General features: G+C 44.6%; 3 protein-coding genes across 4 annotated transcripts in view; all 3 read right to left on the bottom strand.

Moving 5' to 3' along the window:
- The window catches only part of Blm (Bloom syndrome helicase), a 125,921-nt gene extending 109,509 nt beyond the window's left edge, over positions 1 to 16,412 (bottom strand). The window contains exon 1 of the mRNA XM_076187146.1: positions 16,284 to 16,412. The gene's annotated coding sequence lies outside the window, so the exon portion shown is untranslated. The remainder of the gene's footprint in view (positions 1 to 16,283) is intronic.
- A 17,270-nt stretch (positions 16,413 to 33,682) lies between these two features.
- Positions 33,683 to 62,649, bottom strand: LOC143026558 (nucleolar protein 11). Of its 2 annotated transcripts, none has more exons than XM_076187142.1 (11): positions 62,518 to 62,649; positions 50,123 to 50,293; positions 49,690 to 49,890; positions 48,789 to 48,924; positions 48,425 to 48,589; positions 43,196 to 43,390; positions 37,006 to 37,165; positions 35,247 to 35,413; positions 34,813 to 34,985; positions 34,367 to 34,537; positions 33,683 to 33,951 (listed from the first exon to the last, which is right to left on the bottom strand). In XM_076187142.1, exons 1-11 carry the CDS (start codon positions 62,629 to 62,631, stop codon positions 33,826 to 33,828), a joined length of 1,779 nt encoding a protein of 592 aa, XP_076043257.1. In that variant the 5' UTR covers positions 62,632 to 62,649; the 3' UTR covers positions 33,683 to 33,825. The 2 variants fall into 2 exon arrangements, with proteins under 2 accessions (XP_076043257.1, XP_076043256.1); XM_076187141.1 differs by lacking the exon at positions 62,518 to 62,649 and adding an exon at positions 56,531 to 56,710.
- Positions 62,650 to 70,428: 7,779 nt separating this feature from the next.
- The window catches only part of IFT57 (intraflagellar transport 57), a 24,708-nt gene continuing 23,047 nt past the window's right edge, over positions 70,429 to 72,089 (bottom strand). The window contains exon 9 of the mRNA XM_076187137.1: positions 70,429 to 72,089. This exon is cut by the window's right edge and continues 1,685 nt beyond it. The gene's annotated coding sequence lies outside the window, so the exon portion shown is untranslated.

Raw genomic sequence — 72,089 nt, 5'->3', positions numbered from 1 at the left:
ATCCGGATCTCTAATATTTGCTGAAACTGCATCTTGTAAATAAATATTATCTCGTCGGCAACCTAGCTACGAGCCATGTATATAAACACCTCCTGTCACCAAATAAAGCATCCCCAGCATCGCTTCTGAAGAGATAAGACTGAATCTTGGAGAGCATCCTCGCACGCATGCTTATCTCCCTGTCTGCGCTCTGTATGCCGTCTATCACCCTAGACTCTAGCTCTGATAGACGTGCTACACCCTATCAAATCCGAAAGTACTGCTACCCGAGAGAATTCCCTCTTCCCGTGGACTCTCGCTCTGGCAGGATTATGCCCCATAATAACTCTCCCTGCACGATCAGCGTGGCCCGTGTGGTTTATTAAAATCGCTTTTACGGCGGGAGAGGGGGGAACCACCGACAAGAAGAATAGCCCGGTCCTCGCACACCCTCGTGCACCCGAGCCTCGTTTTCCGATTGACTGCTTGCTAGATAGACAGGATAAGACACCGTACCAACGCGCTATAACTCGCCCCGTAGATTACGATTTTTTTTTTTCGCGAGTTGTTGAGGATCGATAGGACACACATATATATATACGATTAGGATTTTTTTTTTTTTTTCTCGTTCTCAGTGCCGCCATGGCGGACACTGAGTCATGGACCTGCGTGTCCAAGAAGCGTCGCTGCGCTCCGAGTTCGCCGGCTCCATCGAGTAGCGAAGCTACCGTGGTGATGGCCCCAGCTAACACTAAGGGTGGCAAGCTCCCCACGTTCAAGGTCGTACCCTCGGCAGGATACGACACTGCGTTTGAAGTGGTGAGAGCACTGGAGAAGGGCCCTCTCCACGGTCAGCTCTTGTCCCTTCGACCCCTCGGCGATGGTAGCGTGCTTCTGCTACCTAGCAGCTATGACGTTGTCGAGGAGTTGGACAGGACCAAGACGCTCAATGGTAAGCCGTTGAACTTAGAGCGGCTAAACCCTGAAGACCGGAAGCATCGTCTCGTGGTACACGATTACCACACCTCTTTCGATATGGATGTCATTGAGGACCATCCACAGGTAATCGCGGCCACGAGAATGCGCCGGTGGGACAAGACGCCGACACGTCAGGTCCTTATAACTATTAGAGGAGAACCGTTTGATACTATTGACCTGGGTTGGTATGGCAGGCATGATGTACGAACGTACATCCCTGATCCTCTCCGCTGTTTTAAATGTCAGCGCTACGGTCATCACCAGGCGAGGTGCACTGCTAAGCAGCACAGGTGCGGAATTTGTAGCATGCCTCATGCCACGGAGACTTGTCTCGACAAGTTCAAAGCTGGCACTGAGACGGTTCCAAAGTGTCCGAACTGTGGGAAGAAGCACCACGCCTGGAATACCGGGTGCGCAGTGCGTCAAATGCAGGCCATTGCCTCAAAGGAGAGGACAGAGAAACAGCAGGACTTCATACCTGCCCCCCCAGGAACATTTGTATGGGGCAGCAGGAAACAGTCTCCTGCCACTGCACCACCACCACCTACACACAGTGCTCCTGATATGAACAATCAGGCGCACTTCCCAACATTGAAGACAGCTCCCACACAGACACAACCAGCTCCAAAAAGGCCGCTTCCACCTCCAAACCTGCACCCATCTCCAAATCCACACCTGCCTCTAATCCCAACCCTAAATCTAAAGCCAAACCCTCACCCCCCGTACCAACCCCACGAGCACAGGACCGACGGTCCTCTCCACCTGAATATCCGTCCGATGTCATCCCCCTCAAAGAGGATGACATCGAGCTGATAGTGACTGGCGTTGTTGCTGCTGTCGCCTCGACTTATGGCGATGATGACACCAGCAAGATGCTGAAGCTGGTGAACAGGTCCGTAAAGAATGTGCTCAAGCTCCTAAAAGAAAAGAGGAATCCAAGGCGAAAGGAGAGGACTCCCTCCCCCTCTACCTCCTCCTCCCCTGCCTCTTCCACCACTTCTTCCTCTTCCTCAACCTCCTCCTCCTCCTCCTCCTCCCCTTCCACCTCCCCCAAGCCTGACACACCCGCCTTCACCATTGGGAAAGACACGCCCACTACATCTAAGACCAGGAGAGTGTCTTCTGCTAGGCCCCAACGTCAAATTGCATTGAGGCTTGAAGACTCCTCTTCTGATGAGGAAGAAAAGGCACCCACTGTTTCAAAGTCGCAACCCATCTTGTCCTCTAACCGGGGAGAGCAAGATGAGACCGTCATGGAAACTGACAGGGAAGAACATCGCCCTGTTCAATAATCACTTGAGGTTGCTACAGTGGAACCTTAACGGGTTCCGCAGTAAAAGTTCGTATCTCCTTGCGCTTGCGCAAGAGCATGATTACGATATCATGCTTCTCCAAGAGACATTGGTGAGCGACGAGGTGCGATTTCCGGGATATCGCATCTTTTCCCTCCCTCGTTCACTCACTGCTAAAGGGTGCATGATCTTAGTCAAATCATCCATCCCCTGCAGTGAAATCACGGACCCTGTATCATGTGGAGATGGTGTAGAAGTTCTTGCGGTTCGACTCCATCGGGCCCATGAAACGTACACCATCTACAACATATACAGGGGCCTGAGAGCAGAACTGGACCTTGGAGAAGTGTGTACTCTTGCTGCGGACAGGCTCCTCATCATAGGAGGGGACTTCAACGCCCACCATGAAATTTTAATGTCGTCCCAAGGGCCCAATGTCGCTGGGCGCCACTTAAATTCAGTATTAGACGAATGCCCTGACATTGCGTTGTTGAATGATGGAAATCCGACGCACGTGCAAGGTGGACGACTTGATCTGACCTTGGCGACGGCCACTCTCCTCCCTAGGGTAACCTGGGAGGTGCATCCTATTGTCACTAGCGATCACTTTGGTGTCTCTGTGCACATACGGGATTCACCACCCATACCAGCTGTATTACCTGTTCCCAGGTGGAAGACAGCTTCGGCAAACTGGCCAGTGTTTGAGAAGTCTGTTGAAGAATGGGCAGCGTCCTACGTTCCACCACAGGACGTGGAAACGTTGGAAGCTGACCTTTCTGCAGCCATTCAGGTGGCTGCCAACAGAGCCATCCCAAAGACTCGCCAGTCCCCCAGAGAACATAAGAACAGCTGGTATTATACCCCTGAGGTGAGAGAGGCCAACCATCGGATGAACATGCTTAGGCGTGTTTTCCGACGGCGCCGAACTCAGACCAATTTGGCCAACTTGCGCGCTGCAGTACATGACGCTCACGTCATAGCTGCAGATGCCAGAAGAGCTACATTTCTTGAATGGTGTGAGGGCTTTACTGCTCACACCTCCCTAGCAGAGCTGTGGACTAAGCTCCGTAGGGCTACTGGCAGGACTCAACCACGACGCACTCATCATGCCCCTGATGCTGAGGCGAAGCGGCTGGTGCAGGAGTTTGTCTCTCGCTCCAGCAGCACCTCACTCCCGCAGTGTGTTCAAGACACATTGCAGGACCTCCAAGGAGTGAGGCGCCAAGGTGTTGAGGACATGGTGAGTCGTTCGGATGATACTGACGCTAGCTTTACGCTTCAGGAGCTACGGGTCACACACAAGACCAGCTCAGACACGGCACCTGGAGAGGACCTCATCACCTATTCCATGCTGGCCCACCTTGGACCAGCGGGTGACGAGGCACTTCTAAGGGTGATAAACGCGTCTTGGAGGACTGGCAAGCTACCAACAGCCTGGAAGACGGCAATCATAACGCCAATTCCAAAGCCAAAGGAACCTAGTGCTTACCGCCCCATCAGCCTGACAAGCTGCATGGGCAAGACAGCAGAGAGGATGGTGCTAAACAGGCTGCTGTGGAAACTGGGCCCATTGCATGAGCATATCCATGCTTACTGCAAAGGCACTGGCACAGGAAACAGTATAGCAACACTCCTCAATGCTGTCAGTGGAACACCGTCCATTGTGGTCTTTTTGGATTTGGAAAAGGCGTTTGAGCTGGCCAGTCCACTTGTGATATTAGACACCCTTGCTCGCAAGGGCGTAAAAGGCAAGCTGCTTTCTTGGATTGCTGACTATCTCAGTCACCGGTCTGCGAAAGTACGCTTTCAAGGTCACATATCAGAGGCCAGAATGTTGGAGAATGGCACTCCACAGGGGGGGGGGTCCTCAGCCCCACTCTGTTCAATGTGCTCGTCTCCAACATTCTGGAACTACCTCTACCACAGGGGTGCAAGGTCATCTGCTATGCAGATGACATTGCGCTCTTAATTACTGGGAAACGGCAGTGCTTCAACAGGGCCCAACGCTGTTTAAGCACTGTGGCGACGGAATGTAGCAGGTTGGGGTTAAAGATCTCCCCTACAAAGTCGAAAGCTATGGCACTGAGACTCAGGATAGAGGGGAAGCACCTCACCATCCAGGACCTTAGGCTGGACTGGGTTCACCAGTATCAGTACCTGGGGGTCTGGATTGATGAGAGGCTCACCTTTCAGAGGGAACTTACCTATCTCAAGGAGAGACTGAAGGCAAGAACCACAGTTATGAGAGCAATGACGGGGAAGGCACTCGGTGCCACGCATCGGGTCCTTCGCACATTCTATGTGCACGCAGTCCGCAGTCTGGTGGACTACGCTGCCCCAGCTCTCATAAATGTGGCGACTGCCAAGCTTGAAGACCTGGAGCCTTGCCAAAATGCCGCAGCAAGGATTATCCTAGGAGTTCAACCTTGGACTAAGATCGTTAACCTCCGAATGGAGGCTTCGTTGCCTTCATTAACATCAAGGGTCAGAAGGCTGGAGGTCGACTTTCTTGCCAAGTTGGTCCAGAGCCCCAGGATAACTGAGCTGAGTCAGAGCCTTGTGACAGCTCTGGGACGGTTGGGTACTTTTATCCACTCCGATACCTGGCTGGCACAGGCGGCAGGGAACCTGGACTCCTTCAAGCTCACCAGCACTCTCCTTGAGAAAAGTAGGGACTCTCCACATCCAGAGTTCGAGCCCCCACCACCATGGCTGTCGATACCTGCAACTTTCGTTGTCACAGAGCTTCCCAATAAGAAGAAGTTATGTGACCAGGAGAGAGTACGAGCGCAGGCCCTACAAGGCGTCCGCGCACTGTCGAGACCTGGAACGGCGGTCTATTACACGGATGGCTCCGTAGACCCCAACAGGCCTCGCAGAGCGGGATCTGCTTTTGTGACGGATGGTTTGACCTACGGCAGGAGAGTATCTGATCATGCGTCCACTCTCCAAGCTGAGGCCATAGCGGTCCAAGGAGCGTTAGAGCATGCTCTAATATCTCGAGCTGGTCCTGTGGTGATCCACACGGATTCACAGTCCTTGCTAGGCAGTTTAGAATCGATACAGCCCAGCGACAATGTACGCCTTCTGACCTCCATCCTAGCACTCCTGCTGAAGCTGCATCAGCAAGGCAGGAGTGTTACGCTCAACTGGGTGCCAAGCCACGTAGGTGTCCCAGGTAATGAGTTAGCCGACGCCGCAGCAGAAGCGGCGCGCAAAAGACCTGAAGTCGATGTTGTCGTCCCTCTTAGCAGAAATCAGTTGCGTCTACGCACCAGGGCTCTTAACCAGGTACAACGGTTCCTCGAGCACAGACTGGAGGCAGAGGTGTCAGAGAGGGCGAGGTGGTACAGGGCAGTCACAGACTACGAGCCCCTTGTACTTCCTCGCTCCACACCTAGAAAAGTGGAAACTCTGCTCTTCCGTCTGCGGCTGGAGGACCGTTGTTTCTGGCAAATCAAGACTAATTCCACACCTGAAGAGAGAAGATGCCGCCATTGCAGCCACCCCGAAGCCACCCTGAACCACTACCTCAAGCATTGCCCCGCAACTGCTTTTCTGAGGAGAGGGCCTCCGACAACATCTGAGGGTCTTGTGCGCCGCCTATGCAGCCACTTAAGTCAGTTTGAACTGCGTCGGCTGGTGGAGTGTCAGCCCCCCCTTTAAATATTATATATACATGTCTCTTTTGGAAGGGTGAATTCATAGCGATGTGCATACGTATATTGCATACGTATGCACATCTAATGTATGTATGAGTGTGTGTGACCAAGGCCACACACGCTCATACATTGAATCACCCCCCCCCTTTAATTTCAATATATATATGCTTATTGTCAGGAAGGGTGTATTCATGGTGATGTGCATACGCATATTGCATGCGTATGCACATCCAATGTATGTATGAGTGTGTGTGGCCAAGGTCACACACACTCATACATCGGATCACCCCCCCTCCCCTTTTCTTATATTACATTCACGAAGATGTCACCACTTACCATCCAATTCAGCTATAGTGAGAAGGGTGCATTCACGGAGATGTGCATGCGCATTCTGATGCGTGTGCACATCTTGTGAATGTATGAGTGTGTGTGGCTGGGCCCACACACACTCGTATGCACAATCACCCACCAAACGGGCTCACACCCAAAGCCCGTGGGAGCCTTAACTCCCAAATTAAACACACACACACACACACACCAAATAAAGGGACCACTCCCAGCATCGCATCTGAAGAGATAAGATAAATTCTTGGAGAGCATCCTCGCATGTATGCTTATCTCCCCGTCTGCGCTCTGTATGCCGTATATCACCCTAGACTCTAGCTCTGATAGACGTGCTACAACCTACTAAACCCGAAAGTACTGCTACCCGAGAGAATTCCCTCTTCCCGTGGAATCTCGCTCTGGCAGGATTATGCCCCACAATAACTCTCCCTGCACGATCACCGTGGCCCGTGTGGTTTTTTAAAATCACTTTTACGGCGGGAGAGGGGGGAACCCCCGACCAGAAGAATAGCCCGGTCCTCGCACACCCTCGTGCACCCGAGCCTCGTTTTCCGATTGACTGCTTGCTAGGTAGACAGGATAAGACATAGTACCAACGCGCTATATAACGCCCGCGATCCCTCGCCCCGTAGATTACGATTTTTTTCACAAAGTTGTTGAGGATATTTTCTCGTATTTTTTCTCGTCATCAGTGCCGCCATGGCGGCCACTGATTCAGTATCTGGCGTGCCGAAACGGCGACGATGCGCTCTGAGTTCAGCGTCTCCATCGGAGGACGAGGCTGCTGTCGTGGTGGCCCCTCCTATTAGTAAGGGTGGCAAGCTCCCCACCTTCAAGGTCGCACCCTCGCCAGGGTACGATACGGCCTTCGAGGTGGTAAGAGCTTTGGAGAAAGGCCCCCTCCATGGCAAGCTTCTATCCCTCCGGCCCCTTGGCGATGGTAACGTGCTCCTGTTACCGAGCACGTATGAAATCGTCGAGGAGCTGGACCGGATTAAGTCCATCGATGGTAAGCCGGTGAACTTAGAGCGGCTCAACCCAGAGGACCGGAAGCACAGACTTGTGGTTCACGATTATCCCACCACCTTCATGACTGAGGCCATCGAGGACCACAGCCAGGTAATCGCGGCCACAAGGATGCGCAGATGGGACAAGACGCCGACACGCCAGGTACTGATTACCATCAAAGGCGACCCTTTTGATAAGATCGACCTGGGTTGGTACGGCAGGTATGATGTACGAACGTACATCCCTGATCCTCTCCGTTGTTTCAGATGTCAGCGCTATGGTCATCACCAGGCGAGGTGCTCTGCGAAGCAACCCAAGTGCGGTATTTGCAGCATGCCTCACGCCACCGAGACTTGCCTCGACAAGTTCAAGGCTGGCGCTGAGACTGTTGCTAAGTGCCCGAATTATAGCAAGAAGCACCACGCCTGGAATACCGGGTGCGCAGTGCGTAAAGTCCAGGCCATTGCCACTAAGGAGAGGACAGAGAAGCGACAGGACTTCATACCTGCCCCCCCAGGAACATTTGTATGGGGCAGCAGGAAGCACTCTCCCACCACAGTACCACAACCACCTACACATAGCGCTCCTGATTTAAACAATCAGGAGCAATTTCCATCACTGAACCCAGACCCCACACAGACACAACCAGCTCCCAAGAAAACTAGCGCACCCAAACCCACGTCAACCTCTAAAACCGCACCCACTTCCAAACCCGCTTCCAAATCCGCACCCACTTCCAAACCCGCTTCCAAATCCGCACCCACTTCCAAATCCACACCCACTTCCAAAACCACACCCGCCTCCAAACCCAACTCTAAACCTAAAGCCCAACCCACGCCCCCTGTACCAACCCCACGAGCACAGGACCGACGGTCCCCTCCACCTGAGTATCCGTCCGATATCATCCCCCTTAGGGAGGATGATATCGACCTGATTGTGACTGGTGTCGTTGGTGCAGTTGCTACCACCCTTGGAGAAACTGATCCAGACAGGACACTAGTCATCGTGGACAGGGCCGTCAAGAACGTGCTCAAACTCCTTAAAGAGAAGAGGAACCCTAGACGAAAGGAGAGGACTCCCTCCCCCTCCCCCTCCACCTCCTCCTCTCCTGCCTCCTCCCCCGCCTCTTCCACTACCTCTTCCTCAACCTCCTCCTCCCCTTCCAATTCCCCCGAGCCAGCCAAACCCACTTTCACCATTGGGAAATCGACACCCACAACTTCCAAGACGAGGAGAGTCTTCTGCTAAGCCCCAACACCAATTTGCATTGAGGCTTGAAGACTCCTCTTCTGATGAGGAGGAAAATGCGTCCACTGTTTCAAAGTCGCAACCCATCTTGTCGTCTGACCGGGGACAACAAGATGAGACCTTCATGGAAACTGACAGGGAAGAACATCGCCCTGTTCAATAATCACTTGAGGTTGCTACAGTGGAACCTTAACGGGTTCCGCAGTAAAAGTTCGTATCTCCTTGCGCTTGCGCAAGAGCATGATTACGATATCGTGCTTCTCCAAGAGACATTGGTGAGCGACGAGGTGCGATTTCCGGGATATCGCATCTTTTCCCTCCCTCGTTCACTCACTGCTAGGGGGTGCATGATCTTAGTCAAATCATCCATCCCCTGCAGTGAAATCACGGACCCTGTATCATGTGGGGATGGTGTAGAAGTTCTTGCGGTTCGACTTCATCGGGCCCACGAAACGTACACCATCTACAACATATACAGGGGCCTGAGAGCGGAACTGGACCTTGGAGAAGTGTGTACTCTTGCTGCGGACAGGCTCCTCATCATAGGAGGGGACTTCAACGCCCACCATGATATTTTGATGTCGTCCCATGGGCCCAATGTCGCTGGGCACCACTTAAGTTCAGTATTAGATGAATGCCCTGACATTGCGTTGTTGAATGATGGAAATCCGACGCACGTGCAAGGTGGACGACTTGATCTGACCTTGGCGACGGCCACTCTCCTCCCTAGGGTAACCTGGGAGGTGCATCCTATTGTCACTAGCGATCACTTCGGTGTCTCTGTGCACATACGGGATTCACCACCCATACCAGCTGTATTACCTGTTCCCAGGTGGAAGACAGCTTTGGCAAACTGGCCAGTGTTTGAGAAGTCTGTTGAAGAATGGGCAGCATCCTACGTCCCACCACAGGACGTGGAAACGTTGGAAGCTGACCTTTCTGCAGCCATTCAGGTGGCTGCCAACAGAGCCATCCCAAAGACTCGCCAGTCCCCCAGAGAACATAAGAACAGCTGGTATTATACCCCCGAGGTAAGAGAGGCCAACCCAAGATCTAAGAATATAAGGTCTAACCACTTCCGACCGAATTTCGAGGGAGTTGGCGCAGCGGGCCCGTGAACGTCACCTGGCTGTTCAAAGTGGGGTTAGCGGGTCCTATAGCTGTCAGTTGAAGCTGGTCCGTCGTTCGAAAATGACGTCGCCTTCGCTCGCACCGCTCCACTCAATTAGTTATATTCTGACAAATATTATATAAAATATATATATAAATATATATAAAATATTATAGTTCCTGTCTATATATATGAATATATAATATATATGATATATATAATATATATATATATAATATATAAAATATTATAGTTCCTGTCTTGGCGTTTCACAGTTTTCTTCAGTGTATCACAAAGAGAAAATGGACGCATCCAAATGACGTCAGAAGCTGCGCAGAACTGCTCCAGCGGTTAGACCTGTTTACTTAGACCTTGGGCCAACCATCGGGTGAACATGCTTAGGCGTGTTTTCCGACGGCGCCGAACTCAGACCAATTTGGCCAACTTGCGCGCTGCAGTACATGACGCTCACGTCATAGCTGCAGATGCCAGAAGAGCTACATTTCTTGAATGGTGTGAGGGCTTTACTGCTCACACCTCCCTAGCAGAGCTGTGGACTAAGCTCCGTAGGGCTACTGGCAGGACTCAACCACGACGCACTCATCATGCCCCTGATGCTGAGGCGAAGCGGCTGGTGCAGGAGTTTGTCTCTCGCTCCAGCAGCACCTCACTCCCGCAGTGTGTTCAAGACACATTGCAGGACCTCCAAGGAGTGAGGCGTCATGGTGTTGAGGACATGGTGAGTCGTTCGGATGATACTGACGCTAGCTTTACGCTTCAGGAGCTACGGGTCACACACAAGACCAGCTCAGACACGGCACCTGGAGAGGACCTCATCACCTATTCCATGCTGGCCCACCTTGGACCAGCGGGTGACGAGGCACTTCTAAGGGTGATAAACGCGTCTTGGAGGACTGGCAAGCTACCAACAGCCTGGAAGACGGCAATCATAACGCCAATTCCAAAGCCAAAGGAACCTAGTGCTTACCGCCCAATCAGCCTGACAAGCTGCATGGGAAAGACAGCGGAGAGGATGGTGCTAAACAGGCTGCTGTGGAAACTGGGCCCATTGCATGAGCATATCCATGCTTACTGCAAGGGCACTGGCACAGCAAACAGTATAGCAACACTCCTTAGGCTGGACTGGGTTCACCAGTATCAGTACCTGGGGGTCTGGATTGATGAGAGGCTCACCTTTCAGAGGGAACTTACCTATCTCAAGGAGAGACTGAAGGCAAGAACCACAGTTATGAGAGCAATGACGGGGAAGGCACTCGGTGCCACGCATCGGGTCCTTCGCACATTCTATGTGCACGCAGTCCGCAGTCTGGTGGACTACGCTGCCCCAGCTCTCATAAATGTGGCGACTGCCAAGCTTGAAGACCTGGAGCCTTGCCAAAATGCCGCAGCAAGGATTATCCTGGGAGCTCAACCTTGGACTAAGATCGTTAACCTCCGAATGGAGGCTTCGTTGCCTTCATTAACATCAAGGGTCAGAAGGCTGGAGGTCGACTTTCTTGCCAAGTTGGTCCAGAGCCCCAGGATAACTGAGCTGAGTCAGAGCCTTGTGACAGCTCTGGGACGGTTGGGTACTTTTATCCACTCCGATACCTGGCTGGCACAGGCGGCAGGGAACCTGGACTCCTTCAAGCTCACCAGCACTCTCCTTGAGAAAAGTAGGGACTCTCCACATCCAGAGTTCAAGCCCCCACCACCATGGCTGTCGATACCTGCAACTTTCGTTGTCACAGAGCTTCCCAGTAAGAAGAAGTTATGTGACCAGGAAAGAGTACGAGCGCAGGCCCTACAAGGCGTCCGCGCACTGTCGAGACCTGGAACGGCGGTCTATTACACGGATGGCTCCGTAGACCCCAACAGGCCTCGCAGTGCGGGGGCTGCTTTTGTGACGGATGGTCTGACCTACGGCAGGAGAGTATCTGATCATGCGTCCACTCTCCAAGCTGAGGCCATAGCGGTCCAAGGAGCGTTAGAGCATGCTCTAATATCTCGAGCTGGTCCTGTGGTAATCCACACGGATTCACAGTCTTTGCTAGGCAGCTTAGAATCGATACAGCCCAGCGACAATGTACGCCTACTGACCTCCATCCTAGCACTCCTGCTGAAGCTGCATCAGCAAGGCAGGAGTGTTACGCTCAACTGGGTGCCAAGCCACGTAGGTGTCCCAGGTAATGAGTTAGCCGACGCCGCAGCAGAAGCGGCGCGCAAAAGACCTGAAGTCGATGTTGTCGTCCCTCTCAGCAGAAATCAGTTGCGCCTACGCACCAGGGCTCTTAACCAGGTACAACGGTTCCTCGAGCACAGACTGGAGGCAGAGGTGTCAGAGAGGGCGAGGTGGTACAGGGCAGTCACAGACTACGAGCCCCTTGTACTTCCTCGCTCCACACCTAGAAAAGTGGAAACTCTGCTCTTCCGTCTGCGGCTGGAGGACCGTTGTTTCTGGCAAATCAAGACCAACCCCACACCAGAAGAAAGAAGATGCCATCATTGCCGCCACCCTGAAGCCACCCTTGACCACTACCTCAAGCATTGCCCCGCAACTGCTTTTCTGAGGAGAGGGCCTCCGACAACATCTGAGGGTCTTGTGCGCCGCCTATGCAGCCACTTAAGTCAGTTTGAACTGCGTCGGCTGGTGGAGTGTCAGCCCCACCTTCAATTATTATATACACATGTCTCTGTTCGGAAGGGTGAATTCATAGCGATGTGCATACGTATATTGTATACGTATGCACATCTAATGTATGTATGAGTGTGTGTGACCAAGGCCACACACGCTCATACATTGAATCACCCCCCCTTTAATTTCAATATATATGCTTATTGTCCGGAAGGGTATATTCATGGTGATGTGCATACGTATATTGCATACGTATGCACATCTAATGTATGTATGAGTATGTGTGGCCAAGGTCACACACACTCATACATTGGATCACCCCCCCCCTTTTTCTTACATTATATACACCAAGATGTCACCACCTACCATCATATTCAGTTATATTGAGAAGGGTGCATTCACGGAGATGTGCATGCGCATTCTTATACGTGTGCACATCTTGTGAATGTATGAGTGTGTGTGGCTGGGCCCACACACACTCGTATGTACAATCACCCACCAAACGGGCTCACACCTAAAGCCCGTGGGAGCCTCTCTCCCAAATTATACACACACACACACACACCAAATAAAGAAGAGAAAGACCACAGGGAAACCGAGCTCCGCTGCTCCGCTGCATTTTATTCTAAAACCTCCGAACACCGCTCAACTACGACCACGTACTACCACAACTCTTATGTTGAGATTCCATCCAACATATCTGGTGGCTGCGCGGGATCCAACATATCTGGTGGCTGCGCGGGATCCAACATATCTGGTGGCTGCGCGGGATACAACATATCTGGAAGCAGCAAGTCGGATCAACAAGCATAATCAGCAAGCACAAGATCCCGGAGCAGGAACGTTGTGCAACCTACCCAACGCCAGCGACCCACCTATCCAGCGAAGCGGACAACAGCTCAAGCCATCTCTCTCGCTGTGTGAGCCAGCCCAACGCACAGGACAAGTTATCCCAGCGACCCACCTATCCAGCGAAGCGGACAACAGTTCAAGCCATCTCTCTCGCTGTGTGAACCAGCCCAACGCACAGGACAAGTCATCCCAGCAACCGGCAACGAGACAAAGCCCATCTCCCTCGCCGTGACCCAGCTCAACAACATCCTTCAAAGGAAGTATCGCTCTCACGTCCGGAAGTCGGGCCGACCTTTCAAAAACTGAACAAATTCCACACACGAACTAACCCATTTGCCACCCTTCTCATTCTTTCAATATTTCCAGATCTGCACCATCGCACCACACTCCATCGAATTATTCAACTTCCACCTCTTGTGAACCCTTCACCATCGCTTCACCTAGTCAGCACTGTAAGTAGATGCCTGTATTTATTGGGGCTAGGTGTAACTCTCAATTGTTGTGTGAGTGCGTTTGAGTGGAGGTTATCCAGTGAGTTTTTATTTTTTATTTTTTGCAAAGCCTTAGATTTTTTCGGTGATTTTTTTTTTCTTTTTGTACGAAAGTGTGCATGAACCACTCACAGTCCAACGTTTCACACCATTACAACACTCGTTCCAAAATGGCAGCACAAAACGAAAATAACACACAGTCCTCGCAGAAACAAAACACAGACCCAACCGTCGCTCAACCACACATGCAACGTTCTGCAACAAACCTACTAACTCTCCTTCAGCATGACAACACTCTTCCTAAGTTCAACGGGACAAACATCGCCATCCACACTCTCTTAGATGACGTCCGTTCGGAAATACAGCGCACACAGGTGCACGACTACATGACAAAAATCGCGGTCCTTAAAAGTCGCATCGATTTCAACGATACCCTTGGAAGCGACATCATCCAATCCGACGCGTTCCAACAGCCACAGACTTTCCAACATTTCATTGACGAGTTCAAAAAATCTTTCGCCCCTTATGAACAGTTAGGCTCTCTCTCTCCCTTCTACACACTAGGAACAAACTTTAACACACACCCTTATCTTACCAAAGAAATAGCAGTCAGGGAGGCGAGTCAGTTCAAGGAAGAACTAAAAGACGCACTCACTTCTTCACCTTGGGTTACAAATAACACAATCAGCCTAGATCACGTACTCTCATTATTTGGCTACATAAAACTGATCTCGCGACTTCACCCAGAAACACTAAAGAAAATAGAAAACATTCCTTTTGATCCAGACACAACACTCGTTGACTTCTCTAGAAAATTTTCGGACACATCAGCGACAAAAACACAAATTCAACAACAACAAATCCCCCTTACACACACACACACTCACACACACACACACTCCCACAGTAGCAAAAATCTCACAAGAACATTACACTAGAGATAAACCCATGTCACACGACCATCACACTAGAGCAGTGGTTCTTAACCCCTGGGTCGCGACGCCAAGCCATTTTATTGGGTCGCTAAGGGTTTGCAGAAAATAATTATTTTCCCACTACAAATATATTATAATTATATACTGTAATAATTAAAATACATGATGCCTAGTTTTAGGATTCTAAGCAGACCATGATTAAATAAAGAATAAATAAAACCCGCTTTTAAAAGCATAATCATATTACTTATAAAGACAATTCGTATATCTATGTAGGCTTGGGTCGCGATGCTTGATTTGTGGAAAATTTTGGGTCGCTGCCAAAAAAGGTTAAGAACCACTGCACTAGAGGTAGACAAATATCACGCACAAGATCACGACAGCGTTCACAATCTAGGAGACCATTCTTTTGCAAAATCTGCAATATAGTAGGACATAGCACAAACAGGTGTTATTACAGACAACCAACTAGCTACTGCTCATATCACGGACCAGCTTTTCACGACACAACACAATGTCGCGTCTTGAAATCACAAACCTACACGTCATACGCGTCTCCCCAACACCCGACTAGCGACAACACAAACAAACAAAACACGGTATGACTCAAGGTCTAAATATACAGGTCAGACCGTTTGAATTCTACTGCGCAGCTTCTGACGTCATTTGGATGCGTCCATTTTCTCTTTGTGAAACACTGAAGAAAACTGTGAAACGCCAAGGAAGACAGGAACTATAATATTTTATATATATTTTATATAATATTTGTCAGAATATAACTAATTGCGTGGAGCGGTGCGAGCGAAGGCAACAACCTATTCGAACGACGGACCAGCTTCAACTGACAGCTATAGGACCCCTGAACCCCACTTTGAACAGCCAGGTGACGTTCACGGGCCCGCTGCGCCAACTCCCTCGAAATTCGGTCGGAAGTGGTTAGACCTTATATTCTTAGATCTTGGTATGACTATCGTCTCACGGTGAACAAAACACACGACCTCACGAGACAGAATCAAACCCCCCCACTACCGATTCTCACGATGGCTGACTCTCGATCATCCCCGTCTGCTATGACATTTCAGGCCACGGTCAACAACCTTCCACAACTACTCTTTCTGGACACAGGATCCCCAATTAATCTAATGTCAATGGTTTCCTTCGACCAATTTCGGTTTACACACCGTAGAGTAACAGTTATAGAACCAACGGATATCACATTACAAAATGTAGACGGAGTTCCCTTTCCCATCATAGGAAAAACCGAACTAGACATCTCCCTGCATGTCAACTGTCCTCCCATTACAACGACAGTATACATAGCGGACGTAGTGTTTCCCGCAGATATTCTTATAGGTTTGACATGGATGCAAAGAAATCGCATCATCATCTATCCTGCTCAAAACGGCATTGGTTTCAATAATCACTTCATAACGGCTCTAAAGACAGCTAACACGCATGCACACACAGAAAACACGCGCGTCAAACATTTGCATATGATCGAGCAACAGCATGCAACATCAACAACAGCAACAACTGAACAAAACAGTGACGAAACAGAAAAGGTGGCACTTGTAACAGACACGCACACTGGTGTAACAGACACGCCCACCCCGTCCGCTCACCCCCGTAGCTCACACCACAAACGTAATAGACGTACACTGTCAGCGCGCATATCAAAGTCAACTCGCGACCACAAGAAACACGATATTTTCACTAACATCCAGGAAATATCACCACAATACACTACCGTCTCACAGATATCTCTCACGAATTCTCACGCGGTTGTAATAACTGACAAAACACTCTATCCACGCGAGTACACAAAACTATAAGTGCGTATCTTCAAAGCTCCCGACTCAGATGTTCTTTGCATCACAGACACTTGCCGTGTATCTCTCTTATCCGCCCTATCTCACACATCGAGCAAAGGACACACAACAATCATAGTTGCAAATGATACCAATGCCCCTCTTCAGATGAACAAAGGAACGAACGTTTGTGATTTTACAGTGTATCCCGCCCCAGTACACGTAATCGAGCATGACACCTCACAATAGTGCTGGGCAAATACCGTTAATTTCAATACCGGAATTACCGGTAAACAACAATGCCGTTACCGGAATTATCGGTAATTTACCGGTAAAAGACTCGTGAGGTAGTAGTGACGTCCCAAGTTCGAGTCGCCTTTATGACTTAAATCTAAACACATTTCATCCTACTATGGCGTGTAGTCACAACTCAAGTTTTGTAACGTCGTCACTATAAAAATCCTGCGCTCCGAGTCGTTACTCCAACTCTAGTGGGCGGGGAGTAGGGAGGGGGTGCGTGTATGGTCACAGCATTACCTCCTCTCCCTCAGTGCATAGGCCTACGCACCAATCCCCCCCTCCCCCTCTCACACTCCACTTCCGTCTCTATGTAAGTGCAATTTCATACAAAAAATATATTTTTCACATAGAAACACAATTTCATAAAAGAAAAATAATTACATGCATCATTTTTACACATTACACATAAAAATTAATTTCCAAAATCACCCATTTTTCATTTAGTCAGGACAAAGTTTTTTTTTGTACAATTGAGGTTTTAAAGGTTTTGTGTGAGATGAATTGACATATGTAGGTCATTTTCATAATGTTTTTTTTTACCAAGTTCCTCTTATATTAGGCTCAGGAACACATAATCTCAACCCTTTGAATTTCTGTCAGTTTTTTTCAATTGTTCATAGTTGTCATTTTTTATATTGGAATTACGTTAATTTTGTATTAGCAGGACTCTACGATCCCTATATTTATATTATAGTACCTTTAAATGGACAAAAAACACACGCATATATTTTATTTTAATTTTTTATTCTGTGTATCCATTTGGATACATGCCCACCGGAATCGCCAGCGCGCGCCACCTCCACCAATCTAGGGTAAGGCTCGCAAATATTAGTTACTTAAGACTACGCGAATAATAATTACATGCGTATCACTAACAAAATATGATTTTTGAATAACACGTTACCTTGCGTCGTAGAGGCCACTTCAATGGGCAGTGTTAATCCACCAGAATCTTTGATCGTCTCTGCCCGCTTATTCTTGTCTCTGCTTTCCGTGAGTCTGATGTGGTATACTGTACTCCATGCCCCAACCCATAGCTTTTATATATATATATATATATATATATATATATATATATATATATATATATATATATATATATATATATATATATATATATATATATATATATATACATCCTTGTCAGTCATCACTCGTGCGAGTCTGATAAGTGTATTTGTGAACTTGTTTGTGATTAACTCCAATACAAGTACAGTACAAATAGATTGTAACATGCAGATGGTGTCTTTCATGAGCAACTGCGTACATTTATGTAAATATGCATATATTAATAAACATTAATTATAAAGTTAAATATGAAGATCTGGTAAGTGTGGAAACAGTGTCTCTCCAATCTCCCCGTTCTGTGAGCTTTCATGTCCGTTCTACAAACTTTACAACGTGCCTTATTTCCATCCTCTTTCACTTCCGCTAACCATTTTTTAAACAGGGGATCCTTTAACCAGGCAGACTGAAAAGTTTTCGAGTAGTTTGACCACCTCTTCATTTCTAGATCACATAGGCTGACTAATCGAATACGTACATTTTGCACTGAACCTCTGCGGGCCGAGATGCAAACAAAACGATCTAGCACGTCTGTTAATTTTCATATTCGAATACGTACATTTCGTACTGTGCATCTGTGGGCCGAGAAGGGAGCAGGACGATCTAGCACGTTAAATACGTTCCTGTTAATTTTCATCCTACGTAGGGCCGTCAGTACTGTCACTCAGTACCACAAAGCCGAAACGTGCTTACCGCTCTCTGAGTATTATGGGATAGCTTATTGGTTAACGGAGCCTAAACGGTAGCAGATTTTTTGCTGGTAAGCTACCGTCAAGGTTGTCACCGATAAAACCCGTAACTACCGGTAGCTGCCCACCACTACCGTCACTCAGTACCACCAAGCCGAGACGTGCTTACCGCTCCACGAGTGTTTGGTATAGCTTATCGGTTAACGGAACCTTAACGGTAGCAGAATTATTGCCGGTAAGCTACCGTCAAGGCTGTTACCGATAAAACCGGTAACTTTACCGGTAGCTGCCCACCACTACCTCACAACACGTATGCGCCATCACCAACGGAGAACAGAACACACAGGAAACCATCACAGCACCACACATTAACGATGTAAATTTCCCTGAAGCACGAGAAGATCTCCTGACACTCTTGAACACATACAGGCACGCAATTGCACTCCCAGGCGAACCATTAGGTCTTACAGACATCATACAACATCATATACCACTTCAACAAAATGCCAAACCACGGTACATACCCGCTTACCGTCTTCCTCACAGTTAGTGGTGGGCTACTACCGGTAAAGTTACCGGTTTTATCGGTAACAACCTTAACGGTAGCTTACCGGCAAAAATTCTGCTACCGTTAAGGCTCCGTTAACCGATAAGCTATACCATAACACTCGGAGAGCGGTAAGCACGTCTCGGCTTGGTGGTACTGAGTGACGGTACTGACGGTAGTGGGGGACAGCTACCGGTAGTTACGGGTTTTATCGGTAACAACCTTGACGGTGGCTTACCGGCAAAAATTCTGCTACCGTTAAGGCTCCGTCAACCGATAAGCTATACCATAACACTCAGAGCGGTAAGCACGTCTCGGCTTGGTGGTATGAGTGACGGTACTGACTGTACTGCTAATTTTACCGGTTAAACTTTTACCATTAAGCAAGTATGTACCGCTAAGGTCTCGGTAATTTTTTACCATTAAAACCGTTTTTTCGGCATTTTTGTTAATTTCTCATTAGAATTAATGTTATTTCTGTGATCAGCATACGAAATTATATTAATTGTGAAAGTTTCATAGAAAAATTCCGCGTGTCGCCAAACGAAGACTCATATGTGTATATATATATATATATATATATATATATATATATATGTATATATATATGTATGTATAATGTATATATATATGTATTATATATATATATATATATATATATATATATATATATATATACAGTATACTGTATATGCTTAGTGATGAAAATGTCAATATGCTTCTGTTTCTACATAAGAATATGAACTAATTTATATGAAAAGATAATTGAAGAAATAAATAAAAAACATGCTGACAATGAAATCTAATATATCCTAGAGTATTCACCTTGGTCTTTGGATCACGTGCTGGGCTAATTTGTATGAAATAAGTATTAAAACAAGGGAGCATTAAAAACAGTTTTTAGGAAAACATCTATTACAAATTAGTTCAGTTTACGTTAGTCTTTAAGAAAACATTTATTACAAATTAGTCAAAGCTCATTATATGTGTATGTGTGTGTATTCTGCTACCGTTAAGGCTCCGTTAACCGATAAGCTATACCATAACACTCGGAGAGCGGTAAGCACGTCTCGGCTTGGTGGTACTGAGTGACGGTACTGACGGTAGTGGTGGACAGCTACCGGTAGTTACGGGTTTTATCGGTAACAACCTTGACGGTGGCTTACCGGCAAAAATTCTGCTACCGTTAAGGCTCCGTCAACCGATAAGCTATACCATAACACTCAGAGCGGTAAGCACGTCTCGGCTTGGTGGTATGAGTGACGGTACTGACTGTACTGCTAATTTTACCGGTTAAACTTTTACCATTAAGCAAGTATGTACCGCTAAGGTCTCGGTAATTTTTTTACCATTAAAACCGTTTTTTCGGCATTTTTGTTAATTCCTCATTAGAATTAATGTTATTTCTGTGATCAGCATACGAAATTATATTAATTGTGAAAGTTTCATAGAAAAATTCCGCGTGTCGCCAAACGAAGACTCATATGTGTATATATATATATATATATATATGTATATATATGTATGTATAATGTATATATATATGTATTATATATATATATATATATACAGTATACTGTATATGCTTAGTGATGAAAATGTCAATATGCTTCTGTTTCTACATAAGAATATGAACTAATTTGTATGAAAAGATAATTGAGGAAATAAATAAAAAACATGCTGACAATGAAATCTAATATATCCTAGAGTATTCACCTTGGTCTTTGGATCACGTGCTGGGCTAATTTGTATGAAATAAGTATTAAAACAAGGGAGCATTAAAAACAGTTTTTAGGAAAACATCTATTACAAATTAGTTCAGTTTACGTTAGTCTTTAAGAAAACATTTATTACAAATTAGTCAAAGCTATATGTGTATGTGTGTGTATTAACAAAACTCCCACTCTCACATGCACCCTCCAAACATGAACCCATGCACGCAGAGGCGGACAAGTTTATACACCACACCCACCCTCATACACCCTCCATTCACTCACTTGCGCGGTAGATAGCATTAGAAGCACCAATTAAACTATGACTTTTTCCCTTTACAATGACATAACAATCAAAATAATATGTAAAATAGAACCAGACATATAGTTTATTAAAGGACAAAAACATTGATTTTTCGGGAGAGACAGTTAAACTGGGAGGCTGGATACTGTGGATAGGCGGCATACTTCTACCTCTAACTTTGATAACGCACTGATATTTTCTAAAATTCAATATCATGTGTTTACTGTTTAGAATCATAGCTTGCTTTCGATTGGTGGGGAGAGTTGCCAGATATCTCCATAAACACAATATCGTAAACAAAATAGAACTGGCTATCGAAATTTTTACTTTATTTCAATATACATAATATGCAATGGGGTTGTGACTACACACCATAGTAGGATGAAATTTGTTTAAAGATTTAAGTCATAAAGGCGACTACTACCTCACGAGTCTTTTACCTGTAAAATACCGGTAATTCCGGTAATGGCATGTTGTTTACCGGTAATTCCGGTACTGAGATTAGCGGTATTTGCCCAGCACTACAGTCACAGTAAAAGAAACATTGTCGACAACATAATTGCAGACATGCTCGACCAAGGCATCATTGAACACAGCCTATCTCCCTGGAATTTTCCTCTGTCGTTCCAAAACACGACGGCTCCTTTCGCCCTGTTGTTGATTTCCGTGAGCTAAATAAACTCACCATTCCCGAAAGACATCCTATTCCTCATCTTCAAGACACAATCTACTCCATAGGCGAACACAACACGGTCTTCTCTACTCTCGACCTTATTTCAGGGTATTTCCAAATACCTCTAGATGACGAATCAAAACCTCTAACAGCCTTCATTACCAATACGGGCCATTACCACTTCAAAAGGTTGGCCATGGGACTCGTCTCTGCTCCCTCTGTTTTCACAAGACTTATGTTCAAGGTATTACATGGTTTGATAGGAAAGACTGTCTTCATATACCTTGACTACATTATCATTGCCTCACGGAACACCTTAACACACTTCAAACTGTCTTCTCAAGATTAGCCGCGGCAGGCCTAAAACTTAAACTCAAAAAGTGCTCCTTCCTCAAAAAGGAAATAAGGTTCCTAAGACACGTCATAAACTCACACGGTGTCATTACTTCTCAAGACAAGGTTAAGGCTGTTCTAGATTTTCCAACACCTAACTCTACAGAACACGTGAAATCATTTCTAGGACTTTCAGGTTTTTACAGACGTTTTATCGAAGGCTATGCTCACATGGCAGCTCCTTCAACAGCCCTTCTCAAGAAAGATACTCCTTTTAACTGGACGTCTGAACACAACACCGCTTTCCACAAGCTCAAACAAGCACTCACAACAGCCCCGGTTCTGGCATTCCCAAACTTCTCTAAACCCTTCACACTATGTACCGATGCGTCATACAAAGGCCTTGGCGCAGTACTAATGCAACAACACGACTCCAAACTTAGACCTATAGCATACGCCAGCCGCGCATTAAACAAACACGAACAAAACTACTCTGTCACTGAAATTGAAGCGCTCGCAATCATATATGCCCTCAAACATTTTAAAGACATCATTCTAGGATACGAAATACATGTACACACAGATCATCAACCCGTTTTAAACCTCTTCAAAGGCAAGAACCTAACTGGGAAACTAGCCAGATGGTTCCTCACTATCCAGGACTTTATGCCTACCTTCCACTACGTCCAGGGTCATGCAAACTATGTCGCCGACGCCCTTAGTAGAAACGTAGCAACAATACGACAAGCATCAGAGCCACTTGACATTACGCGAGAACGCATCATTGCCGCTCAAGCGACAGACCCCCTATGGAAAAGAATCATACACTATCTAAATTCAGGTGACACTACAAACACAGACGATTTTCCTCCCAACATAGACAACTACTCTCTCATAGACCAGGTTCTCTACCACACAACACTGCCCACAAACAAATGCGAACCAAACCGCATGGTTACACAATTAGTAGTTCCCACAAGTCTTGTTCCAGAAGTTCTCAAAATACTACATGATTCTCCATTAGCAGGACATTGCGGGAAGGACAAGTGCCTCTCGCAAGCTAGGTTAAAGTACTTTTGGCCCACCATGCGTAAAGACATACACACATACATAGACGCATGCCACTCATGCATAACTCATAAAGGTCACATTAGCGGTCAGGTACCAATACACAATTACCCAACACCTTCCAGACCCTTTGAAACCATTGCCATTGACTTACTCAAACTTCCAATCACTCTCAATGGAAACCAGTACCTTTTCGTATGCATCGATCATTTCTCTCGGTTCTGCATCCTCTCTCCTTTAGCGTACAAGACAGCAAAAAGTGTAGCTCAGACAATTATCAATAACGTCATCTGCCCATACACCACACCGAAAACACTAATTTCAGACAACGGCACGGAATTTAATAACGACATCCTCACAAATATCTGCCAACAGTTCAACATTACAAAGTGTAACACCACACCATACCACCCCAGCTCAAATGGACTCGTTGAACGTCAAAATCGGAAGATACTCAATATTCTCAGACACCTTGCCACAGACATACACGCATCTTGGGACGAACACATACCCATGATACAAGCCTGCATCAACAGCGCAATCAATAGATCAATCTCGGAATCACCCCCATTTTGTTTTGTTTGGGTCTGATAAGAAAATGCCGTACGACCTACTCACTTCAGAACCCCCCCCCCTCCCGTGTATGATTTCAATGATTTTGTCAAGGTAACTCTCAATAATTTCAACACTCTTTTCAAGAGAATACATGAGTCACTGACTCTCTCAAAAGCAGATATGCTTAGGTTGAAGAATGCTCACTCCAGAGATTGCAATGTTTCTGTAGGTGACATAATATACAACACCAACCACCAACCCACATCAAAACTTGCACCCAAATCCCATGGTCCATTTCGGGTCACCGACATACTTCCGCACAATAAGATCAAAGCTCTCAACTTACGCGAACTCACAGAGGCTATCCTACATTTAGATCATATCAAACTAGTTCCTAAAGGTCTCGACATGGATGACATTCCATCCCCGCCCATACTACAACCAACACACACGACCGAGACTCTAGACACAAACACCTCTACCACTCCACCGATCCCGACACCTCCCTATAGCCTCAGAAATAGAATTGTATAAGTTTCTTCAGCCCCAACAAAATCCAAGCATTTATTTCCAAAACCAATATGTTCATCTCATCATGCCATAACCAAGTATCACCCTTCTAGCTGTGCAGATCACCTTTGCCACTCAGGGAAGGTCAACCCCTTCACCTAGGCACACCCCTCCTTCTTCTATCTCCTTAACAGTTCGTGCACCAAGCCTATGTGGATCTCAAGCTCATGGTGTCGCGAGGACGGACACTGGTAGCGTATGCCGAGCAACTGTTAGCATCTAGACCTCCTAGAAGACGTAATCTACCACCAAAATCTCCTAGACATTCATCTACCACCTCTGCTTATACTATCGGCACTGCACGTATGCTTTCGGTGCATACATCAGTAGCCTGGTAGTCGACCTGACGTCTTCACGCACCTGGTCACTCCGGGTCAGGTCGCTATTGTCCAAGGAGAACACCTCACCAACCCTAAAGGATTGCCACCAAGCCAAGCAGTTACCATTTGATACAAATTATATTTAAATCCCTTTCCTACGGGATATGTCTATCCTGTCCAACCTCGGACAAACTGTATGTCATTGTATATATGTATATGCAAAGTATAAGGTAGTTAAGTGGTAGCCTATTAGGTTGGACTAGTAATTGGTTGAATGGTCGAAAACAGAGAGTTGTTTTAAATGGAAAAACTTCTGGATGGAAAAGTGTTGCAAGTGGAGTTCCTCAGGGTTCCGTTCTTGGGCCACTTCTATTCATAGTATATATAAATGATATAGACCATGGACTAAAATCTACTGTTTCCAAATTTGCTGATGATACAAAACTGTGCGGAGTGGCAAATGATCACTCAGACCAATTAGATATTCAAGAAGATTTAGATAGATTACAGTAATGGTCTGAAAAGTGGCTAATGAAATTTAACACAAGTAAATGCAAGGTAATGCACATAGGTAAAAATAACAGTAAGTACGATTACAAGCTATTTGGAAATTCGTTAACAAAAGTGGATAGTGAAAAAGATCTCGGCGTAATTATCAGTAACGACCTCAAATCATCCAAGCAGTGTATTTCAGCCTCTGAGAAAGCAAATAAGATTCTAGGACTGATTGCGCGATCTTTTGATTTCAAAAGTCCATCACTCATTAACAAGCTATATAAATCGTTAGTTCGTCCACATTTGGAATATGCTGTTTCCGTATGGTCACCGAATCTCATTAAAGACATTGACAGATTGGAAAGAGTACAACGGCGAGCCACAAAACTGATTCCAAATATCAAAAATAAATCATACGAAAATTGACTAAAACATATGAATCTGTTTTCCCTAAAAAAGCGTAGACTCGGTGGTGACTTGATACAGGTCTTTAAAATTCTAAAGGGAATTGACAACATCAAAAGTGACCAAATTTTTACATTGAATGAGAATCAGACAAGAAACAATGGTCTTAAACTCTCCGGAAATAGATTCAATTTGGAAGTAGGTAGAAACAACTTTGCCAACCGTGTAGTTAATGAATGGAATAAGCTTCCTGCACAGGTAGTGCAATGTAGTTCAGTTCAAAGCTTTAAGAATCATTTAGATAAATACCTAAGATGCTGTAATGATTATAATTTATCTTATTTGTTTTTGTTTTGTTATCATTTGTCTGTCTGATTTTTATTTATTATTAGTTATATGTCAATTAATTATTATTTACTATTTACCTGTTTGTTTATTATTTAACTATACCTATGCATTTATTTATGTATTTTATTTATTTACATTATCATAGTTTTTATTTATTATTTTATTATTATGATTTTTTTTTTGCATCCGACCTAGATATGGATCAAAAGGTCTCCTGTCGGCATGCTCCGCCTTTGTAATCCTTTGTAAAAACTATCCGGATCTCTAATATTTGCTGAAACTGCATCTTGTAAATAAATATTATCTCGTCGGCAACCTAGCTACGAGCCATGTATATAAACACTTCCTGTCACCAAATAAAGAAGAGAAAGACCACAGAGAGACCAAGCTCCGCTGCATTTTATTCTAAAGCCTCCGAACACCGCTCAACTACGACCACGTACTACCACAACTCATATGTTGAGATTCCATCCAACATTCATTACACTCTTCAATCCACCAAGGCATTTACTCGCTTCTCTCAATCTACATTCTACCTCCACCTTTGCACCCAAGTATCTAAAACTATCCACTTCCTCCAGTCGCTCTCCCTTAATGCTCACTTCCAGTCTACTGCCACTTTCACCCCTTGTACATCTCATCACCTTACTTTTACCCACATTTATCTTTAGCTTTCTTCTATCACATACTCTCCCAAACTCTGTCACCAACTTCCTCAATCCCTCCTCCGATCCTGCTACAAGTGCAGTGTCATCCGCAAACAACAGCTGGCTCACCTACCACTTTTCTCCATTTTCTTTAACCATCTCCAGTCCCTGACCCACTACCCTTGCATTTACCTCTCGAACTACCCCATCCATGTATAAGTTGAACAGCCAGGGCAACATAACGCATCCTTCACAAAGTCCCACCTTTACCTCGAACCACTCACTCTCTCCATTTCTAATCCTGACACAAGCTCTACTACTCTCATAAAAACTCTTGACAGCTCCCACAAGCTTTCCTCCTATCCCATATATCTGCATAACCTCCCACAGTGCCTGTCTACCCTATTTTAAGCCTTTTCCAGATCCATAAAAGCCCAAAAAACATCCTTCCCCTTTCCTATGGCTTTCTCACATATTTGTCTTACTACAAAGATCTGATCTACACAACCTCTACCCGTCCTAAAACCACACTGTTCCTCACCAATTACTCCCTCTGTTCCTCTCCTAATCCTCTCAATCAAGATCCTCCCATAAGCCTTCCCAACTACACTTAACAAGCTAATCCCTCTGAAACTACTACATTCACACTTGTCCCCTTTTCCCTTGTAAAGTGGAACTATACAGGCACTCCTCCAGTCCTCCGGCACTCTACCCTCTCTCTAGCAAACATTAAATAACCTCACCATCACTGTACCTCCCTTTTTCAGACATTCTGCATGGCATCCATCCAGACCAGGTGCCTTACCTGCTTTCATCATCTTAACAACTGCCTTCACTTCATCCTTCCTTATTTCTCCTCACTCATCACGGTCATTTTCTTAGCATTTCCCACTGCAACTATCTTTCCCTCCCTATCCTCCTTCACATTTAGCAACTCCCTAAAATATTCTGCCCATCTTCCCCTTACTGCCTTCTCTTCCATTATCATCTCTCCATCTGCACCTTTTACCTTTTCTTCTCTATTTGATTCCCCTCTTAATTTCTTTCCAAAACATCTTTTTATTACTTTCAAAATTTTCTGTCATACTCTTACCCCACTTCACATCTGCTCTCCTCTTTGCCTCCTTTACCTTTTGCTTTACTTCTCTTTTCTTTTCTTTGTACCTCTCATATGACTCCCTCGTCCTATTTTGTAACCAATCTGTGAAAGCTCGATTCTTCTCTTCTACAACCTTCTTTGTTTCCTCATCCCACCATTCACTACCCTTCCTTCTATTTCCTCCTGTCCTTCTTGTTCCACACACCATCCTTGCACACTTTGTGACTCCCTCCTTGAACCAACCCCATTCCTCCTCCACACCTAGCTCCACTCTATCCTTCAGCTTCTTCTTGTACTCCTCCTTTTCATTAAAGAGTTCACTCTAAGCACCTCCCTACCTTTTGTCCCTTTCCTCTTTCTCTATCTATCCTCCACTCTCAACTTACCTTCCACCAAAAAATGATCTGATATTCCCCCACCCTCTCCCCTTAGCACATGTACATCCTTAACTCTTCCTATCATAATCCTATTTACCACTACATAATCCATCAACGCTCTATCTACCACCCTTCCATGTGTACTTATGCTTGACTTTCTTCCAAAACACTGTATTTGCTATCATCAACTCTCTTTCTAGACACATTCCCACCCTCAACTCTCCACTACAATTCTTTCATGGAATTACATTTCCCAACCACTCCCTCAATTGGACCATTTCCTACCCTAGCATTAAGGTCTCCCAGTACTTTTACACTGATATTTCTCCCTAAATCCTCTATGCACTCATTTAAATCTATCCAAAAAGCCTCCCTTTCTTCTACACTCTTCTCACTGCCAGGCCCATATGCACTTACAAAGACCCACATCTCCTTTCCCAGTTTCACCTTCATCCACATTATCCTTGAAGAAACTTCCTTCCACTCCACTACACGTTTACCTATCTCTTCACTTACTAGAATAGCCACCCCTTCCCTCCCTCGCCCTCTCTTCACTCCTGATAACCTCCCACTTACACTCCCAAACTTATACTCACCCTTCCCTTTCAACTTAGTTTCACTCAAAGCCAACACATCCATCTTTCTTCTCACAAACATACTTCCTATCTCTTCCCTTTTACTCTCATCTGTACCACATCCACGCACATTAAAAGACCCAAACCTTAGGGTGCTGGTCCGAAAACTCCCAGACCCTCTTATGCCTTTACTTTTTTATTTAGGAATGTCCCCTGTGGGGCTACAAGGAGAAGGATGCCTAGTCCCAATCCCCATCCCTTTCTTCTCGCCTCTTACGATCCAAGTGGAAATACAATTTAGTATCTTCTATAAAATTTAAAATTGAGACAGAACACGACAAATTACCCTTTCTAGATGTTACTATTCACAGAAAAGAAAGGTACTTCAGGTTTGATGTTTTTCGTAAATCCTCTAATGTTTTGTCATATGTTCACTATTATTCTGCTCACCACCTTAATACAAAGAACTCAGTTTTTTCCTCCATGTTACTTAGAGCTTTTAGAGTTTGTAGTCCTGAATTTTAGATGAAGAAATAATAAGGATTTATGAAATAGCATCAAACTTGAAATACCCAAAACATGTGATAGTTACATACATACATATACCAAGGCTTTTTCCCCCTTACAAGGGAGGTTGCCAAAAAGGAAAAGGCATAAAATCATTCCATCCTTGAATACACTCCACACCCCTCCACCCTCCCTCTCATCTTGGATCACAATACAAGGCCAGGAAGTCCTCTGATGATTCTTCACCAAGATCCTTTTAATAAAAAGAATCTTTTGGTTCTTCCCTTTCATCCCAATTTGGTGAAACTTCCTCATGTCCTTAAAGTTTTTAATGTTAATGTTGTATTTAAAAACAATACAATCAAAGAACTCATCAAGAATTCGCCTGATAATTTGGCAGGTTGTGCTTACACTATCCCTTGCAAGAATTGCAATTCTTGTTACACTGGTCAGACTGGCAAGGAATTAGAATTTAGGTTGAACCAGCATAAGTATAGTGTCCATACTGGCCAATCTTCAAGTGGGATTTTTGCTCACATTAGAGACTACAACCATTGCATTGATTGGGACAATTCCCAAGAAATTGTTTCATGTAATTCTTATTTGGTAAGGAACATAATTGAATCGTGTCTCATTAAAAAAACTTTTAATGATTATCTCAATTTAAGCACTGGTTTTTTCAAACTAGATAATTTTGTCATCAATCAAATTGCAGGACAGGACAATGTCCCAAAGCCCCGCCTTAGCAATCCTGTGTGACCTTTTATCACGTGTGTCAATTGTCACCTATTTTATTAATTTTTTTCTTGTTATTAATTTTTATTTTATCATTTCTATTTTTGTTTATTTGTAAGACAATCCTTATGTATTTATGTTGAGTGACCTCTCCTGTTATCTACACTATTGTATTTAAGCTGTACTTTGTTGTGATGCTACGTACTTTGAAAATGTCTTAAATAGACGGAAACATTCAGTATTCCAATCTTTGATTTCCTCATGGTTTCAAGCAAAATATATACAGTAGAAGCCCAATTTAATGAACTAATTCAGCCAAGGGCCAGTCCACTAAAGTGAATTTTCCGCTAAATTGGAGGTCGTTTTCGACCCCCTATTTAGCGGAATTTTCCGCTAGCTTCAGCTTATTTCCGCTAACTCTGGTTCGGTATTTGACTCCCTACGTCACTAGCACTAAAGTCCGGAACTTCTAGCCTCTCAGCAAACCTCATAGCTGCACTGCACAGCTCTGGACCCCTCACTGGAAGGCCCTCAGCCCTTTGCTGCTTGTACCACTTGTAGACAGCCTGATCCAACTTTTCAAACTTTGGCTTCTTCTGAGATTTCAGACTTAGCATCTTGGACTTGCCCGTTACACTACAAACCTCTGCTTGCAGCTTCAGCTTTTTTAGTTCTTCTTTCTTTTTCCTAATTTCGTACATCTGCGTCTTAATGTTGTATTCTTCCATGAGCTTGGCATGGTTCTCGCCTTTTTCTAATTTTTCTATTATTTCCAGCTCAGTAGCTAGAGAGAGCCTTACTCTCTTTTCCTTGGAAGAAGCTTTCGGCATGTTTATGTTTACACTAAGAAAAACGCAGGCAAACTGAGCGAGTGAGCGTTGGTGTAACAGTATTGCCAGAGCGGATTGTAAAAATGATATGTACCTAAAAATTCCCTAGTGTACACACACACACACATACAGTATATATATTATTGTAAGTGAACTATAGGCAGCACAATCGTGAATTGCAAACGAACAGCAATGTGCAGTAATTTGTTGCAACATTGTGTGTGTGTGTGTGTGTCGTGTAACAATGATATGAGCTGTCTGTGAATTTCGGGGAATATTAGTCATAGATTCGTGTTTGGTTCGATGTACATAATTCTAGCGATTAATAGGACTGGGCAGTTGGTTTTTGGATAGTGAGCGTTGTTGTAGTGTTGTTGCAGAAAACGTAGTTCGTTGTTATAGAAGTGTTTTTCGTGATGATTACTCTCGCGTACTGATTTTTAATTTTTCCATCAACTTACTGATTCATTATTTTGTTTTCCTATTACTGTATACCGTCTATTTCTACTTGAATATATTTTTGCTACAATTATACTTTATACATATATTGAATTATATATCATTGTATATATACAACCACTCCTTGTTTAACGACGACAATTGGGGCCAGCGCGCCATCGTTAACCGAATAGGTCGTTAAGCGAAAGTGTATACATATACGTACATGTACTGTATGTACAATGTCCAGCAATACATGTATCTTTATTTTCGTGTATTTTCCCTCTTTTATACAGTACATTAAAGCTTTATTTACTGTTTATTTACAGTGGTTAGGTTCCTGAAATTACCGTATATGACCAAATCCGCGTATGCTGACATTCCATATTGAATACCGGGGTATTTTTAGTTTCGACCATGGGCGCAATATAGCAATAGAAAATTAATTATGAATTTTGTAAATTAAAATGTATCAACGTAATATGCAATTTTATGGGCGGAAATGAAAGTAAAAAATACCATGCTACAAGAAAATATGCTAATGAACGAAGTCGGTAGCATAGGATTGGGATGCCATCTTGTCGTCTGCCAACGTCTCTCACGACGACGACGAGCCTGATGACATTTAATTTGCAGGTAATGATTTATCAAACACAGGTCAGGTTAGTTTAGTTTAGGTTAGGCGAATTCATCATCCTTTTATTTCTTCGACATCGGCATCTATCATAACAAACATGGTGCACCATTCGTCCGACATGACTTTGTTACTTATGAAATTTGTTTTAGCACCTTTTTTTTATTTCCGCTCACAAAATTGCATATTACTTTGATACATTATAATTTACAAAATTAATAATTAATTTTCTATTGCTTTATTGCGCCCATGGTCGAAACTAAAAATTTACCACTACCGGTATATACTGTACCCCAGGTAGTTTTTGCAGCTTGCAGGATGGTAATGTAGACCTAAGCTTCAGAACACTTTACCTCACAGCTAATATCCACCGTACAAGTTCAATTATAACATCATACAAATTTGCCTCAGCCAACTTAATTATCGTACACGATGTCGTAACTTCGGGAGATTTACGTTAAACGTCTGTCATAAAGCCCGTTGTAACTCCGCATCGTCGCTAACCGAGGTCGTTAAACGAGGAGTACCTGTATACAGACGCTCCTCTACTTACGTTCATTCGTTTTACGTTTTTACGTTTGAACTGACTGTAAAAAAAAAAAAATTTGAGTGAATTTTTTAGTGTAGCGCGCTCTCCGTAGTTCATACGCTACTTGCGCATGACACTGCGTCCATTGTTTACATTTTACAAACGACAAACTGAACATGCTTTGCCTCATCCTCCTCCACCATCTCAATTTATGTTGCTTGAATTTAACATATTTGAAATTAATGTTATTATTTTACAATGTTATGTGTATGATTAATGATTTAGGGGTGTTTTATAAGATACGGTAATAGAATTTACGGATGTATAGTACAGTAACAACTTACGTTCATTTTCAACTTACGTTCGGCCGTTCGGAACGTAACTAAAACGTAAGTTGAGGAGCGTCTGTATATATATATATATATCTATATACATACATACATATACCAAGGCTTTTTCCCCCTTCCAAGGGAGGTAGCCAAAAAGGGAAAGGCATAAAAACACTCCCACCCATTTCATCCCTAAATACACTCCACACCCCTCCCACCCTCCCTCTCATCTGAGCACCTCCTGGATGACGGGTCATCCCTGCACCCTGCCCACCGCCCTGGGTCAGAAGCAGTGTCGCAAGACACAGCACATCCACAGCAAGGCCGCTTCATTTAATCGGCGACCCCCCCCCTCTCCGTTCCCCCTTGCATATAAGGAGAGGACGGGGAGAAATCCCTTCGGGCTGCGTCAAAATTTACTCACACATACTACCCCACCCCCCCGCCCATTCCTCCTCATGCAATCACAACATCATCCATATACAACCATTCTCCACTCACCTCTGTCTTCTGTCCTCTCCCTTCCTTCCTCAACAGACATTCCCCTCTTCCCCAAAGCCCCCTTCACCCCATCCATCCACCTCATCCTAGGACGTCCCCTCATGTTCACTCCCTCCACATCTGCCTTCCATACCTCTTTTACTAGTCTTTCTTCACTCATTCTTTCCATGTGTCCAAACCATCCTAATATTCTTTCATCAACCCTATCTCCCAAATCCTTTTTCACCCCTGTTCTCCTCCTCACCTCCTCATTTCTCACTCTATGGTGGGGGAAAAGAATACTGCCACCAAGTATCCCACTTGGATCGTAAGAGGCGAGAAGAAAGGGACGGGGAGAGGGACTAGGCATCCTTCTCCCTGTAGCCCCACGGGGCATATATCCTAAAAAGAAAAATATATCTATATACCTCCAAAATACTAAATTATAAAGTTTTCCTTGACTCCACCACCACAATCTGGTAACATCTGGTAACATTGGGCTCTGAGACACGCATGTGGCCAGTTGACGGAAAATGCTCAACTTAGCGGACCGTTCCCGCTATATTGAGCTATTTCCGTAGACGCGCGTCTGGCCAGCTAGCGGAAAATGGTCAACTTAGCAGACCATTTCCGCTAAGTTGAGCATTTTTGTTATTGCTATTTGCAGTTCGCTAATTTGAGCTTCCGCTAAATTGATATCCGTTAAATCGGGCTTCTACTGTATATATTTATATTATATAATTTTCAATATATAAGGTAATTTACTCAAGAAAACATTGTTCAATTTTATTACCTTCTTAAAATAACATGTGCTGGTCAAATATTAATTGCTTTAAATGAGCAAAAAATATATATTCATTTGAGATGATTAATGGGTCAGAAGATGAAAATAATTTTAAATTATGGGCAAAAAAAATCTACAAAGGAATCATGAGTCTTTCAATAGAGTATGGAGCTGCAGCTTGATTAACTGGCAGAGTCTTGGCTTCCATTATGCGTCTTGCCAAGGGTTCTATGTCCACCATGTTCTCAACAAACGTACGCTGTAATCAAACATGAACGAACTGGTGAGAAAAAATATATAATATATAATTTAAAAAATATAATCACACTTGTTGCCATGTACTGCAATGACAAGTTGAATGTAAGTGTAAAGGGTGAGATACTAGAGGAAATTGAGAGTTTAGGTATCTGGTATCACATGTAGTAGGAAAGGGGTGAAGTAATAGGGACAAATAAAAGAAAGGACTGACAACAGTAGGACTATAGAGTGGGGGAAAACAGTAAAAGCAGCTGTGGAATGGGAAATTCTAGGGTTGAAGATGGGAAAGCCACTGAGAAAAGAGAATGAAAGGTGAAATGCTGAAAAAAGGAGAAAGCACAGGAGAATGGCAAGTTCATTTGTGCATACAATGCACAAATGAACACATATACTAATTATAGTTTAGAAAAACTTACAAGAGTATTAATCTCATTCAAACAAGTCAATAACAATTTATGTATTGAAATTTCTGAAGTCATGACAAGCTGGTGATAATTGGTGTCCAGGAGGAGACTCAACCAAATGCACAACTGTTGCAGCAATGGGATCTTCTTGCATGTCTCATCACTGGACTTTTCCACAGGTGCCTGTAATTTGAATGTGCGATTCCCATCAAAGAAATAAATAAATAAAGGCACACAAACAATATATGTAAAAATATATATATATATATATATATTAAGATCAATGTGAACAAAGGCAAAGCCTACATAAGGAGCACATTCCTCTTAAAGGAGCTTTCTCCTGTCAGACCCAATTAGTTTAGATAACAATGGGTTTACTTTATTTGTTTCTGCTAACTTATCGTCTGGCTACCTCCCTTATAAGGGGGATGGAGCCTTTTGGCACATAGACAACTTACCTGTCCTTCAGTTATTAAATGTTGTAGATATTTAATGAGCTTCAATGATAAACTGAAGGAGAGTCGAGGAAGTTCTGCTAGAAGCTGAATGTCTGTGAATGGCTTTGACAAGACTCCATTGATTAGAGCCATTTGCTTCTCGTTGAAGGGATTAATGGACTCCTTCATTTCAGCTATATATATAAATAAGAGAACGAATATGAACATGTAGTTTCTTTAATGAATATATGCCATCAATAATATAAAATCAAACCTTATAATTTCATAAGAAATCTTTGATAAAAAAATTGTAAATTGTGAAGTTATAATTCTACATTGTAATGACGACTATCCTCTACAATATCACAACAAAAACTGGACTATGGACCTAGTGTCACAATTATCTAAACTTTCAGCAAATTCACAACACAGTCTAAGTTGGAGGAGTACATTACCTTCATCCTTATTGTCATTGTCATACGACCCTTCACCATGCTGCATGTAGAAGCTAAGAACATCAACTATGCATGATTCTGGAAACTGTTCAAAACTGCGGACACATTCTTCTACCAAATCTACGTCTTTTAATTGGATTGTATGGGCAGTTACTTCCTTAGCTACACTGTAAAGACAATCAATCAATCAATCAATTTGTTGCACCAGATCTCTCTTGCAGGAGATCCATAGCTCTCAGGTAACTAGCAACAGCCACCAAACTGGTTCATAAGTCACTCAAGGAAGAAATATTGTTGTTGTATGGGTAAGGCTAGGGTGAGACAGTGTTGAATGAGGCATTCAGAATATTTTTTGTGATGGTTACATCTGTAGCAGTTTGTTCCCATAACCAGGTCTATTCTGTGCTGATATTGTTTTAGTGCTTGATGGTAACCTGGATGTTATCATACTAGTGTAGTTTCTGTTTCTCTTGGAAAGAATTTTATGGTGGGATTTGGTGGTCAGTTTTTGTATTACACCCATCTATCTGAAAATACCTGGTGCTATGGGTGGAACACAAGTTTTTGTGAATGAGGAAAACATACACTAACACGGTCTCATTTGAAGGTGCTGTATTTTTTCTTTCATACATATATATACCAAGGCTTTTTCCCCCTTACAAGGGAGGTAGCCAAAAAGGAAAAGGCATAAAGTCATTCCCACCCATTCCATCCCTGAATACACTCCACACCCCTGCACCCTCCATGCTTGTATTTTTTCTTTCACCTACAACTAAGAATAAGACAGCACAGCAAGTTCACTTCACTTGATCAGCAACCCCTCTCTCCATCCCCTAATGCAGAAAAATAGGAAACAGGGAGAAATCCCTTTGGGCTGCATCAAAATATCATTCACACATAACCACTCCCTAACCCCCACTTCCCTTCCTTGCATCACAGTATCATCTATACACAGCCACTCTCTATTCACCCCTATCTTTTGTCTTCTCCCTTCCTTGCTCAACAGACATTCCCCTCTTGATCAATGCCCCTTTCACCCCATCATCCATTTATCTCATTCTTGGTCATCCTCTCATGTTCATTCCATCCACCACTGCCTTCCACACCTCTTTTAGGAATTTTTCTTCACTCATTCTTTGCATTACTTCTGTCATCCATAAGGTGCTAAGATGAGAGGAAGGAAAGGGTGGTGGATGGGAGTGGAATGAGTGGGAATGAAATGGGTGGGAGTGAGTAAATGCCTGTTGACTTTGGCTACCTCCCTGGTAAGGGGAAAAAGGCCTTCATATATAGACAGATAGCTAAGAACAGGGCTATATACATAAATACACCAACGTGTTCTTTTCTTCTTCTGTGAGGGTGATTGAGTCAAAGCATACACACCTTTCACCCATCCAAAACCCATTGGTTGTCACTTCTATCCTTTGTGGATGAAGGATCATCCCTGCAACCTGCCCATGGCTCAAGTCAGAGGCAATGCAATAAGATGCAGGACCTTCACAGCAGAAGTTGGTTCATCTCAGCTGCTTCATTACATGGTGATCCTCCCCCCTCATCCGCTTGAAAATTTTCAAAACAGACATGAGGAAATCCATCTGGGCTGCACAATTTTTCTCATCCATTCACAACCTCTTTCCGCTATTACCTCTCTTGCCTTCTTTCTTTCCTGCTTGACAGACATTCCTCTTTTAACCAATACCCCTTTCTCTTTATCCATCCACTTCATTCCTGGTCAGTTAACTAAACATAAACTACTTACACATCTTCCGTCACTGATCCAAGCTTGAGCATCTGTATGATTTTGCTTAACCCTTCACTTTTTTTAGAAAATATTGTCATGGTGGCCTCTGGCTTTATTTCCCAGTCATATGATACCAATGGCCATCGAAGACAAGTATCTGTTAAACTGTCCATATTTTCTGTGGGACAAATAAAAATTAAATAAATCAAATTAAAACAAATAAATACTTGGCTACTGAGCAAATATGGCAAAACGATACCATATTTATATGTGAAAAGTATGCTACTCCAAAAATGGGGAGAAAATGAATAAATAAATAAATAGAATACATACATACATATACCAAAGGCTTCTTCCCCCTTATAAGGGAGGTAGCCAAAAAGAAAAAGGCATAAAAACCAATCCCACCCATTCCATCCCTAATACACTTCCCTTCACCCTCCCTCTTATCTTGGCACCACCAAAAGCTTTTCCTCTTTACCAAGGAGGTAGCCAAGTCAAAAGGTACATAACCATTCTCACTCATTCCACTCCCATCCACCACATTTTTTTTCCTTCCCATCTTAATTCATCATGGATGATGGGTCATCGCTGTATCCTGCCCATTGCCCTGGCTCAGAAGCAGTGCATCCACAGAAAGGCAGTTTCATTGAATCACCTCCCCCTCCCTCATCCAGAAAAAAGAAGACAAATCCATTCAGGCTTTGGAGAAAGGGAAATATATATATATATATATATATATATATATATATATATATATATATATATATATATATATATATATATATATATATACACATACATATACCAAAGGCTTTTTCCCCCTTATAAGGGAGGTAGCCAAAAAAAAAGACATAAAAACCATTCACACCCATTCCATCCCTCAATACACTCCTCTCCCCTCCATCCTCCCTCTTATCTTGGCACCTCCTGGATGACGGGTCATCCCTGCATCTTGTCAACTGCCCTGAGTCAGAGGTAGTGTCACAAGACACAAGACATCCACAGCAAGGCCGCTTCATTAAATCGGCGACCCCCCCTCTCTGTCCACTCTTCCCACTACCAGGCCCATATGCACTTACAAAAACCCACATCTCCTTTCCAGTTTCACCTTCATCCACATTATCCTTGAGGAAAACTCCTTCCACTCCACTACATGTTTACCTATCACTTCACTTACTAGTATAGCCACCCCCTTCTCTCCCTTGCCCTCTCTTCACTCCTGAGAACCTCCCAATTACACTCCCAAACTCACACTTGCCTTTCCCTCTCAAGTTAGTTTCACTCATAGCTAACACATCCACCTTTCTTTTCACAAACATACTACCTATCTTTTCCCTTTTACTCTCATCTGTACCACATCCAAGCACATTAAAAAACCCAAACCTTAGGGTGCTGGTTGGAAAACTCCTAGACCCTCTTATGCCTTTACTTTTTTTTAGGAATGTCCCCTGTGGGGCTACAAGGAGAAGGATGCCAGGTCCCAATCCCTATCCTGTTTTTCTCGCCTCTTACGATCCAAGTGGAAATACTTGGTGGCAGTATTCATAATTTCTTTGTGAGCAGAGTCCTCCTCTATCACAGACAAAATGATGTGTGGCTCTGGTCTGTAGGGGTGCCCCATATAGACCCTAAAGTATCAACTGCATGCTACTTTGCCATAACAACATGCAGCCAATACCCCAGATGGGTATATATATATATATATATATATATATATATATATATATATATATATATATATATATATACATATATATATATATATACATACTAAGGGCTTTCCCTCACTTAACAGGGAGGTAGCCAAGTCAAAAGGTACATACCCACTCCCACCCAATCCACAATTTTTTCCTCTAAGCCTTTATGAGGAACAAATATATCAGATCATTATCATTATTATTGTAATCTTTTTATCTGAACTTATATATACATACATACATATACCAAGGATTTTCCCCCTTACAAGGGAGGTAGCCAAAAAGGGAAAGGCATAAAATAATTCCCACCCATTCCATCCCTGAATACACTCCACACCCCTCCACCCTCCCTCTTATCTTAGCAACTCCTGAATGACGGGTCATCCCTGCACCTTGTCCACTGCCCTGGGTCAGAACCAGTGTCGCAAGACACAGCACATCCACAGCAAGGCCGCTTCATTAAATCGGCGACCCCCACTCTCCGTCCCCCCCCCTTTGCATAAAAAGAGAAGATAGGGAGAAATCCCTTCGGGCTGTGTCGAATTTTGCTCACACATACTACCTCACCCCCCATCCCATTCCACCTCATGCATCACAACATCATCCATATACAACCATTCTCCATTCACCCCTGTCTTCTATCCTCTCCCGTCCTTCCTCAACAGACATTCCCCTCTTCCCCAAAGCCCCCTTCACCCCATCCATCTACCTCATCCTAGGACGTCCCTTCATGTTCACTCCCTCCACATCTGCCTTCCATACCTCTTTTACTAGTCTTTCTTCACTCATTCTTTCCATGTGTCCAAACCATCCTAATATTCTATCATCAACCCTATCTCCCAACTCCTTTTCCACCCCTGTTCTCCTCCTCACCTCCACATTTCTCACTCTATCCAGCCTAGTAACCCCCATCATACTTCTCAGACACCTCATCTCAAAGACATTCAAACTCCTTCTCTCTTTCTCTCTTATGTTCCATGTTTCTGCTCCATACAGTGCTGTTGGCACAAACACTCCTTCATACAGTCTCCTCTTAGCATCCATTCCCAAATGTATATTCCTCATTACACTCTTTATTCCACCAAGGCATTTACTCGCTTCTCTCAATCTACATTCTACCTCCACCTTCACTCCACCTTTTCCTGCCACATTTGCACCCAAGTATCTAAAACTATCCACTTTCTCCAGTCACTCTCCCTTAATGCTCACTTCCAGATTACTGCCACTTTCACCCCTTGTACATCTCATCACCTTACTTTTACCCACATTTATCTTTAGCTTTCTTCTATCACATACTCTCCCAAACTCTGCCACCAACTTTCTCAATCCCTCCTCCGATCCTGCCACAAGCGCAGTGTCGTCCCCAACAATAGCTGGCTCACCTCCCACTTTTCTCCATTTTCTTTAACTATCTCCAATCCCTGACCCACTACCCTTGCATTTACCTCTCGCACTACCCCATCCATGTATAAGTTGAACAGCCAGGGCGACATAACGCATCCTTCACGAAGTCCCACCTTTACCTCAAACCACTCACTCTCTCCATTTCTAATCCTGACACAAGCTCTACTACTCTCATAAAAACTCTTGAGAGCTCCTAGAAGCTTTCCTCCTATCCTGTATATCTGCATAACCTCCCACAGTGCCTTTCTGTCTACCTTATCGTAAGCCTTTTCCAGATCCATAAAAGCCCAAAAAACATCCTTCCCCTTTCCTATAGCTTTCTCACATATCTGTCTTACTACAAAGATCTGATCTACACAACCTCTACCTGTCCTAAATACACACTGTTCCTCACCAATTACTCCCTCTGTTCCTCTCCTAATCCTCTCAATCAAGATCCTCCCATAAGCCTTCACAACTACATTTAACCTCTTCACTCCGGGGCACATCGCACGTCTGGCAGCATTAGCTGCCCGACGTGCGATGTTGCGTCATAATAATCGCATTATAAAAAATAAAGTCAGAGCTCAATCATTCGTTCTCTTTCACTCGTGTATTTTGATAACCATAGAAAATTGATGAAGCCAGTTTAGAAAGGATGGAGATTACGTAGGTACGACTACAATAAATATAATCAAGATGCCGACGTCGGCATCATCGAGTACCCACTTGCTCCTCATGCCGCCTACGTAGGCGTCACCATATGGAAGTGGTTAACAAGCTAATCCCTCTGAAACTACTACACTCACACTTGTCCCCTTTTCCCTTGTAAAGTGGAACTATACAGGCACTCCTCCAGTCCTCCGGCACTCTACCCTCTCTCTAGCAAACATTAAACAACCTCACCAACCAGTCCACCATCACTGTACCTCCCTTTTTCAGACATTCTGCATGGCATCCATCCAGACCAAGTGCCTTACCTGCTTTCATCATCTTAACAACTGCCTTCACTTCATCCTTCCTTATTTCTCCTCCATTTTCCTCACTCATCACTCTCATTTTCTTAGCATTTCCCACTACAACTATCTTTCCCTCCCTATCCTCCTTCACATTTAGCAACTCCCTAAAATATTCTGCCCATCTTCCCCTTACTGCCTTCTCTTCCATTATCATCTCTCCATCTACACATTTTACCTTTTCTTCTCTACTTGATTCACCTCCTCTTCCTCTCTTAATTTCTTTCCAAAACATCTTTTTATTACTTTCAAAATTTTCTGTCATACTCTTACCCCATTTCACATCTGCTCTCCTCTTTGCAACCTTTATCATTTGCTTTACTTCTCTTTTCTTTTCTTTGTACCTCTCATATGACTCCCTCTTCCTCTTTTGTAACCAATCTGTGAATGCTCGCTTCTTCTCTTCTACAACCTTCTTTGTTTCCTCATCCCACCATTCACTACCCTTTCTTCTATTTCCCCCTGTCCTTCTTGTTCCACACACCATCCTTGCACACTTTATGACTCCCTCCTTGAACCATCCCCATTCCTCCTCCACACCCATCTCTACTCCATCCTTTACTCCCTCCCACTCCTCCTTCAGCTTCTTTCCGTACTCCTTCTCCTTTTCATTCAAGGAGTTCACTCTAAGAACCTCCCTACCTTTTGTCCCTTTCCTCTTTCTCCATCTATCCTCCACTCTCAACTTACCTTCCACCAAAAAATGATCTGATATTCCCCCATCCTCTCCCCTTAGCACATGTACATCCTTAACTCTTCCTATCATAATCCTATTTACCACTACATAATCCATTAACGCTCTATCTACCACCCTTCCCTCCACCACCCTCTCCCATGTGTACTTATGCTTGACTTTCTTCTGAAACACTGTATTTGCTATCATCAACTCTCTTTCTAGACACATTTCCACCATCAACTCTCAACTACGATTCTTTCCTAGAACTCCACATTTCCCAACCACTCCATCAATTGGACCATTTCCTACACTAGAATTAAGATCTCCCAGTACCAGTGACATTTCTCCCTAAATCCTCTATGCACTCATTTAAATCTATCCAAAAGGCCTCCCTTTCTTCTACACTCTTCTCACTGCCCGGCCCATATGCACTTACAAAGACCCACATCTCCTTTCCCAGTTTCACCTTCAACCACATTATCCTTGAGGAAACCCCCTTCCACTCCTCTACCCATTTACCTATCACTTCACTTATTAGAATAGCCACCCTTCCCTCCCTCGCCCTCTCTTCACTCCTGATAACCACCCACTTACTCTCCTAAACTTACACTCACCCTTCCCTTTCAACTTAGTTTCACTCAAAGCCAACACATCCATCTTTCTTCTCACAAACATACTACCTATCTCTTCCCTTTTACTCTCATCTGTACCACATCCATGCACATTAAAAGACCCAAACCTTAGGGTGCTGGTCCGAAAACATACACCAAAGGCTTTTCCCCCCTTATAAGGGAGGTAGCCAAAAAAAAAAAAGGCATAAAAACCATTCACACCCCTCCCTCCCTCTTATCTTGGCTCCTCCTGGATGACAGGTCATCCTTGCATACTGTCCACTGCCCTGGGTCAGATGCAGTGTCGTAAGACACAGCACATCCACAGCAAGGCCACTTCATAAATTCGGCGACCCCCCCTCTCCGTCCCCCCATGCAGAAAAGGAGAAGACGGGGAGAAATCCCTTTGGGCTGCGTCAAATTTTTTCTCATCCATACTTCCTCATCCCCCATCCCCCACCCACTCCCCCTCATGCATCACAGCATCATCTATACACAACCTCTCTCCATTCACCCCTATCTTCTGTCCTCTCCTGTCTGAACTTATAATAGACAAAAAGATCTTCTGATGGTATGCACTGCCATTGCTCTTTTAAAATAGATATAAAACAACAGGTTAATATATTTAGTTGGAGGCTCAACTGAGATGCACATGCAAACATCTTGCCACTTGTAGCCAACAAAAAGGATGATGGAGGCAAAAGCATGTAAAACAGTTTCAACCGACTTACTGTAATGTCCCCATCTTCATCCATTTCTATTACATATTGAATAACCACTGTATAATTTAGTAAGAGCTATCAACAATTATGAGAAACTTACCATGAGTTCTTGAGCCAAAGACAGTAGCCAGGTTTGATACAGTTAGTGTGAAGGGCACAGCAGCAAGAGAACCTCCTTCTGTCAAAATAACTTCTCTTCCTGTGTTCCAAGCCAGAGGTGGATTCCTATACATCTTCAATTTTTTGCTACTTGTAACAAGGCCAAATTTGATGTCCACAAGTATTAGTTTCCCACCTAGTAATAACAATGGTATGGTATACTACACCTGACTAGTTAAGATAATTTAATCCAACTAATACAACTATTTTCTCGGAATATATATCAAAGGCAATCTATTGAATTTAATACTTTTGTCAACTTATATGCCCTTTCCTACAAAATGAGGTTGCTCAGCGTGGGAAATTTATAATATACTACACCTGTACACTAGATTATTGGATCATATATAGTAGAGGGAGGGAGGAGTGGAGGTAGAATGTAGATTGACATTGGAGGATTAAAAAATGTAATGAGAAATAGACATTTGGAAATGGATACTAAGAAAAGATTGTATGAAGGAGTGATTGTGCCAATAGCACTGAATGGGGCAGAAACATGGAACAGGTCCTGGAGCCGCAGCGTCTACGTTGTGGGACCACCCCCCCAACCCCAAGAGTTGGGGGCCAAATGGCGGCAACCAGCCCTGGCCACCGGCTCTACGCAGGTGGCACCGATCCCCAAGAGGAGCTACGACTGCCTTGGGGAGTACCACAATCCTTTTTCTCAACATGCAATGTTACATTTTTTCTGCACCGAGGGGTGATTTTCCGGTGATCACCCCTCTTCTTCTACTTTTAGCTGGAGATGTAGAGAGCAATCATGGGCCCACCACATAATACACATGCCCAACATGCTCTAAACCAATTACCTCGAGCAGACAGACAAAGGGCTCAGTTCAGTGCAATATGTGCAAAAACTGGGCCCACCTCACTTGTACAACACTTGCTGAGACAACCCAATAAACAAACACTTGGACATGTTCTACCTGCCCTCCAGTAACCCCACTCCCACCTCCCCAACCACAGCCAGCACCCTTACCCACTCCCAATTTCCCTTTGCCCTTATCCCCAATCAGTACTCCCCTTCCTTTGTCCCCAATCTCTCCTTTCCCACCCTCTAACCCAGATCCTATACCTTCCCCATTAACACCCGAACCTCAAACCCAAACGGCAACATACAACACATACAGAACACACATCAACATATTACAACACAACATTGACAGTATTAACACGAAAAAACATGAACTCAAACACTTTCTTAAACAACACAACATACACATTGCTATTATACAAGAAATAAAACTAAGACACTCACACAAAACACCATCATTTCATAATTACACTACCATCAGACAAGACCGGTCCGACGGCAATGGCGGTGGACTCATCACCCTGATCCACCACTCCATCTGCTTTGTGGACACAAGTGCCACAACCAAAATTCTCCTCCCTACCACAGATAACACTACAGAATTCCAATCCATTCGAATCCGCACAGGCAACAAATCAACACTGATAATAGTTAACATGTACATTCCCCCCCCAATCATCCCCCACAGTTCTAAACACCTTCAGGCCTCAATTTAGCCAACTAGCCTCAATCCCGAACCTGATCATGGGTGGTGACTTCAACGCCAAGTTGTCTGCCTGGTATGTCAACAACCCTGACACAGACAGAGGGCTTGATATACAGACTCAGTTTGACTCATTGACTATCATGAACAACACACATAATCATACACATATCCCACACCAAGCCCTATACACTCCCTCCTCTCCTGATATCACCTTCTGCTCCCCCTGCCTAACCCCAACAACATCATGGAGAGTGGTCGGAACCCTTGGTTCTGACCACCTTCCAATCATCATCACCACCAAAACAAGATGCACCCAAGTTGGCCACAGACACACAAACACCAATTACAAGAGAGCTAACTGGGAAGCTTTTACTGAAGAGACAGAACAACATTTTGAAACACTTAACAGTACACCAATCACAAACATAAACAATGCTGTGCACACTTTTAATACAATCATACAAAATGCAGACAAGAGATACATTCCTAGAGGCAACAGAAAATCACACAACCCCAACTTCACACCAGAAATCCAAGGCCTCATCAGACAACGAAACACACTTGAACACAATACCCCCACACCTATCCCTCAAAACATAGCAGACCACATACAAACACTAAACACTGTGATTGCCAATAAAATACATGAACAAAAAACACAAAATTGGCAAAACTTTCATCAATACACTTGATCACAAAACAAACACCAGCAAATTGTACAAAACACTCAACAGCATTACACTATCCAACAGTAACACAACACGCTCTCATGCAGCAATAATCACAACAACAGACAATCTACCCTCAAACAGACAACAAGCAAACACACTCATAAATCATTTTGCACAAACAAGCCATCTCACTTCTCACCCTGACGACCAACGCACTATTCGATGTAAGAAAGACTTTCCCACAGACTCAGACTATACACCCTTCATAGACAGTCAGACAAAACACATAATAAAATCTCAAGCACTCATCTGCCTGTGGCCCTGATAACATAAGTAACATCCACCTAAAACACATTGGACCACAAGGTATACACGCACTCACAAACATTGCAAACTACAGCTATTCACACAACACTATACCCAACATCTGGAAGCATGGTAAAATAATCACCATTCCAAAACCGAACAAAGACCCAACAATCCCAACATCGCACCGCCCAATCACACTTCTCTGCACCCCCTCTAAAGTCATTGAACGCCTAATACTTAAATTTGTCACATCACATATTCCCCTTACTGACTCACAACACGGTTTTAGGGCCCTACACTCCACAAACACTCTTCTGATAAACCTCACACAAAGAATTTTAGATGGCATCAATTCAGATAGGCCCCACCACAGAACACTTCTTATAACATTAGACATTAGTAAAGCTTTTGATGCTATCCCCCACCACAACCTAACAAATAAAATATATAACACAGACATGCACAATAACACCAAAAGATGGCTGGCCAATTATCTGGCAGGTAGGAATGCTTACGTGTCATATAATGGCCAATCATCACACATCAGAAACATTAAGAATGGAGTACCACAGGGCTCTGTTCTATCCCCCACACTCTTTAATCTATACATGCATGACTTGCCCACACCAGACACCTCAGAAATACAAATCTCTTCCTACGCAGACAACATAACAATCACATGCACACATCATAACACAGACAAAGCTGCAGAAATAATCCAGCCATACCTTGATACACTCAACATATGGTTCATCACAAACAGACTCAAAATAGCTCCAACCAAATCTACAGCAACACTTCTCACCAACTGGACAAAAGAACACAAATACATACCTCATCTCTACATCAACAACACTCTAATACCACACACAAACACACCAACAATTCTTGGTGTAACATACGATACATCCATGTCTTTCAAACAACACATCACAAACATAAAAAACAAATGCACACCTAGACTTAACGCACTTAGGTCAATCACTGGAACAACATTTGAACAAAACAAAGAAACTAATACAACAATATACAAACAATGCATACGCTCAGTGATGAATTATGCGAGTCCTGCATGGGCTCCTAATCTCAGTGAGACACCACAACACCCTTCAAATCATACAAAACAAAGCCCTAAAAACAATTACAGGCTGCACAAATACAACACCTACAGACCATTTACACCATGAAACAAAAGTCCTCAAAGTCAAGGACCACCTCGACATGAGAGGCACACAAACACTTGTTGCAGCCACCACAAACACATCACACCCGCTACACTACATAGCAGAACACCTACACACACCAAGAAACATTAAAACAACACCCAAAGACCTGTATCACACACAGATACTCTCTTCTCTTCCTCCACAACCACCAAATACCAGCCTCCGGAAACATATTCATAATCATATCACTCACCACTCCATTAACACACTGAAAGACAACACACTGCTGCATGCCAGACCCCCTAATATCCACCCTTCTGAATCCTTTCTCCCATGAAAGGATAGAGTCCACCTGGCCAGACTGTGGTGCGGCCATCACCCAGCACTTCTAAGCTACCAGAAGAGGCTGGATGACCGCATTGTGAACAGCTGCCCAGGATGTAACACTTCACCCCATACCATACAACATATAATGGAAGACTGCATTATACACAATCATGCACGCAAACAACACAACATACACTCTATAAAGGATTTGTGGGAAAACCCAGTTTCAGCTGTGGCATTCCTTGGGGAGACGGGACTGCTCGGACAGACAGTCTAGGGAATGACAACAACAACAACAACAACATGGAACATAAGAGAGGAAGAGAGGAGTCTGAATGTGTTTGAGATGAAGTGTCTGAGAAGTATGATAGGGGTTACTAAGCTGGATAGTGTGAGAAATTAGGAGGTGAGGAGAACAGGGGTGGAAAGGGAGTTGGGAGATAGGTTGGATGAAAGAGTATTGGGATGGTTTGGACACATGGAAAGAAAGAGTGAAGGAAGACTAGTATAAGAGGTGCGGAAGGCAGATGTGGAAGGAGTGAATATGAAGGGGCAACCTAGGATGAGATGGATGGATGGGGTAAAAGGGGCTTTGGGGAAGACAGGAATGTCTGTTGAGGAAGGACGGGAGAGGACAGAAGACGGGGTGAATGGAGAATGATTGTATATGGATGATGTTGTGATCCATGAGGTGAAATGGGTGGGGGTGGGGGATTTGATGCAGCCTGAAGGGATTTATCCCTGTCTTCTCCTTTTCTGCATAAGAGGACAGAGAGGGGGGGGGTCGCCGATTTAATGAAGCGGCCTTGCTATGGATGTGCTGTGTCTTGTGACACTGCTTCTGACCCAGGGCAGTGGACAAGATACAGGGATGACCAGTCATCCAGGAGGTGCTAAGATAAGAGGGAGGGAGGGAAGAGGGTGGAGGGGAGTGGCGTGTCATAGGGATGGAATGGGTGGGAGTGGTTTTTATGCCTTTGTTTTTTGGCTACCTCCCTTATAAGGGGGAGAAAATCTTTTGGTATATGTATGTATATATGTATGAAGGGAAATTGAGAAAAAAGAAAGGTGAGGGAGACAGAGGTGTTAACAAGTGAGCAAAACAATACCTCTGACCTCATACTTGCTCCAGTACTATACATATCTATTTCCTAACATCCATAAATGTATAGATTACCTTCCTCTGAAGCATCCATTCCTAGTATTCCTATATGTGTGGATGATAGCTGCAAAATTCGAACACTTTTCCTTGGGTTGAGCTCCTCTGCTTCATACAGGTGATTCTTGAATGTCAGCTGGTTTTGTGTATCCCAATTATAGAGTGCTAAGGAACTGTCTGACCCTTCAAAATCACCAAGTAAAACCATTATCATTATCTACATCAAAGGCATATATACTTTTCAACATTTCAAAAACAGCAATCAAAAATATTTCAACACCAATTTATTGTCAATTAATCAAAATACTTCAAATATCCTAATACAGTAGTTTTAATTAAAACCATGAAGTTAAACACACCAACACTGCAAAAAATAACTTACAGAGGCAAATTATTTCTCCAGTACTCAGTATGCAGAATCCTTTACTGTTTAGGGTTTTGTTGGTAATATTTTGTGATGCAATTACACTCGTACTCTCCTCCTTCAGACTAAGTAAATATGCTTTATGCTCTCCTTCCTTGAAAAACATGTTAGAAATTAAAGCACATCTCATGATCAAAAGTATCAATTAATCTGTTGCTCCAGGTCTTTTGCAAAAGACCAAAGCCTCCCCCCCCCCCCTGGCCAATGGCAACAGGCGTCACATTGGCCCATGCGGCACTCAAGAAAGATATCACGTAGCCTTTTGCTCGGTGATTGCATCTGGGGCAATTTGCTTCTATGGCCGGGCCTGTTTTGTGTATGTATTGTTCCATAGCTGGATGGCAATATGAACATAGTCATGCTAGTGTGGTTCTTACTTGTTGTATGAGGGATTTCTCTGTTGGTAGAGTTTAGTGGAATCAGTAGTTTTATGGGAAATGAAATGGGTGGGAGTGATTTCTATGCCTTTTTCTTTTTGGCTACCCCCCGTGTAAGGGAGAAAAAGCCTTTGGTATATGTATGTATTTTTTCTGTCTTTTTTAACTAATCTAAGTGTATATGTATTTTCATAAGGATGTGATCCCTGGTGCAGGAGGTAAAAACAAAAGTAAAAAAGTACTATTGAATCAAACCTTTAAGAAAAACATGTATCCTAACTTTCTTTTTTAAGACAAATACTACCATGTTACTGTTTGTCTGTCATATCAACATTTCATATTACAGATATAAAAATTCCAATATTTGGCTCTTCATAAACTTGGGTAATTTGTTAAGAGATTTGTGTCTTATGAATAATAACAATATAAGATAGAAAGAATCATTTCATTTCAAGTATATTTTTTTTTTCTCACAAACTTACCTTAGTTAGTGTCACCATGGTAATAACTTCAGAGCCATTGCTAATATGAGTATGCAAAATGGTTTCACCCTCACCAATAACAGCAGATTTCTCTTCTTTACGTGTTGCAATAGCATTAGAAAGTGTTTGAACAGCACCATTATCAAATACAACAAAAACTGTCTCATCTTTCACTATCAGCTTATGTATTGTGTTACTAAACTGCAATGGAAAATATACATATAAGACCATATGGTACATAAAACTGAAGCTATAAATTCTTTGGGTAATCCATTTCATAGGACCTAACACAAGAGTTTATGGACAGACAGACAGACATATAGAGAGAGAATATATATATATATATATATGTAGCAGCATATATATATATATATATACACACACACACACATATACTTATACATGTATGCAGCTACAAATAATCAAAACTCACATTTTTCTTCTTAACCTTGTCAATATCAGTTTCCTCATCTGACCACTGGTAAACATATGAATTCTTGATGACAGCAATAATTTTTCCATTTCCTGGGTTACGAACAGCAGGAGTAGTAAAAGGATTCCAGCTATGTGTGAGCCAACTGCTGATCTGCTTCCGTTCTGAAGTCTGCAAAGTACCAAGATTTTTGTTTAAGTTTAATTAATGATTGATGATGGTTATTTCTAGTTCCACTCCTCAAGTAGGTCATCCTTTGAAGCTGTTTGTGAACAAATGAACTTTTTATATACCAAACTATAATACATTATGTACAACTAGGTTCATGTACATTATTGTCAACTAGGTAATAGACCAAATCCAAGATAGTCCTAGGGTAATATGACAGAGAAAAGATAGTCAATATTGATCCTGAAATACCTTGGGATCAGTCCAGAGAGCAAGTTTCTGCTCCATGGAGCTGCACTTCCAAATGGAAGCGGGGATTTTGATAGAATCTAAGATGAGACTATGAGCCATTAAATACTTACTTTACCACATGCAAGTCACATAACTAGAGATCTAGAGATTACTCCAAATCCACAAATTAGCAAAATTCTAAGTTTAAGGATACAGAGCACCTCAAGACTACTATACTCTGAAAGTTCTTTCTAATATTCTATCAAGCATAACCTCCTAGTTCTCCCTTCCAGCACCTTTTCACCACCTTCACTCCACCCTTAGTATCAGATTTTTCATTATTTATCATCAATAGTGGAACTAACATAATTTTGTGGCAATTTTGCATCAAAAGTAATTCATGAGAAGACACAAATATCTTAAGACAATAATAATGATTCCTTCCATCTCGCAGCAACATCATTGAAGAAAGTACTACCTATATCACCACTCAATGCCCTATATGAGCCAAGTGGCTCAACAACTATTGGAGAGATGGAGGAACTTGAATCCATATAGAGAAGCTTCACCAGAAAAATTGCTTCCCTGGCTCGTAAAAACTACTGGGAATGCCTGAACAACCTGAGACTCCACTCTCTCCAAAGATGAGGAGAGAGGCACCAGATCATATACGCCTGGCAAATTCTGGATGTACTGGTACCTAACATGGTCATCAACATGAGCCCTAACAGTACTCAAGGAAAATACTGCTATATCAAAGGCCCCAAAATGAACTGTCAGAGACTAATAATGCTTAGGGTTAGCAGTTTCAGTATGACTGGGACTAAGCTCTTCAGCAGCCTTCCATAGTGTCTGAGAAACATGTCAGCCTGCAGTATAGAAGTATTCAAGAAACAAGTGGACAACTTCCTGCAGAAGATGAGATCCACCTCCTCTGCCCTCATACCAGACCTAGTCCCAATACAAGCTGAACTAGCTCAATCACTATACTTGAGATGTACCTGTAGCTGAGGACAATAGTCTGAACACACAGGATATTGGTATGGCAGCTGTACTCTTGAATTTTCATGGCTAGGAATATGGCAGTGTTCTCAGCATTCATAAATGCAACATCACTGCTGTATTCATAGGCAATCATAATAGCAAATATGACATTGTTTCAGTTCTGCCATATTCACTATTATGATCAGCTATTAACCTAACATAACCAAACCTATTAACCTAATCTACAGCAACACTTCTCACCAGCTGGACAAAAGAACACAAATACATACCTCATCTCTACATTAACAACACTAATACCACACACAAACACACACCAACAATTCTTGGTGTAACATAAGATACATCCATGTCTTTCAAACAACACATCACAAACATAAAAAACAAATGCACACCTAGACTTAACGCACATAAGTCAATCACTGGAACAACATTTGGACAAAACAAAGAAACTAATACAACAATATACAAACAATGCATACGCTCAGTGATGAATTATGCGAGTCCTGCATGGGCTCCTAATCTCAGTGAGACACATCACAACACCCTTCAAATCATACAAAACCAAGCCCTAAAAACAATTACAGGCTGCACAATTACAACACCTACAGACCATTTACACCATGAAACAAAAGTCCTCAAAGTCAAGGACCACCTCGACATGAGAGGCACACAAACACTTGCTGCAGCCACCACAAACACATCACACCCACTACACTACATAGCAGAACACCCACACACACCAAGAAACATTAAAACAACACCCAAAGACCTGTATCACACACAGATACTCTCTTCTCTTCCTCCACAACCACCAAATACCAGCCTCCGGAAACATATTCATAATCATATCACTCACCACTCCATTAACACACTGAAAGACAACACACTGCTGCATGCCAGACCCCCTGATATCCACCCTTCTGAATCCTCTCTCCCACGAAAGGATAGAGTCCACCTGGCCAGACTGCGGTGCGGCCATCACCCAGCACTTCTAAGCTACCAGAAGAGGCTGGATGACCGCATTGTGAACAGCTGCCCAGGATGTAACACTTCACCCCATACCATACAACACATAATGGAAGACTGCATTATACACAATCATGCACGCAAACAACACAACATACACTCTATAAAGGATTTATGGGAAAACCCAGTTTCAGCTGTGGCATTCCTTGGGGAGACAGGACTGCTCGGACAGACAGTCTAGGGAACAACAACAACCTAATCTACCTTACCAAACCTAATCAACCATACAGCTTACAATAATGCTCTTGTTCATAGACTTGAACTGCATTTTGCAACTCTTCAAATGAAATAAATTTTGAATTCACTTCAAATTTCACCTGTAGCCATCAGCTTCAGTCATTTTAAATTTCTAACTTGAGGTGGGTGAAACCACAGAAGTGGAACTTTCTTCTTTCTTTCTGGGAACCTGCAAAGGCCCACTCACAGGCAGCATGATTTGTGGACACTGATGAGCAGGGGAATTAAGGCTTGGTGATAAGATTTGGACTAAGAATGGGGTTAGAGTAAGGGTAAAGGATGGGATCTTATTACAGTCAGGACTGGGATTAGGATTGAAGAGAGGGAGGTAGTGATAGGCGATCCTATTTCTAAAAGTATCAAAAGTGGGACTATTAATTGGTGGGAGATGATTCACTCTTGGATGCTGCAGGGGAAAAATGAGTACTTGAATATGTTAGTTATTGTTTGGTATGTGTTGTATTTTAGGCTGTGATTGCTTCTAGTTATTTGAGTATTTGCTCTATGTTTCTTTAATTAAACTGTTTTTGATTTTATATATCATTTGTTATCTGTGTATCCCTCTTCTTGTTTTTAGTGGTTTAATTTTAATGTTTTGTTTTAACCTAGTGATTGATGTAGTGTGTCTATTATTGTCTGATCCATTCTGCTGCTTTATTTTATGTGGACTCTAATTTATATATGTCACTGTTAGTGTGTGGAGTGTTACAATACTCTAAATGTGGCCAAATAAGTGTCTTATGAGCAAGAATTATAATATCTGCATTGCATCTCCTGAGGTTCCTGCACAGGAACCCCAGGCCCAGGGCTTTATTGGCTGAGTGTAGGCATAACCCTGGTCCTATTCACTTATTTGGCCCATCTCATGTCTATTGAAATGTGGACCCCTAAGTATCTGAGATGGAAAATTATGTCTAGATTTGTGTTATGTAGTGTATAGCCTATACACTACATAACACTACATATAGGTAAATTTGATAGGTTGGTTAGTGCAGGTGAACCCCAGGGTTGCGGAGTTGGATGGTATAAGGTCCGACTCCGACTCCAACTCCTAGAATTCCTAGGATCCCAACTCCGACTCCTTTAATTCCTCCGACTCCGACTCCTTAACTCTTTGACCCCTATGTGGAAATCTATTCTGCAGATCCATATACCAGCCTACCACACCTATTCAGCAAGCATTTTATAAATATTTTTCATGTATATTATTTTTTACGTGACACATTCACTTGTATGATAAATATACTCACACATACACTCACCCAGCTTTTTATATATATATATATATATATATATATATATATATATATATATATATATATATATATGAACAAAAGCACATATATTCGTATAAACATATATATATTAAATATATAATGGTATTATTTATGCTCATGATCATCTACCAGCTTATGAGCACTTTCAAATCTGTCATGGCAGAGTTGCCACTTCAAGCTATATATTTTCTTTTTCCTTTGTGCCCCTCCCCTCCCCCTCTCCCCCAAAAAAATAATGTTATTTCATTTGTCCATTCTCAAAAACCTTCTATCACAATATTAGGAAAAAATGTGACAAATCATGATGAGGAAAGGTTAATGGAGGATGCCCTACCTAGTACTTACTGCAGAATTAATTTCACCATGCTATCATAAAAACCAGGAATCAGTTCAGGAAAGAGAGAGACAACCTTCCCCTGTGCACACTGTTCATAGCTGCTGTTGTTCCTCCCCTTTTCAGTCATCACCAAATGCTGTGACATATGCTCTAATGTCATTCCTATCTGGCCTCTGAGACTGGTCAAAGTTTATCTCAGGGCATTATCCCAGCATGACATAGCTCCTACAAAACAGTAAACCATACAAAAACACTTCCATTGACTTTTACATACATGAAGACATACGTGCATAGTGCATATGTAGTGGATATTTACTATTGTCTACACTGTCATGTACGTGTGTACATGATGGAGTTCTAGATGTTAACATAATTTGAATTAGACTGTCAACAAAGGTAAGGTAGCTAGTTTGAATTATTTAAAGATAAAAATCATCTCTGTCACTTGATAGTTGACAAATTATTAAGGAATTTGAATTCATAATTATATTTATTGAATATTTATTAAAAATAGAAATACATTCCACTGTCTATAACTCCCATAGTATAGAATGAATGAAACATTAATACAAACTACATTCTGGAAACTTCTATAAATGGTATATATCCTGTAACTAGCTATAAAACTATTCTATACTAGATGGTTATTAAATTTTCTCAACACAAAACATATCAATTTTTTTAGAGTTTTTAAACTTGGAATAATGAGACCTACTGCTTTCTATTTGCACAATAGCAATAAATTATTTCACAGTGCACATCTATAGACAGTATTTTACAGCTATTGGACTTAGGGAGTCAGAGTCGGATAAAAAATTCCGACTCTCACTCCGAATCCTAATACTCTTAGAAATCCGACTCTGACTCCCAGCTAAAACCTACAACTCTCTCCGACTCCAACTCCACAACCCTGGTGAACCAGATGTGGTGACATTTGTCAAGTTGAAATGTCATTTCCCAATTGGCTTCCCAGTCTTCAAGGGCACATCAGTCATTTTGTAGTTGAAGACAATCAACTGTTACCTAGTATATGCACAAATGTATGCCATACTCCTTTCTACGAAAATTCAAAGTATGCAAACCAGCTTCAGTTTGTAGTCCAAAACCTTTTCAAGGATTCATAAGATCACTACAAACTGCAGTTCTATTCCGGTACCAAGCACTTTTCATTTCTTTCTTTTCTGTATTGAAAAGTTCTATAAGTTTCATGTTAAATATCCGTGCTTGCGTGTTTCTGGAATTTTCTCCAAACTGCCGGTCTCACTAATTGCCGAACAAACCGAGAAAAGCCGAACAAAACAACAAAACCCAAACAAGGACGGGTTTTGCTAATATGCACACTTCTATATAGATATGGTTGTATTATTTGAACTATTTTCTTTAAAATGTGTGATTTCCATGTAATATGATCAAAGAGAAGTTACGTTTTTATCCTCTGCAAAATTACCGAACACAGCTACGATTCGTCCAGCCCGCCGTCTATGATCACTGGTGGTATGGATCAAACTACACTCTTTTAAGTTTCTTACTGTAACTGTTGTGTTAAATTACATGAAAATCACACATTTTAAAGAAAAGAATTTAAATAATTCAACTATATGCAGTCTATTACATTAATAACACAACAGTAAGAAACTTAAAAGAGTATAGTTTAATCCATACCACCAGTGATCATAGACGGCGGGCTGGACGAATCGTAGCTGGGGTCGGTAAAATTGCAGAGGATAAAAACATAACTTCTCTTTGATCATATTACATGGAAATCACACATTTTCAAGAAAATAGTTCAAATAATGCAACCATATCTATATAGAAGTGTGCATTTGAGCAAAACCCGTCCTTGTTTGGGTTTTGTTGTTTTGTTCGGCAATTAGTGAGACCCCAAACTGCTGCACATCACTGGACTACACGATCATCGAAGATTTGTATTTTTACATCAAAAACAAGTGAAATTTTGTTGTTGTGACTATCTCTTGCAAATTAACTTTTAGATGAATAAAGAGGGCATGGTATAATCTACGTTGATATGGTGAAAAGTGACAAATGGGGCAATCTAGATATTTGTCCTGGCTAGTGTTTTCAGTCAATCCCACATTGGTCATTGGATTGTGACATTAGAGTACTTACATTGTAAACTTTAATAAATTCGTTGCAAGTGATTATGACATGTTCTTCATCTGTGTCACGCTTAATTCCTAGTATTTTCCGTACATCCAAGTCATTGCAAACCATAAAGGCTTGCTGAAACGTTGCTGCCATTGTATTAATCAGCTAGTCATATGCAACAACGAACACTTCAAAACACATGCTTACTGTTTGTGTTTTGTCCTATAGAACGGTCCGCCATCCAGTTTCAATGATTTTCGTACACTAAAATATTGTCGTATTTTCCCAAGAATTTTTTATAATTGGCTTCTTATACAACTAACAATGCTGTTTTATAGGCCTCCTACTACCTTTCCGAATATTTCACCAGTATGTTATTAATTTAGTGATACAAGATTGTTCAAAATTACTTTTATAATTACAATACATATGAGGAAATTTCCGAAGAAACTTCATGTCATGTCTAAGGATATATAAGGAATTTAGGCAATCCAACAAGGAAATCCATTTTTGAGATGTGGAAGCACTGATGTGGTCACCGTGGTCATGATACGTACGCAAAACATACACTGATAAAATCATAGAGGATGAGGTTGGTGTTTAATTCATAGAGGAAGCCAGTAGGAAATTAGGAGATAAATTGGACACATATAAAGAAAAATGGTTAGAATTCTCTCTGACCCATTTGCATGAGAATGATTGAAGAAAATTTAGATACCTATCTAAGGTTTGTAGGGGAAGAGTAGGTGCGGGATAACAAGTATGCCACAACCCAAGGGACATCCAAGCTCATCTCGACTTACAAATCCCAACCATAGGTTTCAGAGTAAAACCCCCTGACATGAAATTAACAGAATTCCATGGAACTCGCCTGCTGGTATGTTCACTAAGTAGAACAGTTAATCTTCGTATCATGTGTGGCTATTTACATACTTATTTGAAGAATATTATATATAAGAAACACCATAAACAGCGAATCTATGAAACGACACGAAATTCGCCTGAAAGGTTACCAGTACTAACTTCATGTCCAGTTATTACCAATTCTTATTGCAACAAAACCCTTGCCGAGCTAATCTTGATTGCTGAATACTAGTCACATGGCGACTTGCGACTTGCTAGGTAAGACCACCCGCTTGCGCGGGATCGGTTTTTGTGGAAGGGGAATAATGTAAGAAAATGAAAATATAGTAGTGTATAAAATAGGGCTTTTGCCACCGGGTGATTGAGCGAGCGATTAGGGGCGGTTGGTGGTCGTGGCTCAGGAGAAATGGGCAGGGAGCTCGGACGGCCGGGATTAGAATCACCAAAAGTTGAGAAAATGGTAGGAGGCGTAGTAGTAGAGAAAGGTGAAAAACGGAAAAATCTTTAGTGGGAGGTAAACTGAAATGAGAAGATGTAGTATAAGAGAAAGTTAGAAAGGAAGCGAATTTTAGTCGAAGAAAAAGTACGTGTAGATGTTTGTGCGTGGGATGTGGTTATGTTCGTGAGAGGTGTGTTTATGTATCTTACAGGAAGTGAGTAGAGTTCACTACCCGCGTGTAGAGAGCGCGTTCCTGATTAGCCCCAGGTAGCATAAACGTCCCTGTTTAGCCCCAGGTTAAGGCATAAGCGTTCCTGTTTAGCCCCGGATTAAGGCATAAGCGTCCCTGTTTAGCCCCAGGTTAAGGCATAAGCGTCCCTGTTTAACCCCAGGTTAAGGCATAAGCGTCCCTGTTTAGCCCCAGGTTAAGGCATAAGCGTCCCTGTTTAGCCCTAGATTAAGGCATAAGCGTCCCTGTTTAACCCCAGGAGGCATAAGCGTCCCTGTTTAGCCCCAGGTTAAGGCATAAGCGTCTCTGTTTAGCCCCAGGTTGGGCTTGAGCGATGAGCGAGCGATGTCTGAAGCGTAGTCAGGAGAGTGGATCCAATGTCGGTGCGAGGGTGGGTGGACGGGCAGGCAGGCAGGTGTTATTTTATCTTTTTCATTCCGAGCACAACTCTGAAAGCAGAGAATTACGTGACTTGGGAATTGTGTTTAAATGTCAGAAATGTAAACGCCCTCGCCAGCGTCAGCGAAGAGGCCAAGGCTTGGATGCGGGCCGGACGACAAGAGAGGCTCCCCAATTCCTCTCTCACTACCAGCCGGCGAAGAGTTAAGGGCTCTGAATCAGAGTTGAGTTGTGGGCCTCTGCTAAGCCAGCGAGCAGGTGTGCATGTATCTCTTTTCATCCAAGCACAACTCTGAAACAGATAATTACGTGACTTGGGAAATGTGATTATTTGTCTTTGGTGCAAACCCGCCTGCCGTCGCCAGCGAAGAGGTCAGCCTTGGGCCAGACCGGCAGCAGCAAAGGAGACAAGTCTCCTCGCCACTACCGGCCGGCGAAGATTGCTGGACACTTGTTGAGAGAGCTGGAGTGAAGAGCGACGTCCGACTTCTAGGAGCGCTGTATTGATTCACATGGTCATGGGCGTGATTCAATTTCATATGGGGTCAAGTTTTTCGAGTTGCCCATCTCGTTATAATGTAGGGTTATGGTACGGTTACACTAGTCAACGGATGGCTTGGAATCCGAGCCTAGGGATGGATTTCGCCCAATGCTGGAGAATTAGGGTTGGAATCCAAGCCTAGGGACGCCTATCGTTCCTGGTGGACACTGGCTCAGCCGTCAGCATCATGCCTACGAGGGGAGACCCGAGTCAAGGTACAAGCCATCCGTCGTACGACCTGCTTGCAGCCAACGGTACAACCATCGCCACGTACGGCAGCCACTACAGCGTCCTGGAGCTCCAGAATGGCAAGTTCCCTTGGACCTTCGTTATCGCAGATGTCCGTCAACCCATTCTTGGCTACGACTTCCTACAATACTACAAAATGGCAGTCAGCGCCAAGGATAATTGCTTGTACTGTGCAACAAGACGCATACCAGGAACTACCACCAACGCCTCTTCTCTTGAAGTCTCTTCCCTTCAGTCAGCTGGCGAATACACACGCATCCTGCAAAATTTTCCTCAGCTGACGTCTCCATGCAAGGCCACCACTACCCGCCCCCACAACATCGTGCATCACATTCAAACAATCGGCCCGCCGGTCTACAGCAAGCCTCGACGCCTTTCCCCAGAGAAGTTGGTCGCCGCCAAACAAGAATTCCAAGACCTCCTTGACCAAGGCATCATCCGCCCATCGGAGAGTGCGTGGGCATCGCCACTCCACATGGTCCCCAAGCCACCTCCACCACCCAACCAGTGGCGTGCCTGCGGCGACTGTCGCCATCTTAACCGCATCACCAAGGCTGACCGCTATCCCATTCCCCACTCCCAAGACTTCCACTTGAAGCTCGCCGGGAAGCAAGTCTTCTCCAAGATCGACCTGGTTAGGGTGTTCCACCAGATTCCTGTGGCACCAGAGGACATCCAGAAGACAGCAATCGTCACGCCGTTCGGTCTTTTCGAGTGGAAAATGATGTCGTTTGACCTGCGTAATGCTGCCCAGACGTTCCAGCGGTTTATGGACCACGCCCTCAGAGACTTCAACTTCGTCACCGTCTACACCGATGATATATTGGTGGCCTCTGACAATCACGATCAACATCGCCAACACCTCCGCCTTCTATTCTGCCGACTGCAAGAGTATGGCCTCCGTATCCACCCGTCTAAATGCCTCCTGGGAGTGTCATCGCTCGACTTCCTCGGACATCGCATCTCAACAGCAGGCCTGCACCCTCTCCCTCAGAAGGTGGACACCATCATAGATTTCCCACAGCCAACATCCGTCAACATGCTGCGCCAATTCCTTGGGATTGTCAACTACTATCATAGATTCATCCCCGATGCAGCCCCCAAACTCGCACCACTGAACGACCTCATCAAGAACCGTTCCAAGTGGTCGGTCGTACCCGTGAAGTGGTCTCCTGAAGCTACCAAAGCATTTGGGCAGGTCAAGGCTGCTATTGCACAGGCTGCCCGCCTGTCCTACCCCGTGGCCTACGCCCCCATCTTCCTTGCCACCGATGCCTCCTCCACAGCGATAGGCGCAGTCCTCCAGCAGAGGGTCAACGGACAGCTCCAGCCGATTGCATTTCTCTCCAAACGACTGGATCCTTCCCAAATACGTTATAGTGCATTCGACAGGGAGCTTCTGGCCATAGTTTCAGCCGTGAAGCACTTCCTCTATTTCTTAGAAGGCCTGCCATTTGCCATCCTTACCGACCACAAACCGCTCACCCATGCACTGGACAGGATCTCTGACCACCATTCACCAAGAGTCTATCGGCAGCTGTCATTCCTATCCCAATTTCATACTCACATTGAGTATATCAAGGGAGAGGACAACCAAGTGGCCGACGCCTTGTCCAGAATTACCTCCAGCATCCTCCCCGATCACCACCACGTCGACTACGCCCGCATTGCCGTCTCCCAGGGTAACGACGAGGAACTCCGTCTCCTACGTCTGCATGACACCTCCTCCCTGCAGCTCCGACAGCTCCCCAACACTCCTGTACCATTGTGGTGTGACGTCTCTACAGGCAAACCCCGGCCGTACATCCCCGCCTGTCATCGTAAGGATGTGTTCTCGGCATTCCACGACTGCAGTCATCCTGGTATACGGGCAACACAACGTCTCCTCACGGATCGGGTCGTCTGGCCAGGCATCAACAAAAACGTCAGAGAATGGACCCGCACCTGTCTTCCCTGCCAGTCTTCCAAGGTCACGCGCCACGTCCAAGCCCCGCTCCAACGTTTCCCTACACCCACAGCACGCTTCCAATCAGTCCATGTAGATATTGTGGGCCTCCTTGCACCGTCCCGTGGCATGCGTTACCTGCTCACGTGCGTCGACAGGTACACCAGGTGGCCGGATATATCTGCCGAGACAACAGCCCGTGCTTTCCTCTCCGGTTGGGTATCCAGATTCGGCGCCCCCCCACACCATTGTCACCGACAGGGGCTCCCAGCTCGAATCTGATCTCTGGTCCAGAATGCTCAAGTTCCTTGGCACCAACCGCAACCGGACTACCACCTACCACCCTCAAGCCAATGGACTAGTAGAAAGATTCCACCGACATCACTCGCATCTCGCCTTACCCTCCGCGGCGATCGCTCCCAAGGAAGGGCGGGGGGGAGGGGGGGTATTGTGGCGACACGCCACCAGTCTAAACGAGACTGGCCGTGACCCATTTTTTACATTTATTGATTACAAGAAATACATCCTGCCTGGGTCTCTACCCACTACTCCTAGAAGGCATACTAGTATGCCTTTTACAATTAAGGTTATGTACATATATTTAACAAGTTAGAGTCGTGTCGATTGTCGAAGCGCTGCACGGTCCTGGTCGGTCCCCACGGTCCAGCCGACGTGGTTAGTGTCCTCTGTGTCCGTCGCGTTCCATCCGGTTGTAAGAGGCCGGTAGTTGTACGAATGGTAATCAGGTTAGGAAATACATGCTGAGTCAACAAGTCAAGATTCGACGCCTACTGTTGTTATAAACAAAGATTGGAAGGCGTCGTTCTGTCTATGTAAACACACCGACGTAGGTGACTGCTTTATAATTGCTGATGTAATCTAAACTGTGTTAGCTGCAGACCACTTCCGTGAAGACATACCACTTGCGCAATGACGTCATGTTTTTGCTTCTATGCTTTTGCTTATGCAGCAATAATTCTGGAAGGACTGTAACAGCCTCTCGGATTGGAGGTAAATGGGTATGTAGAGAAATACTATTGGCTTTAAAAGGAAAAGACACGCCCTTAAGGTGTGTCACTTGTGTTGAAACGTAAAAGACTATTGGACGAATAAAAAGTGACGTCTGAACGAAGGTGCTCTGAAGTATTGGAGAGAACCGGTGGGCACTCTCTGCGTGTAGTCCGTTAGTTTAACAAGCAAGAAATTCACCACCCTTTTATTAACCCAAAGGTCGAGAGAACTAGGCATGGGGCCTAATGAAATTGGAAACTAGTGAGACTAAAGGAAATACAAGGCATAGGGCCTACTGCATAAGAAGAACTTGAACATTAGTGAAACTCACGTAACGAAGGCAAGGGGCCTCGAGACGAGTGGAATTACAAGTCAAATATAAGTGTAATGGTCGAGGACCGACAGTGGTGGTGACAGTGGTGACAAGGGTGGTGAAACGGTCCATCCGACGTGGTTAGTTTCCTGCACCCGTCGCATCCCATCCGGTCGGGCCAAGGCATCATACGCAGTTACCTAGGTGAAAAAGGAGAAGGTATTAGTCCTTTGGCTTAAATTGTGGTGGTGTGTCATAACTCAATATCACAAGTGAGTACAGTTAAGAACCCATCCGTATCCTCTGGGGGTTGGCACTTGTAGGAGGCGTCCCAGCCGACGTGGTTGGTATCCTTTGCACCCATCGCACCTCATCCGGTCGGTTCGAGGCATCCTGCGCAGTTACCTAGGGGAAAAGGAGAAGGCATTAGTCCTTGGCTTAAGTTGGTGATGTGTCATAAGTAAAAAATCAGCAATTGAGTACAGTCAAACCCATCCGTATTATCTGGGGGGCGGCACTTGAAGGAGGCGTCCCAGCTGATACGAGGTAAGTGTCCTTGACAGTCGACGGATGAGTCCCCCGGCCGAGGTCCTGGGGCCCGCAGGCAGAAAACTGGTCGCTGGGCAGAGGGCCACATAATGATTTAGCCCGTTTGCCCCCTCCTCTCCACAGTGGATGCAGGCCTCCGGCTGTCCCGTCACCTCCGAGAAATACCGATATCCAAGACGGAGGCGGTGAAGGGTGACTTCCTCTATCCTGGAGAGACGGACTCCAGGGGTCAGCCGCTCACATGCTGTGGCAACTTGGTACCAGCGTGCTGACGGCCTCTGGGCTGCCAGGTTCCTGTGGGTTTGCAGCTCCCTCTTGGCCATCGTTCTCGTTGCAATGGCCAAGATCTCAGTTCGGCTCGGGAGGACACCGATTCCGCCTTCCATGTCTCCTGTGGCAGCTCTTCTGGCCACCCTGTCTGCCGCTTCATTCCCTTGGATGCCGATGTGTCCCGGCACCCAGTTGAGGACGACTGATCTCCCTTGCTGACGGAGGGCCTTGAGCTGAAATAACAACGAGTTCATTAGGTGTTTATAGTCATTGTGATAAATTCTAGATATTAATTGCAATAGAGCTAGACTATCTGTGTGCACTACTACATTATGTTGGTGGGTGATGAGAGCATGGGTCAATGCTAGACCCACTGCAACACCCTCTGCTTGCATCGAGCAGCGAGTGCCCAACACCCTTACTCCCTGTTGCACGTCCTTCGTGACAAACGCTGCACCTGCCACGTTGTGTACTGGATCCACGGAGCCGTCTGTGAAATAGACGACGCAGTTTTCCGGGGCGACAGATCTCATTGTGTCCTCCGCATCCGCCCGCAGGCGCGGCAGCGGCGTACCGCGTCGTGACGCCATCACACTGATTCTGGCCGGTGGATTCTCCCAGGGGGGAGACTGCACATAACCTTCCACCGGCACATCCCTCCTCTTCTGAAGGATAAGGTCATGCAGGTGAAGGTCCCTTATGCGGTGTGCAACCCTCGCTGACCACCTCTTGTGCGGGAAGAGATCAGGATCTTGCTGGAGGGCGCTGATTAGCCTTCGCCGCAGGAACGAGTCATGTTCCCTCTGAATGACTCTTATGGCGAAGGCTACCACCAGTCCTGAGATCCTCGCACTGATAGGCAATAGTTCCGCTTCTTGCTGCATATTGGCGACCAGAGTCCAGCGCGGCGCGCCCAGTATTACGGGCAGCGCCTGGCTCTGTACTGCCTCCAAGCCAGCCAACCGTGTTGTGGATAGGCCAGCCAGAGCACTGCTGGCATAGTCTATCACCGGTCGAATTGCACTGACGTAGAATGTCCGGAGGACAGCGCTGTTGGCCCCTGCCTCTCTGGTCGCCAAGGACTTCAATACGTTAATCCGGCTGACGGCCCTTTCCCGGATGTAGGCCACTTCAGTCTGGAAGGACAGCCTGGAGTCAAGCCAGTTGGACGGAAGTCTTCCGCAGGACCAACTACTGTTTACCACCTGGAGGAGTGCTTCTTCTCCAGCATCCCCCAGGTGTGCAACCATGGAGTACGTCACTTGCTGACCCACTCTACCTCATGTCACGCTAGTGCCAAAACACATGGCTTTAGTCTTTGGTGGCGAGATCTTGAGGCCAAGCTCTTCGCATTTTGAGGAAATGCGGTCGAGGCACATTTGCGTCCTCCTGGACTTGGTCCCTCTGCCCACTACCACCAGCGCAACATCGTCTGCGTATGATAGGAGGCGGCATCCTGTAGGTAGAGGGATGGCTATTAATTCCGCCATCAGCACGTTAAACAGGGTGGGACTTAGAACCCCACCCTGGGGTGTACCATTTTCCAGGGGGTGATAGCAGGACTCCACTACCTATAGACGGACTCTGGCAGTTCTATTGGAGAGGTAGTCCGCTATCCACTGTAACAGTTTCCCCTGTACTCCTCTGGCAGCCACTGTCCAAAATTGCAGCGGGACTGGCAAGCTCAAATGCCTTCCCTAAGTCAAAGAAGACAACCATGGCGTGACGTTGCTCCACATGGCTCAAGAGCGTTGCGATGCACTGAGCCGTGCCCACCTCTTTGGTGATGCCATAGAGGTTCTCTTGTGGAGGTCCCAGTTTCCACAAAAGTCTTTGGAGAACCATCTTTTCCATTGTCTTCCCCAGGCAGCTTGTCAGGGAGATAGGACGATACTTTCCGGGCTCCCTGGGCTTGGGGATAGGCACGATGTCGGCCCTCTTCCAGTTGGACGGAAGTCTTCCGCAGGACCAACTACTGTTTACCACCTGGAGGAGTGCTTCTTCTCCAGCATCCCCCAGGTGTGCAACCATGGAGTACGTCACTAGGCCGCTCCCCGGAGCAGTGTCGGAGGATCGCTTACGTGAGGCTTGTAGCTCATGGACGGTGAATGGCGTGTCCATGTCACCCGGACACTCCATGGCAGCTTGTACCCTGACCTCTCTTGGTTCACGTAGCATGGCCTGCCTCTGCTGTAGCTCGGCGGGTAGCGTGGCTGTGTGCGTGCGTCTGGCAAATTCTTGCGCCAGATTTTCTGCCTCGCACTGTGGTGCACGGGGAGCGCGCCGTGGTGGGGTACGGCTGGTCGCTATGTGGAGTTTCCTCCACAGTTCCTTTAGCGTGGTGGACTTGCTAAAGCTTTGGCACCATTCCAGCCACTTGTCACTACGCACACGTCGAGCTGTCTCCTTGGCCTCTTCGGCGGCACTCCGGAGGTTGGCCAGGTTGGCAGGGTTGTGATGTCTACGCAGGATCTTTCGTAGACGGTTGACCCTGTGGTTGGCATCCTTGATCTCTTGGTTGTAGTACCAACCATCACGATGTCTCCTCCTGTTGAGGGCGGTCTTAGGTATTGCCTCCTCTGCCGCTGCACGAATAGCAGAGACCTGTGAGGCCTCCGCATCATCCAACTCACCCATGGCCAGAGCGTTGGTGACGACCTCGCGAGCCACTCTGTCCTTGAACAACGTCCAATTGGCTTTGCGCGGGTTCCACCTTCCTATTCTCTGGGCCACTGGAGGTGGCGGGGCTACGGTGAGCGACATGTCTATTCCAAAATTATCACTCGTAGCCGTGTCGTTAATGCTCCACGACATCCGATGCAGCAATGAGGAGGAGACAAAGGAGAGATCGAGCCTACCATGTCGTACATGCGTCTCGGCGACCCGTCGTTCAGTAGGACCACACCCGGGTTGGTGTTCAAGATTTCTTCAATGTGTCGCCCGGACGAGTTTGCAGGCGACACGGAGTGAAGAATGGGGTGGTGCGCATTAAAATCCCCTGCGAGGATGTACTGCTCGTCCTCCGCGACGGTGCATACTTCCCCCAGGTCCAAGTGTCCACGCCCAGGGGCCTTGTAAATGTTATACACATGGACCGTTTCATGGGGGAAGTGCAGTCGAACTGCGAGCACCTCCACGTCTTCCCCACATTCTATTGGTGGGTCTACTCTTGAACATGGGATGGACGCATGGACAAGGGTCATACAACCTCTGCTTGTGTCCGTTTGGGGTGACACGAACACGTGGTATCCAGAGATCCTGATCTCTTCCTCTCCCACCAGGGTCTCCTGCAGGAGGATGACCTGCTTTTCCTCCTGTCGTATGATGGCTTGCAGAAGTGACTGTTTCGCTCTGAATCTGAGGATGTTCCATTGGAGGAAGCAAATAGTCCGTGCGGTCGAGCGCACAGTGGGCAATCTATCCATGGTGCTCGTCGTCTTCTGATGATGACGGGCTTGACGGCGAAGAAGAGCCCTCGCTACTAGCGTCAGTGTCCGTATCCATCCCTTCGTATCCCCTAGGTACGTCAGGGAATCCAGCCACAAACGCTGTGCCACCTGCCTTAGAGAGGGTAACCTCTCGCCTCCTCTGACGCCGCTGGACTCGGACTGGGCTCTCAGGCAATGCAGTCTTGACCGCGGCTCCTGCGGTACTCTTGGTACCTGCCTTGCCTTTTCGGACCGGCTCGTCAGATGTCGGTGGCTCTGTGTATACTGGGGAGGGCGCTGGATCCTCCTCGTGTGTCTGGACACTAGTCCAGGGCACTGGGGGAGGCCGCACAGGAGTTGGGGTCATTGGAGAGTTTTTGGTCACTTGGGTGGTACCTGGTCCAGCAGATGGAGACATGGAGGGCTTGGTGGCAGGTGAGCACTTCTTGATGGAGACCATCGCCTGTGCTATGTCCTTGGGGAAGCTCGTAGCTTCCCTAACCTGGTCCTACGAGTTCCCCAGGTGGCGGGCCATCAGTTCGTCATCCTGAAAGGTGAAGAGCCGTGAAAGGGCTTGCGCCGGTTGCTGCTCCTTTTGGGCAGGAGGTTCTGCCGGGGGGCTGCGATTCTTGGTTCTGTTACGGAACCGGGACCGCTGAGGGAGCCCAGGGAACTCTGCCTCCGTTAGCGCAGGCGACGGTGTTGGAGACTGCTGACGGGGTTCCCTTGGTTGCCGAGGGTGTTTCCACACCAAGGGACGGGGCGGGGCCGGAATGTAGTCCTCTCTGGCCTTATACACCTCTCTCGTTGCCTTGGCCTCATCTCTGCGGATGCCGCAGGCAAGGCTCCAAGCGTGATGGGTCTTGCCACAGTTGGGGCACTTGGCCGTCGTCTCCTCATTGTTCTTGTGCTTTGCAATGCACGTGTCGGTGGTGTGTGGGCCACTACAGATGCCACACTTAAACGAGCGTCTGCAGTGCCTCTGGTGATGCCCATACTGTTGGCAGCGGAAGCACCTCATGGGATCCGGCACAAAGGTGCGTAGTGGGAACGTGCCCCACATGCCCAGGTCCAGTTCCCTCAGTGTGGGCCCCCGGAGGGTAACCACAACCTGCCTGGTATCCTCTTTCCTCCAGGTGCATCTTTCTGCATTGATCACCTGTGGATGCTCTCTGATGGCGTCCAGGGTATTGTCAGTTGACCAGCCCTGTAACACCATCTTCGTCCCCTTCTCCGCTCCTTCCACCCTCTGGAGGTTTACCTTCCTACCACTGACCTCTTTTAGGTTGGCAAGGGCAGAAGTGGCGGCCTCATCCTTAGGAGTGATGAGAATCTCTCCGGTCGGCAGGTACTTGAAGGTGATATTCCAATTGCTATGTCTTTTCTCGATTTCTCGAGAAAGCGCATAGGCTGACTGGAAACCTTCTGGGCACTTTGGAATTTTATAACCTGTTGTGACCAAAGGGGGCGACGCCCTCTTGGCCCTTACCGCTTGCTCGCTGGGGGTCTGGACCCGTCTCTCCTGCCCATCTCCAGAGCGCATAGCGCGCTCTTTCTTTTTGCTCTTCTTTTGGCCAGTAGTCACCCAGTCTCCTTCACCGTCATCGCCCATTTCTGAAGAGCGCGTGGATTCATCCATTCTTGCTGTTGCTGATAACAGAGGGAACGAGGGATCGAGACAGGATGAGTAGACGGGAAAGCGGAAGGGTAGTGATTGGGGAGGCGGAGGAGGGAGAGGTGGGGAGAGGAAAAGGAGGGAGTGGTAAGGGATGAGGGATAGTGGAGAAGTGAGAAGGGAAGAAGTAAGGGTGAGCGTGAGGGAGAGGGTGGTAAGGGGGAAGTAGAGTGATAGGTGTAGTGGAAGGAGGAAGGGAGAGTGGGGTGAGAGGAGGAGGAGGAGAAGAAAAATAGGAACAATTAGAGGGTGGGTGGCGGAGGGCAAGGATGGAGGAGCAACTAGATACAGGGGAGGAGAGTGAGAATGTGGGTTAGGAGAGGGAGAGTGAGAATGTGGGTTAGGAGGGGGAGCGGAGAAGGACGAGTGAAAGGGTTAGGCGGGATAGAGCTGACAGACAGAAGGCAGAGAGGCGGAGGAGGAGGGGGCAGGGGAAGAGGAGTGAAAGATGTAGGCGGGGGTTGAGCGGGAGTAGCAGAGTGAGAAGATGGGTGGAGGAGGAGGGAGATGGTGAGGAAGTAGGAGGAGAAGAAAGGGCAGGAGGGGTTATGGAGGAGGAGGAAGTTGCGAGCTTAACCAAACTTAACCACAACACTGCCACCTGAGAAGGTTTTGGATTTCTTTCTTTTTTGTTATTTCATGTATGGAAATAGAACTTTGAAGAAGTTAGAACACTAAAATGCATGTTTCTAGCATTTTATATTCTTTATTTTATCCATCGCAGACAGACTTTTCATTGTCGTGGTTACATTTAACGTAATGGTTGTTGATTATATACTCCAACACCTCCAATTTTCTGCTTTTTACATTAATTTTCATTGAAATGAAGGGCAGAAAGTAGTAGTCTGAAAGTGAAAAATTAATAATGATAACTTTCAATCATCATGTATGCATTTTACCATTCTCAATATGAATTCAGCCCCCATGTGCCTCAATTACCGTACTGATATCACATCAAGAGATGTTTGAAGTTACATATGTACTTGTCTTCCTTTCATTGTGTTGGTCAGGTAGGGGGCAGTTTGTTTGTCGGTTTCTCCAATTAAGTTTCAGTGTGTTTGTCCTGTTGCGGAATAGAATGACAGAGTCTAGGTTATTTTCATAATTCTTCTTCAGTTTTCATTTCTGGTTTCGATCGCCTGTAGTGCGATAGGGATCAGGGTTTACTTGCCAGTTCAGCTTTCTATATGTCTGTGTCAATATCATTTATCCTGGCTTTGAGTTTTTTTTTTTCGTTTTGAGACCCTCTAGGTTTAAATTTAAATTTTGCAAGTAAGATCAAAGTTACTTGGCCCAGTAACCTCCTTGTCTTTCAAATAGGTCTAGAAAAATGAGCTTGATTAGCTTGTTTCCCCCCATCTCCAATGATGTGTCTGGCATATGAGTTTGTTTTGCATATCTAGTATGCTGAGGAAGATCCGATCTCTGCTCTCAGGGCTGCTGCTGGTGTGTAGTGCGGTACACTAAATATAATTTTGTATGCCTTGTTCTCTATTATCTGCAACCTGTTGAGTTCACTTTTGGTGACATTTTTCCAGAACACTTTGCCGATGCTGATCCTGTTGCAGCTTATTGCTGCTATTGAGCCTGTTTGATTAGCTTGAGTTTGGTTTGCAGAAAATGTTATATATGTATTTTTTGTTATTTTTATTTCTAAGTATGTTACGGAAATTCTGACGCAGCCCAAAGGGATTTCTCCCTGTCTTCTCCTTTTCTGCAGGAGGGGACGGAGAGGGGGGTCGCCGAATTTATGAAGCAGCCTTGCTGTGGATGTGCTGTGTCTTGCGACACTGCTTCCGACCCAGGGCAGTGGACAGGATGCAGGGATGACCCGTCATCCAGGAGGTGCCAAGATAAGAGGGAGGGAGAGGGGTGGAAGGGAGTGGAATATATAGGAAATGGAATGGGTGGGAGTGGTTTCTATGCCTTTTTCTTTTTGGCTACCCCCTGTGTAGGGGGATAAAGCCTTTGGTATATGTATGTATGTATGTTACGGAAACAAAGCAATTATGATTTCACCTTTTATTAATTTATTTTTTTAAGTGTACAGAGTGTTTCAGCATAACCAAGAATTCTGATTATTGTTATTCAGTAACATATAATTCATCCTTCAGAAACTGAAATACCTTGTATCAATAGTGGTTGTTCACTGTTGCTTGACACCAACCTTTCTCACAATATTATCTACATGCTATGCATTCTGTATCTAAAATCTAGTTGTGCTTTACACTCTTATAACATAATCATATGATTACAATTAAAACTATATTCTTTGGTTATCATCATCACTGCTGGCTTAACTGGAAACCTGCCACAAGAATCAGATCATCTTAGGCTGCATCCATGAACCTCTTGGAGAAAATATGTTATATAGCTGCCTGCATTGAATGTAAATAGGGCAGTAGAAATTAATGTTACAATGAGTTGTAATGATAATGCATACCAACAAGAGACCTCTTAGTCTATAATGAAGTTGGATTAAAGTGTCTGCAATATTTATGTCTAGAATATATGGTGCCTGGGTTCATGCCTGAGTTTGGGCTGGTATTGTTTGAGTCTCTCCCATACTAGGCCACATTTTTCCTCTTATTATGACTACCACCAGTGGGAAATGGATTATGTAGGGGATGGAATGGGTGGGCATGGTTTCTATGCCTTTGTTTTTTTGCTACCTCCCATGTAAGGGGGGAAAAGCTTTTGGCATATGTACCAGTCTGTTCTATTTATCTTTTTGGTACTCCATCAGTAACAAAGTAGTTATGACCTACCTCAATTAACCTGGGAATGACAATGGGTACCTGCAAGAAGGATGTAAGAAAGTTATCTCCATACCATCCATCTTCAAAACCTGCAAAGTGCCTCACTTCTATGTGGAGGTACAGCCCCATGGGGCTGACACTTAGTCTTTGGACTGGGCCCAGGATCTCTCACAATGACCTACATTTGTACTTCCTTCACTTTTAACCCCTTCGATACAATGACGCCTACGTAGGCGTCATGAGGAGCAAGTGGGTACGCGAGGATGCCGATGTTGGCGTCTTGATTATATTCACTGTAATTGTACCTGCATGACCCCCATACTCTGTAAACTGGCTTCATCATATTTTCTATGGTTATCAAAATTCATGGGTGAAAGAGAGAACAAGCAATACAGCGGTGACTTTATTTTCAATAATGGGAGTATTATGACGCAACATCGCACGTCTGGCAGCTAATGCTGCCCGCAAGATTTTGGCCCGGAGTGAAGGGGTTAAACACAAGAGCTAATGACCAGGAAATGCTCCCTTTCTTTTGCTACTTTCAGCCAATGACAGAGAAACAGTCCCACACTAATACAATGCAGATGTCAGTCCAAAGTTTCTTCCCAGACAGATGTATGGGGAGGGGGGGTCTAAGAACCACTGCCAGCTGATTAGTGTCTGTGGGTTTCTGATCAGTGAAACTTGAGGCAACAACTGATTGGTCAGTTAGACCTAATGGGTGGCACTTTTCTTTTCATTCCAGTTGCCAACACATTACACATATTTTATTCGTCTTTGTGGCACTCTCTTGACAGTGGGTGTTCTAATCCTGGGTAGATCCACACAACGGTGACTCGTATATGTACTGATAATGTTTTTTTCTTATGGATGTATGTTAGAGGGGAGGAGGATTAAAGATGGGTGGCT

This window comes from Oratosquilla oratoria, chromosome 6 (assembly GCF_046742065.1).
Source record: "Oratosquilla oratoria isolate Oo_2021 chromosome 6, ASM4674206v1, whole genome shotgun sequence".
NCBI classification, from domain to species: domain Eukaryota; kingdom Metazoa; phylum Arthropoda; class Malacostraca; order Stomatopoda; family Squillidae; genus Oratosquilla; species Oratosquilla oratoria.
The sequence above is the reverse complement of the archived record's forward strand: the minus strand, read 5'-3'. Positions and strand labels throughout refer to the sequence as shown.

Coding starts and splice junctions, on each gene's coding strand:
- LOC143026558 (XM_076187141.1), bottom strand. CDS start 56,662: ATGGCAGCAACGTTTCAGCAAGCCTTTATGGTTTGCAATGACTTGGAT. Junction 49,891..50,122: donor ACAAGGTTAAGAAGAAAAAT/GTGAGTTTTGAT, acceptor TTTCCATTGCAG/TTTAGTAACACAATACATAA. Junction 35,414..37,005: donor GGATCAGTGACGGAAGATGT/GTAAGTAGTTTA, acceptor TTGTCTTTACAG/TGTAGCTAAGGAAGTAACTG.